The sequence below is a fragment of the Denticeps clupeoides genome, chromosome 14, assembly GCF_900700375.1.
Source record: "Denticeps clupeoides chromosome 14, fDenClu1.1, whole genome shotgun sequence".
NCBI lineage: Eukaryota > Metazoa > Chordata > Actinopteri > Clupeiformes > Denticipitidae > Denticeps > Denticeps clupeoides.
This window is the reverse complement of record NC_041720.1, coordinates 18,547,587-18,608,534: the sequence shown is the minus strand read 5'-3', so window position 1 is coordinate 18,608,534 and position 60,948 is coordinate 18,547,587. Positions and strand designations below refer to the sequence as shown.

The window sequence follows — 60,948 nt, the reverse complement described above, 5'->3', positions numbered from 1 at the left end:
CCAACCTTGTTAAAGGCTAAGATGTTTCCTCCAACATGCCTAAAAAACTCTTACTGCATGTAACATGGATTCAGGGGACAATTGAACTTGAATATGAAGGTTCAAATGGGGCTGCTGAACCCACTCAGTTCTAATTTATGGCCTATATCTCCAGAAAGCTTTATGCAGGTTTCTGGTAGTGGACAAGGGGGTCTGATTACATTAGAATTTTAAAAAGGTTTTATGTGCCATTTCTTGTTTAAAATTTTACCATCCAGTGTGACTGCTGTTATGTGACTCCCAGAGGGCCATTGGAATTATGTTTAAACATATCAGTGATTTTCTTATTCTTTCTTTCCAGTCCATCTTGATTAATATACTACAAAGGGTAGCTTTTTTGGCATATGTTTCTGAAATGGTTTCTGATTAGTGCTCTGAGTAAAATGATCATATTTTCTGAAAGGCAGAGCTGGCCACATTGGGCTCTGAAACGCATAGAGAACGTTTCTGGAATTGAATTACTGCTATTGATGGCAACTCTTTGGCCAGAGTGAGCAGTATTGACCAGGCTATTATAGAAATAAGTAGCAGAAGTGATATTTGTGCAATTATTTTGTTTGACATGACATACAGGATTAATGCACCAAATCAGCTGGAGTAGGTTCTGTTCAGTGCAGTAGACAGAGAAAAGTAATAAGATGGCTGATGATTGGTCTTGCTCTAATCTGGCCACTTGGAAGAGGATGGAGCTTGTTGTTTCATATTTACAAATGAAAATGAAATATGTCTGTCTGAACCGCATTTGCATTGATTGGTTTCTTCCACTGCCAAGCCTGTGGCTGGGAATTCATTTCACCAGTGCAGACAGAGATTGCTACTTTCTCCTATGCCAGAAAATCCATGTAATGTATGGGATTTGAGAGCTGTTTTAGAGAATAGGTTGTTTCTTAGCTGCAATAGATGACAATAATGCAAACAACACATTGGTCTGAAGAAAGACCTGAAAATGTCTACCGGCACTGAAGTGATTAAGAAAATCTGTAACAAGACAACTTAATAATCGTCAGGTTCAATGAACAATAATGTGCATGGGGTTTGGAACATATGAGATTGTAGAAAAGGAATCTGTGAAACTGGGGAAATGTGGTGAGCCGTTTATGTGAGTGATGGCATGAGGGAAGAAACTGTTCTTGTGTCAGATGGTGCTAGTGTGCAAACTTTATTGTCTGGATTGTGTCCAGGGTGTGAGGAATCTTTCTTTATTAGTTGCAGAAGGTGCAGTGCTGCACCACGTTTATGAACAAAATGCATTGCATTAAAAAAAAGATCTTTTTTAATTAACAAAATGTGCTGTGTGCAAAAAATCATGGAATTTCCCTTTTTTATACAATAAAATTTGGAAACAAAATAAAGTGTTTTTTTTTTCTGTACAAAATGTAACCAAACAGCAAAGTTGATTTTGTCGTTATTTGTGAGAGGCACCGGTGATGACACTGTGAATTAGAAGTAAAGGCTTAGTGTCTAAGACACTAGCCTCTAGAAGTCCTAGGTTTAAAACCCACGTATTTCCATGTTGTGTTAATGCCCCATAGGATTAATGCACCAAATCAGCTGGAGTAAGTTCAGTTCACTGCAGAAGACAGAGAAAAGTAATAAGATTGCTGATGATTGGTCTTGCTCTGATCTGACCACTTGGAAGAGGATGGAGCAGTGCACTGGCTTACAGCCCAGGTGACGTCTACTGCTGCCTTGCAGCAAAAACTACTGAACAGACAGATTTTGAAGGGCCTGTGACGGCACCCTGATTCACCTCGGCATTCATCAAGCCCTGAGACACACAAATGCACTTCAATCACATCTGTCTCATAGTTGCATTGGGGGGGGTGGAGTGGCAAAAATCACATCGGTAAATCAGCACAAACCAAAACCTCAAGGGAGAGACAGGGGACTGAATTCTGATCTGAGAAGGTCAGAGGACTGTGTTTGTCACAAAAATCACAATTGATCCAGAGGGAAACACAAAGGGAAAGCATATAACACACAAACATAACAGATAAAATACACACAGAGAAACATGCAGTACGAACACACTTAAATGGGCAAATTTCACCAGCGTCACTGACCACAGTCTCAGAGAAGCGGTCCCCAACAGGCAGTGTCTGTGACTTAGTTCATAATGGAAATGAATTAATTTTATTGTTGGAGTGTCAGAAAAACTGTTGAATATTTCAATAAATACATATTACATGTTATAAAAAATTGTACAAATAAGGCTGCGTACAAAGGTTATGTTTTCCACATACTTCTTCCACATTATCTTAAATACTTAATTTGGCATGAATTAACATATCACAACCATGGGGGGGGGATAAGGGGGGAAGGGCACGGAGGAATGTCATGGGAATCAGGTGAGACAGGTGAGCAAGCATGTTTAGGTGGAAATTAAAACTCCAGTTCGGAGTAGTGCAAGGAGGCAGGTGAATTTGCTGTTATTCCCATATTGCCTATGCCATGGTAAAGTAAAGTGAAGTGATTGTCACTTGTGGGCCGGCCCTGCTGTCAAATCCTATGATGCTTACTTCAATATACTTTAGTATCATACACAGGGTTGGCTGAGCTGGCAGAACTTACCATTTCAAAATTTAGAGTCACCTGTCCAACTTTGAGCCTGGTGAACATGGGGAGACACAGAGGCAGAGCCACAACCTTGCAGGAGTGAAGCAATAACAGTAACCGTCTGGCCATCATAAATTCAATATAATTTAATTCATGCTTTGTTTAATTGCGGTGTAAGGCTCGGGGAATTTCATTTCTGGTATGGTGTTAAATTGCTGTTTGGTAATTACATCTGTCACACTAAGATGGAGTCTGAAAATTGCTGTGAGGCTGAAACACAGGATTATAAGACTTTTTCTGGTTTTACCTATGATAGTTTCAAGCTTCAAGCTGTGAAACTGGGCTCCAGCAACCACATTATGTGCGCTGTTGTTTATAGATCCCCTAAAATTATTAAGGTTTTTGTTCAGGAATTCTCAGTTTTTTAGCATCTATTTAAGCAAATGCTGTTAGAGTTTTAATACAGGGTGATTTTAATATCCATCTCTGCTGTCCTGACAAACCGTTGGTAAATGAATTCAACCAACTAATTGAATAATTTGTCCTAACACAGTCTGTAAAGACTGTCATCTATCGTTCTCTTATTTGGACTCCAGCATCTTGGACCAATCACGGTGTCCACTTACCTCTGTTAAAGGTTGTAGAGTTCGGACAATTAAAGACTACACTGCTAAAGCTTTTATAGAAGCGTACTGGAGAGTAGAGTCATCTGATACTCTTTCAAAAATGTTGTCCACATGGATGTTGATGACTTGGTCCCTCAGCTACCATGTCTATCCCTGTTTTGTGTGAACATTAACAAAAAGAAATCGCAACCAAAAAGGACAGACTTCAGATCTCTCATGATATGATGAAACACTCTGTGAAAATATTTAATGAATCTGTAAAATCAGCAAGGGCAAAGTACTTTTCAGATAGGGTAAAATCACCTAATGGGAATCCCAAAACACTCTTTCAGACTAATGACCACTTGGTAAATTTGCAGTCAGTGCGGAGGTCTGATGCAGCTCCTGAACAGCTCCTGAGTTTCAAGAAGTTATTTCATCCTTTTTACCCGAAATTGTCAAACACTTAAAACCATCAGCTCAAGTCACAGATAAAGCTAAACTTTTCAAACAGACCATTGGATGTATTGGTCAAGACATTACAGCAATTATAATACTGCCTGTTTAAAAGCTTTTAAACAGGCAGTTCAGCCCCTTCTAAAGAAACCCAGCCTTGATCCTGAAGACTTTTTCCAAACTTCCATTTCTGTCAAAGATTTTAGATGTTCTAGCTCAATTTTCAAATTATTTAAATAGTAATAAGGTTAAGTAGTCAGGTTTTAAAAGCCTTCACAATACAGAGTCTGCACTGCTCTCTGTAAGAAATTACCTGCTTCTTACAGTCAACTCATGGTCTTAATTCTCCTGGACCTAAGTGCAGTGTTCAATACCATAGAGCATGACATCCTGATCAGCCGCTTAGAACTGTGAGCTGGTGTTCAAGGTGCAGCACTTTCATGGTTCCATTCATATCTCAGACAGCAGACCTTCTCTGTGAATATAGACACCTTCTTTTTTCTGTGGTACCCCATAAGAAACACAGGTCTCTATTTGTTCTCTGTTTATATGCTCCCACTTAGCCAAATCATTATAGATTATGGGGTCTCGTTTCACTGTTATTCTGATGATACCCAGTTGTACATGGCACAAAACCAAATGATGCCTCTAAGGCCTGCAGGCTACTTGAATGCTATGAACCTATCAAATGCTGGATGGCAAGCAATTTCATGCAGCTTAATAAGATTGAGGTCATTCTTTTTGGACCCTCCACAAATGCAACTTTGGTTCTGGAACAGATCGCTCCTCTTACCGCTTTTATAAAGCCTTGTGTCAGGAGTCTTGGTATCATTTTTGCCCTAAGATCATCTAGTGAGCTGTTTCTAGTTGTCCCCCAAACATGCCTAAAATCCAAGGGTGATAGGTCCTTTGCAGCTATAGCTGAAAAACTCTGAAATGTCTTACCATTGTACAACAAACTCTCTCTGTCCATCTTAGCCTTTAAAAATCAGTTGACAACATACCTCTATACCCAGATGTTCTGAGACACATTTCTGTACTTGTTGTACAATGCCACTGTCTGCCGCATTGAATCAAGCTCCCAGAGTCCAATGAAGAGACCTCCAGATGAATCCTAGTCATGAACTGCTATGACAATACGACTCAGGGATCTTCAAATAGACTAGTAGCATCATAATGGACATGCAATGTACACCATGACACTGGACTAAAAACTACTCTGCACTGTCCAGTACCTCCAAACATGGACAGATGCTCTATACTACACTTTGGACTTTTCCACCTCCACAACTGTATTCTCTTCTTGGACAAATCATCCTCACTAAAGGCCAGATCAGGGGCAGTGGTGGCCTAGAGGTTAAGGAAGCGTTACCGTAAACAGAAGGTTGATGGTTCGAATCCCGATCCGCTGAGGTGCCACTGAGGTGCCACTGAGCAAAGCACCGTCCCCACACACTGCTCCCCGGGCACCAGTCATGGCTGCCCACTGCTCACTCAGGGTGATGGGTTAAATGCAGAGGACAAATTTCACTGTGTGCACCGTATGCTGTGCTGCTGTGTATCACATGTGACAATCACTTTTTTTTTTTAAAAGATCTGTTCCTAAAAACAGAGGTGTTTCTCACTCTCCTAGAACAGGATACCTTATTTCTTCCAGTCTTCCCATCTGGATATGAGATATGAACCATCATTTTTCAAGCTAATAATTTTACTGTCTTAAATGAATATGACAAGATATTAATAAACAATAAAAGTTTTATCCTGCATGGTAAAATATGTTAGTGAAAGTAAATTGTTCTCTGCTTTTAACCATCACCCTTGGTGAGCAGTGGGCAGCCATGACAGGCGCCCAGGGAGAAGTGTGTGGGGACGGTACGAATCCCAGGTACCTCAGTGGCACCTGGGATTCGAACTAGCAACCTTCTGATTACGGGGCCACTTCCTTAACCACTAGGCCACCACTGCTCCTATTATATTATCATGAATGAATATGTACATATCAGACTATATAAGAAGTATTATATTGTTGTAATGTAATATTGCAATATTCATGGCATAACTGACTGATATTTACTGAGATTTTGTTCCAGCACTTGCAGCTGTAATGCAGGGATATTATCAGCCTTTAACCTCCAGCCAATGAGTCACTGAAAGCTCTTCATCCTCATTTATCCTGTCTCTGCACCACTGGTCCCTCAGGAACCATCAAGATCCCTTTAGCTGGAACTCATTATGGCAACTTTTCGAAAAGCCCTGTGAGGTTAAAATGAACAAAATGACAAGTATTAGAGCCAGGTGCATTGCAGAGTTGCCTTTTAAGATGATGAGTATGTGATCCCTGCTCTCTGCAGCAATCCTCACATGCTGGACCGTTACTAGTGAGGTGAAAGGTAGTAATTCCTGCACAGAGACACATTACCAGCAGGCCATAAATAGGATGTAGAAATCTGCGCATCAGCTATGAGTACGTGTTTTTTTTTTTGCTTTTTACATATTTATGATGCAATTGGTTACATCATAAATCTTAAACCACTGAGAACACTGATATTTTATAGGTAATTCTGGTGAAAATGTAGTAGAAATAAGAAGATAGACTTGTTGAAATGCATAAATTATGTAAGGCAACTGGAACTCTGTATTCATGGGTTCTGTGGCACAGACAGAAACGTTGATTATGGATTATTGTGTTACGCACTGCAATTCAGCCATATTCACTGCTGCCCGAATGTTTCAGACCAAAAGCATCCAAAAGAGCACCATCTGATGACTATTTCATTTACTACAAAGCACTTAATTGAGAAATGGCTTCTTCTATTCTCATCAAACTAATGCCCAATCTGGCAACTCTGGCCACGGAGACTCATGCTTGAAAAAACTAAAGAGATTCAAACAAAGGAATAATTTTGAATTTATCAGATGCCCAGAGCGACTTATCCAGAGCGACTTACAATCAGTAGTTACAGGGACAGTCCCCCCTGGAGCACCTTAAGTGTCTTGCCAAGGGACACAATGGCAGTAAGTGGGATTTGAACCTGCATCTTCTGGTTCATAGGCAGGTGTGTTACCCACTAGGCCACTACCACCCTATGTATGCATAATATCGTGGATGCCAAGTAACCCTCCTGCGGTTCTGCTGCCCTCTAGCGCCAGTACGCCGCCTTGGTTGTACTGTATGCATCTGGTTTTTGTAGAAGTACTTCTGTCTTTGTTGCTATGCAGTCATGTAGAAGCTTAATAGTTTCGTATGAAAAAAAACATATCTGTAAAGGAGAATCTGACCTGAAATTAAAGAAAGTGCAGAACCTCTGTAATTAATGCATTTAAAATAATTTTCCATTCAAGCAACCTCATCTAAATAATTTTACTAACATTTGAAGCCTGCATGCCATTTGCTATTGTTACAGTTTCACCTTGGCCATTTGTGTTGTTTCCATTTTTACATTTCTTCCTAAGAGGACAGTTAAGAATGAAAATAATTAATAATTTGCAACGCCATTGTCACAAGAACAATGAAAGTGCATTCAACTCATTTGTAAGGCAAAACAAATTCCTTTTACTGTATATTGCACAATTCAGAGAATAATAAAAACAGATTTAAGTGCCATGAAAGCTCATTTTTGAGTTTGGTAGGTTTGGTGGCCTAGAGGATAAAGAAATGGACCCATAATCAGAAGGTTACCGGCTCATACTGCCAAGTTTCTGTCCCCACACACTTCTCCTTTCATGGCTGCCCACTGCTCACCAAGGTGACGGTTAAATGCAGAGGACACGTGTCACTGGGTGTTGTCCTCCAGCGCTTCACAATGAAAATCACTTCACTTTCACTTTTCATTACCATGTATCTCATGCCTGATGGCAAAGCTGGAGCAGACAAGTCCTCTGTAATGTCTATTGCCTTTTTGTGGCATGGGGTGGTGTAAATTTGATCCAGGGTGTTGAGCTGACTAGATGACCCTGCGGAAGTGCAGCTGTTGTGTCTCTCTCACACACACACACACACACACACACACACACACACACTCCATCCGTGAGGACACTCAGCTGACATTTTTGGGGAGATGGTTCTTTCTGAGAACTCTCAGAAAATACAATACACCAGGGCAGGGCATCCTCCATCTCCACCAGGACCTTCTCCATACAGGTCCCACCAATAATGAGTATCTGCATGTCAGTCCTTCGTTTTTGTGGTGGGTTAGACACTCGCCAGAAGTCCCAGGTTCATATCGCACTTATTACCATTTTGTCAGTCCCTGTCAGTACTGATTGTAAAGCACTCTGGATAAGGGCATCTGGTGAATGCCAGGAATGTAAATGTATTGAGCAGCAAGTTGTTGACTCTGCTCACCCTCCTTGTGTGAGATGAGTTAAGATCTTATTGCTAAGATGCGTGGGGACACAGTCACAGACCCCCATGCGGTGAGCTGGTGTTGAATAGGAGACCAGTGGAGGTCAGGGAGCATCCATACGTGTTACATTCTGAATAAATAATAACACAGGCAGATAATCACTTTTAATTATGAATTCTTCCAGATGGCAGCAAACTATAATTACACAAGGAAAAATGGTCATTTAAATGGAGCAAAGAAAAATTAATTTGAGTTCTTCAAATAATGTAGAAAATGTATGCATTTTTAAAATATTTTAACCATATGTACACTCCATAGTCTAGAGACATAAAATTCTAAAGGTCCCTTAATTATATAGAATATTTTTTAGAGTTAAAATTCTTGTGTTAAAAATGTAATAATGTACACATATATGTGGCGTAAAATGTTAAAAATAACAAATATAAAGATCATAGATCAACATTCAAAGGAACACATTCAGTATGCAGACATTGTCACAAATAGATGCCACTGATCCTCATATTCATTTTTTTTTTTTTAAACAAGTTAGATTAAGCAAATAGAAGAGACTGGAAGATCTTTGATTTCCATGTGCTATTATACAGAAATACAATAATCTCATTGTGTAAACAAATATGTGCAGTATAATTTTGGAGTCATGTGAAGTGAAGAAGGTATTCATTCAAATGCAAAACCATTTAAAAATACAGAAAAAACGTTTATGGCGAAAGAACAGTACAAGGCACCATGATGGGTTCAATACTGCAGCAGAACAGAAGAGTCTGGGATTTTATTCTGTTCACATGTTGCTTTTATTTTCAGAAAAGTGCCTTTTCGCCCATTTTGAATAAGAGTCTGTTCTAGTTTGATACGGAGTCTGTGGCGTCTATATTCCGCTCACATAGAGTGCAGGCAGGAAACAGAAGAAATGGTCATTGCCAGTCTTCATCATCGTCATCCTCTGCTTCATCTGAAGACTCTCCCTGCTCGTCTCGATCTGCATCCTCCCCGATCAGCCTGGCCTGCTCTTCCTCCCTCCTTCTGGCCAGCATGATGGCGGCGGCAGCTCGCTCCTCCTCCTCCTCTCTCTGGCGCTGGGCAGCAGCTTTCTTCTCCTGCTCAGCATGACTCTTCATGTGGGCACTGCGGCTCTTCACTTTATAGAACACTCTGTGGGTCAAAGACACTAACGTCACTGCACGAAGGCACACGGCCAAAAGACACCATTTCTAACCATGTCAAACAGTCTAGACAATATACATTTTCAGGCTCCTCCTTCCATTAACTTTCCCAATATTTCAAACCATTTGTAGCAGTTGCAAGCAAGGTAAACTGAGTGACTGAAGCCCACCACATGATGATGTGGCGCAGGGACAGGGATAGGAGAGCGATGAAAACTGCATTCAAATACACTGTCCCATTAATACTAATACAATCATAAATAATTTTTAAAAACATATTTAAAATATCACCCATATTCTCTGGGGTGCCATTATCATGACTTTTGAGTAATTAACATCCATAATCTACTGTATAGCTTCTGCAACAGGTTTGCTGACTATTACGATAGCAACAGTCACAATGCCATGCTGTTCTAATTCTTTATTGTAAATTTGTGATTTGATGCATAAAAAACACTTAAATATACACACACACAGACCTGCTGCACTTTTTGCAGGGAAAAACACCCTCATGTTCCTGCGAAGACTTGGCTGGTGCCCGACTCTTCTTGCTGGTGGGCTCTGGGTGGGGTTTGTGGATCTGAGGGGGTGAATACAGTGGGGGCGGAGCTGGTCGAGGTGTCTCCTCCTGCTGTCCGTTATCTCTCTCTTCCTTCAGGACTAGCACTGGTCCAGTCTGGAGAAGAGCACCATGGAACTGTTATCTTTTCATTGTTTAACCACCATTCAGGTGTCCAACCAAACTAGTCTAACAAAAAAAAAATAATAATATAAACAAAATAATATCAAATAATATCAAGAATAACAGGATGCTGGGAGTTCTTATCAGAATCAGAATCAGAATTTTTATGTTTATTGGCCAAGTATGTGCAAGCACATACAAGGAATTTGATTCCGGAAGATGGTGTCTCTCAAGTACAGAGTAGAAGAAAACAACAACAGCAACACAACAACAATGTGCAAGGATGTGTGTAAGTGTTATTTGTACAAGTTGTAGAATATGTTTATACTATTTATTAAAAAAAAAAAAAATAAAAATAAATATATATATATATATATATATATATATATATATATATATATAAAAATAAAAATACACACACACACACACACACACATACACACACAGGGTGGGCCATTTATATGGATACACCTTAATAAAATGGGAATGGTTGGTGATATTGAACACATTTTATAAGTGGTCAAAAACTTGTAAATAACTCATTAAAGAATAAAGTTACGTTAAAACCATTGTTTTTCTTGTGAAATTACCAATAAAATTGATGTGTCACATGACTCTCTTCCTATTGAAAAAGAAAAGTTGGATCCAAGATGGCCGACTTCAAAATGGCCACTATGGTCACTGTGCCACAAACAGGACGTTAATATCACCAACCATTCCCATTTTATTAAGGTGTACTAGACTTTACTAGAATTGGTACAAATGTTGAACTACAAGGATACTCACACTCTCAACACCCTGCCGTGTCTGAGTTACGCTGACCTGGTTCTCATCCTTAGTGGGGTCATGCGACTCTTCCCATTTCCTGTTATGGTGCCCTTCTTCAGCTGCTTCATATCTCTGAGTGGTCAGAACAGGTAAACAACAAGGTTTCCAAAATTCAAGTTATAACAAACATGCAACACTACCACAAATCGAATTTTCACCTCGGCGCTCTGCTCTTCCGGGTCTGGTGGGCCGTAGGTGAGGGCCCCATTGCGTCCAATCTTCACCTGCTTTTTATACGTGTAGTAGAACTCCACACACTGCGCCACGCTCTTGGACTGCACCTTAGTTCAGAAACACACACAACATGGAACCAAAGCCCTAGAATGGTTATTGGACGTGTGTGTGTGTGTGTGTTGAGGTTGAAGTTTATTGTCATATGTACAAAGTAAAGCGTACAGAGCACAATGAAATTCTTACTTGAAAACCTCTCCCACGTAGACAGAACATAGAACATGATACATAGAAGACAAAGTGCAGCAGCAATAAATAAATAAGTCACAGAAGGGTGAATATATCTAAGTTGCATAAGAAAGTGATTGTGCATAATTTAAGTGACAGTGCAGTGCATACTATGTGTTGTATAGCCTGATGTATGTGTGTGTGTGTGTGTACATACCAGTTTCTGCACCATGAAGAAGTCCTTCCTGTAGGCAGCGATGCCCTTGTTGAAGTAGCGTTTCTCCGCCTGACTCCAACTGTCTGACCCTGGGGCACATAGCATATCAACATGCCTCATCTTGCTCGGGTTCAGATACATGACACCTCTCTGTGTGTTCAGGTCTACTTGTATTCTACACATTCTGTGGAACGCAGGTCTCATTGTGAGAGCATCCAGCTGACTTCAGCTCAGTTATACAGACTTTTCATCATTAACAAGCAAACTCACTTTCCCAACCAGGACCAAATTACTGCTGAGTGAAAAATTCATTGCTTATTTTCACAGAATCACCTTGATGAATTACAGCCCCTTTTTATCACTAAAAATAATCCTACCGGAGTAGTGGTAGTCTGCTAGTGAGTGCTTCCCTGCAAATACTGGATTCTTCAACAGCAGCATTTCCAGTGTTGCCTGTCCAGTAAAACAGATGAGATCAAGTGCATTGCACCCCATTAATGAAGAACTATTACTGAGTAAAATAATGTGTTTTACATTCTCTTTTCACTTTTAATTGTTCAGACTCCTTTCCTTTCAAATATAAACAAGTATTAGAATGGTTGTGATTACCATGATGTCTCCTCCACACTCATACAGACAATGCAATGCCAGCTCCTGATTGGTCCCTCCGCCGGTAAACACACTTGAGCAGGCCGCACTCATCAGATTGTCCACTAGAGGGTGAAAAATGGTTCTGTACTGCAATATATGTACATGAAGAAAAAAAAGACATGTGTGTATTGTCCTCACCACTGTCATTCTGTCCTGGGCTGGACCTGCACTCCGGCAGCGGGAGCGACACCAAGTTGGCCAGATGCAGGTCATGCTGGCCTAATGAGAGGTCACGCATCTCTGGGATCTCCGCCTGATACTGAGGGCCAATATTAATGCGCCTGTAGTGTGTGAAAGAAGGTCTGCTTTTTCAAAGGCAACTTTATAGAACTAGTTCCACTTTTGAGAGTGAAAAAGGAGAGCGACGAGAAAGACAGTGGGCAGAGCTAGTAATATAAATTAGAAAAATATGGCCATGCAGGTCAGATAGAAGCATAATGATTCACAGTTCCAGCTACTCCGCTGTTCAGAAAGTGCTGACTCTATAGACAGGGAGAAGTCTGGGAAAGTTGCCGACAATAGTTTGTTACAAGCTGCGTGTGTGTGTGTGTGTGTGTTTGTGTGTGTGTGTGTGTGTGTGTTGGGGACCACAACTCACGGCTCTAGGCTGACAGGTGTAGCCTCTCCTATGGGAGGGAGAACCGGAGGAGTGATGTCGGAGCTGCCTGGAAAACAAATGACAACTATTACTATAAACAATCAATTATATATATATATACACACACACACACACACACACACACACACACACACACACACACACACACACACACACTTCTCAGTATACAGCGTTATAACCTCATTATTATGTAATTGAGTAGGTTTGTGGCTGGACTCACTGGATCGAAGAAGGCTGCGTGTGGGTGGAGGGGGCAGGCTCTGCGTTCCGGACGCGATGTTAGATAGGAAGGTGGAGAAGTAGAGGCCGGACCCTTCACGCACAGGTGACAGGATGGGTGGAGGCGTGTAAGGTGGCAGGGTGAGAGGGTGGTCTGGCAGGCGGATGGGGGAACGCAAATGGCTCTGGTAGGGGGTGATGCTGGAGTAGACTGAGGGTGCAATGAAGGTGCTGGGTTTTGGAGGTGGGATGAACAGAGGCTCGGGCCGTGGGCGACGTTTGGATTTTGGCTCGTCATCATCCTTATTAAGCATGGAAGGACGTTGTACATGTTAGTCCAACAAGTGACAATGAATTGACATCAGATAATAATTCACCCTTAATAAGTACTTGTAATTGCTGCAGGGCTCTAGAATGCAACCAATTTGGTTGGACAAGAGACCTAATTAGTTGGTGAAACAAAAAAAATATCTGAGGTCACACCAGTGCAAACAGGCATTTGTTGGAAAAATTCTCCTCAAACTCCCTGTGGTTTGAGCAACAGACACACATTAGGTCCATTTCATATTCTAAACCAATCAGAGGTTGTGAAGGGAGGGGCCAACCAGTCTGATAGACAGAGTGGATGTAGCCACGGATTACAGCTTAAATCATAAAAGTTGCTACAGCTTTTTAAAAACCCGAAACTTGACATTATTGTGGTGGAGGAAGTCGGCCAACATGACTGTACCAAAATGCTTCACGCGCATTACGAGTCATTTATACATTTTTTAACAGCATTTTTCATGGTCAAAGTGTTTTCCACACCTCACACTTGTTATTTATCTTGTTATTGACCGGAAGCTAACGTCTATTTCATCGCCTCACCATCCATTTTAGTACTAATTGAAACCAATCACCTGACTATTCATTTACGTACGAGGCCGAGTAAAATTATAGAAATTAAATTAAAAACACAGTGAATCTATAAAACACATTACACGCAGCGATAAATGTACTGGCCCAGTGTCTTTCAGCAACAGGAAGCAGCGAACAGATCATCAGGCCACGATGATAATCAATTTCAAGCCCTTAAAACAATTGCACTTTTTCTTTTTATTTAATTTATTTTGCTTTAATTTCAGCTCAGCCAAGCACTTTAAGCACCAACACATTTCCAGTATGTCGCCTTTCTTGTAGAATTAACCAGACAGAAGGGTCAAGTGTGGGGGGTGTCAACTGTAGGGCCCCTTGAGACATACTGTATGTGATTTTGGGCTATATAAGAAATAAATGTTGTCTGGTCAACCTGCATATATAGACACAAAACACTCATTGCGGACAGCTGCACTTGAAATACATTTTCGGGTTTTTTTTTTTACAATTTTGCGGTGAACCTGTTCAGGTTCCATGAATTAAACCTGAGGTGAACTCATACACCCCATTCTTTAATTGTCATCTCTCATTTGGACACACAAAAAAAAAAAATCAGCTAGCTATTGATATTCAGCTTGTTCTGACAATACTCGTGGTCATCTGATTCTTGTACTATTCCTGCAGTTCTTTTTTGAGTTTTTAATTAAACAGCGTAGTGACTATAATAGGAGAACAGCTCCGGCATCACAAGTAATTGTGTTTGAGTAACTGACACTAGCACAGTTTCTGTTGTATTTCTAGATCTCTCAATTTTTCCACTGATAAACCCCACAGGTTACAGATGTGATCTGAGAAACAGGGAGCCGGGTCTTGACTCTTACCACCAGGTCTTGAAAATAGATCATTTATGCCAAGTACATGAAATTGTAGAAATGTAATTGTTGCCGATGAGCTGTTTCTGTGTTACTTTTGTACTTACTGGCACTCATTACTGTGTCTGGAACCTCAATCATGACTTGTTTTTTTCCTAACAAGGACTTGTGTGTTGCATCAGCCTGATCTTTAGTGACTCTGATTGATTGATTGGGGGTGGTAGTAGCCTAGAGGGTAACACACTCGTCTATGAACCAGAAGTCCCAGGTTCAAATCCCACTTACTACCATTGTGTCCCTGAGCAAGACACTTAACCCTAAGTTGCTCCAGGGGGGGACTGTCCCTGTAACTAATGATTGAAAGTCGCTCTGGATAAGGGTGTCTGATAAATGCTGTAAATGTAAATGTAATCGATTAGAGTGGATTGGGTAACAGTTGTCGGTAGGTCTGTGTTATTTTATAAACAGGGCCCATCTTATGTCATGGCAGTTGGAAGAGCAGTGATGAGGACCCGGAACTGGGACCTGTGACAGACGTGTAATTCCCCGTGGGCTTGGAACATTCCAATGATTGCCCAGACTGTTTTTGTGTTGCAGTGGGATTGTCTTACAGCGGCTGAGGTCAAAAATTGGGCAATTCACCTATTGTCTGAACCTGTCCATGTACGATGCCATCGCTGCCACCCTGCATTTGACCCTCACCCACCTGGACAATAAGGACACATATGCCTGAATGCTGGTCATAGACTTCAGTTCAGCATTCAACACAATCATTCCTCAGCACCTGGTCGAGAAGCTCAGCTGGCTGGGCCTGATCACCTGGGCCTCACCACACTGAACACTGGAGCTCCTAAGGGCTGTGAGCTCAGTCCAATGCTGTTCACCCTGCTGACATACAACTGTGCAGCGATGCACAGCTCCAAACACATCATCAAGTTCACAGATGACACGACTGTGGTGGGTTTCATCAGCAAGAAATGTGATAAAGATGATGAGTCAGCATACAAAGAGGATGTGCAAAGACTGATGGACTGGTGTAAGGTCAACAATCTGTTTATGAACGTGGACAAAATTAAGAAGATGATTGTTGACTTCAGAAGACAACGGAGGGACCACTCTCCACTGAACATCGATGGTTCTTGTGTGGAGATCATCAAGTTCCTCTTTGTTCATCTAGAGGAGAACCTCTCCTGGAATCTTAACACCAGCTCAAAAGCCAAGAAAGCCCAGCAGTGTCTCTACTTCCTGCAGAATCTCTCTTCCCTCCATAACGTACATTTACCAAACACGCTGCATCCGGAAAGACACCAGCATTATACACCCCTCACATGCACTCTTCACCCTCCTACCATCTGGAAAAAGATACCCGAAGCATTCGGGCCCTCACTGCCAGACTCTGCAACAGCTTCATCCCTCAGGCAATCAGACACCTGAACAATCAGGGGCTCATCCCCCTGGACTGACACACACAGAGACTCTCACTACCTCTGTTATATTGTTTGATTATCTGTCTGTAATATCATCTATTCATGCATTGTTCCTTTTTGCACAGCAATATTTGCACTATTTTACTTTTATTTATTATTCATTTCACTAGTTTAGCATTGTCTATCTCATTGTTGTTGACGTGTTTTTTGTTAAAATGTTATTCTTGCACTGTCTGTGTCCCCTGTTTGCACTTTATGTAGTCCAGTTTGTCTGCGTCACACACGTGCACTTTATGTCGATATGTAACTTTGTCTAATCATTCAAATGTTACATGTAGCACCAGGTTCCGTATAAACAGTACTTCATTTCACTATGTACTGTCTAATGTGTATTTAGCTGAAATGACAATAAAGTCATCTTCAACTTCGGGAGGAAGTTAGGGGATCGTGGTTGAGCGTGAGGACAACGTCGCCACTCAGTTTACGTCTCCATTCGTACGACCGCATGTTCATGCGGTCCTGGACTGCGCGACCCGGCTTATCCGCTGGGTTGGGACGCTGGTAGACCGAAGTGTACACAACTTGGGCTTCACAATCTGGGTAACAATTTTGTTTGGTGTTAGACTGTTTTTAGGATTATTAAGATATTTATGTGTATGCCTTATATACTGCTATGTGTGTACTTAAGGTAACAAGCCAGAATAATTCCTGCAATACATGTTAGTAACCCCTAGTGCACCAATCACTCTTATAATAAAGTGAAGTGATTGTCACATGTGATACACAGCAGCACAGCACATGGTGCACACAGTGAAATTTGTCCTCTGCATTTAACCCATCACCCTGAGTGAACAGTGGGCAGCCACAACAGGCGCTCGGGGAGCAGTGTGTGGGGACGGTGCTTTGCTCAGTGGCACCTCAGTGGCACCTCAGTGGCACCTCAGTGGCACCTCAGTGGCACCTCAGTGGCACCTTGGCAGGTCGGGATTCGAACCGGCAACCTTCTGACTACGGGGCCGCTTCCTTAACCGCTAGGTCATCACTGCCCCTGATCTGGTGGTGAGTAATTGTATTGATGCCGTAGTGGACCAGAATGGTCCTAGAAGTGTTATGAAGGCAGTACACCTCAATTATGGAGGGGTAAATCAAACTCTGTGCACAGTGACTTCACAAGTGAACTTGTAAAACTGCGTTGTTAAATGCAATGCAGTCATTTATGAAAGCAGTGCAAAAAGTTAGTCTAGCACAGTACTTCTTAATTATTTTCTGGTACGCCCCACTAGGAAGAAGAAAAACATTTTGCTGCCAACTCCCGTATTTTACGTGGCACTAAGCAGCGTAAAAAATTGCCTTTTACGCTGTTTTCTTGCAAAAAAATAATATTTTTACAATGTTACATTTAAAAACGCATTGTGAACCTGGCAATTGCCACTGTGGAGGGTTGAGGGGAATAGGTGCTGCGGTGGCCTCATAAAACCCTACCTCACGGAATCACATGCGGAATCACTCCTATTTGAAAAATGCTAGTCTAGAGCCCTGCTGATGGTACCACTCACCAGTCCTGGGCTGTCAGGCACTGAGTTCTTTAAGGAACGGCGGCGGGCCACAATGACTGAAGGGGTGTTTTCGGCCTTGTACTGGTGCTGTCCCAAATCGTGTCCCCCTGGACGTCCATGTGGCCAGCTGCCCGTGGGGTCAGCCTGGCTTTGGACTTGTCCGCGCCGAACTGGCACGGAGACTGGGATGACCAGAGGCACCATCCCACTGCCATGTGCCTGCCAGCCTGGTTTCCCCTCGTCCTGTTGTAGAGACAATGAAGGGGACAGAGAAACCATGTTGAACCATGCAGTTGAACCAACCAGGATTTGAAGACACAAAGAAAGAAAAAGGTTCAACTGCTAATTTCCTTCAGACCATTTGAAGAATTAACAATGCTTCAGCAGACAGTGAAACGATTATACAGACTTTACAGACTACTGAATTAGGACCAGACAGTATGTATTTAAAAAAAAAAAAAAACTTTGCTGTTTGATGAACCACTGGTGAACTACCAATACTGGCTGCACTTTTCTAAAAACACTATGTGTCCTGTTATATGATTATATTCATTGCAATCTAAGAGAAGACCAAGAATACATTTCAGTTACCATCAACCATTTCTGACATGTTCTTCTACTTAATGTGTCTTCCTTAGCTAGTCAGTTTAATAAAGCTCTCAGACTCAGGTGAATATAGGATGACATAAACTAATCACCACTAGGGTTGCCACACATTCTTTTTAATTGTAAAAATGTAAAAAACACAGACTGTTTGATTTGTTAGGGTCTATTGTGTTAGTTATTGGGTAAAACTTTGATTATAAATGACTTCAAATATTAAGTATGAATCATGATATTTTTTGAGACCACGGTTCAAGTTATGAACACCTTCATTTACGTTTTAAGTTTAAATTCTGTCAGGGGGAATTTGGTCCAATCACTGTATTTAATCCAAAGTAGGGTAAAGTCAGAGCACAGACGATAACTGATACCCAAATACTCCAATCAGAAGCCTGACTTACAAGAAATCAGGTCAAGTCATACAGACACAAACGTTCAGAGACTGCATTTTAAACCTGCATATTATATGGAAAATGGTGAAAAGGTAGTAGCCTAGTGTGAGGTCACAGATTAAGACACTTTAGATAATGACGTCCGATAAAAGCCATAAATGATTCTGTAGACGTGGGAATCGAATTGTGAATTAATGTGCTTTAAAACAAAAATATCTATCATTTTTAATCATTATAAAAAACTGGAAGGGCAGTGGGGAACTATCATCTTTGCAGAAGAAATGTGGAAAAAAACTTGAAAGATCAAAACTGAATAAATACATCGACATCTTTGACATGACCTCAAGGAATTGGGACTGTGTGACCTTTAGAAAACCACTGATAAGTCAGGCTAATTGGGGAACAAGTTTGCAGGGGAGCATCAAAATTGGGCTCTGGATTGCTAGAAGGAGGTCATGTGATCTGATGAACCCAGGTTGACCCTGTTCCAGAGTAATGGTGCATCAGGGTAAGAAGAGAGGCGCACAAAAGACTAGTTCCTACCGTACAAGCTTGTGGGGGGAGCTATGATCTGGTGTTGCTGCAATTCAGGTCGAGGTTCAGCAGGTCAGCAGACCACCTGAATCTACTGAATGAGCAGGTTATTCCGTCTTCCCTGATGGCGCCGCATATTGCACCAATAATGCTAACTGGTCATGCTAATATGAAACACAGACTGAGAACACATTAAGCCCAGTGCTGGAAGAGTGATATTAGAAGTTATAAAGCCTCATTATGTAACTGATTGCTATGTTTCCACACAATTTAACATATGCCGGAGCATGAACATGAAAGGGTGCGTCTTGGCAAGTGGGCCACACCCATTTTTGGGGGGTTTGTTGCTTGAGGCTCTGGTTACATTCACTCCTCATAACAGTCAGTGTCCCATTTCATGGTGAGGCCATTTAAGTGAGGCCATTTAAGTATGCGGCTTGTACCAAACCGCATAAATATCAATATATATAATTTTAATATCTTAATATATTAAGATTACAGCATGCACTTTTTTATCACCCCATTCACACTTGCATAAACAAGATATATTCTTGTAATCAATACTGTCCTTGATAATGGACTAGACAATACTGCACACTTCTGCTAATAAATTACTCAAACTAAAGCTATCACATGCCACTCATAAAGCATGAGTGGCACTTCCTGGTTGCAGCGACATAGTTTCACTTTGTATGTGCACACACACACTAAAAAACACCCAGAGGAGTGGGCCATAGACAAGCAGGCCCTCCCCTGTGCTGCTGAATGGCTTCGGGAGACCAGAGGAATGTGGAGGTGTGCAGACTTGCAGCTGCTCTACCCTTCTGCAGGAAATGCTGGACGACAAAGAGAGAGAGAAAGAGAGAGAGCGAGCGAGAAAGGGCTCTTACCACAACACAACCTGTCCTTCCTGCAGTGCACTGCTGATAGTGTACAAGCGGAGCCAGAATCTGATGAAGATAACCATTCACACAGCAAGCACACAAGCTGCTACTCTACTGTGCAACTGTCTCATAACAATTATGTACATTCATCAGACTTGCCATATTTGAGACTAGTGTAGGCCACAGATTACGCAAGCATGCATGGTTATGTGAGCTGGCCAAAGAGCAGCGTGGGAGTAAGGACTAACGTGAGATTATTTACGACAAAACCCTCCTGCTCTCACTGTGGAGAATGTAGAACGCCATACTAATGTCCTTCATATAAGGAAGTGGTGCAGTGAAACACTCTGCAAAGGGGAACATTAGGCACCAGAGGTGATGAAACCAAGATTATTACACATTTACAGGCCCTCCATATGACATCTACACATCACTACACAAAGTTTCCTTCACACAAAAACACTCATTTAATCATGGCTCTTCTTTACATAGTTCCTGCATGTCCCAGACTGAGGATGCTCTCAGTGATAGTGATGGCTGCAGTCTGTTTCGAAGCAGTGGGCATACAGTACCGAATGTCACAATCAGTAGGACTTGCCGATGCCATCACAACACGGGAGTAAAATTAGCATGAAATAGAAATAATCCTCTTATTATTTTGTGATTTGTTGAACTATGAACTTCAGTATGTTTTGAAAAGATGATTCCTGATAATAATAAAACCGCCAGTTTCTGCACACTTGTAATGTATATTTGGATGTGTTAACCTTACCTTAATGACCTTGGCAGGTAAAGACTCCATCTCAGAAGCCTTCTGAGCCAATGTCTCCAGGTTGATCTCTTTAGAGGCTCTTCTCCTTCGTGGGGTGCTCTGAATCACCCCTCCAGCAGGACCCTGGGGACCGTCCGCTCCATTATGTGGGTCCTTTCCCATCTGGTTCCAAGGAATAGAAGAGGGAACCGTGGCCACAGGAGATAGTCCATCTTTGGAGAGTCGCCTGGACCTGCGAGGGAGGACCTGGGCCATGGCAGGAGGCTCTGGAGGCTCCACAGCTGCCATGGATTCCTCTTCCTTGGTGCCCAGCAAGACTGGGCCTGGATCCTGAGGCTGGTTCTCTTGGAGTGGAGGGCTCGCAATGTTGGACTGGAAAGATGGAGGCTGGAGCTCTTGCTCCTGTGTCTGTACTGGGATGGCCTCTAGGTGTAGTGGCTTTGGCTGGGCTTGCATGTGCATTTGCTTCTGCTGTTGAAGCTGATGCATTTGCTGCATCTCGTGTAATTTCTGCTGCTGATACTGCATTTGCTGCAGCTGCTGCTGTTGAATTTGGTGTTGCTGAATCTGATGCTGCTGTTGCAGATGTTGTCTCACATGCTGTTGCTGCTGCAACTGATGCTGCTGCATCTGCTGCTGCAGGTGGTGCTGGGATTTTGGCTGCTCAGTGTAGCCCATGGTAGGCATGGCAGTGTTGCTTGGGAAGACCTGGTAGAATCCAGAAGACACGGGCTGCTTGGTGGACCCGAAGGCCAGCTGAAAAGGCTGCAGCATGGACCCCTGCATGGTGTGACTGATGGCATGTGGTTGACACTGGAGGTCAGCAGGCTTGTGGCCTGGCTGGAAGCCTTGGAGATGGGTATGCAGCATGGCTGCCTGATGCTGCTCCCACTCCAACCCACGCATTTGGGATTGTGAAACATCTTTGTAGACCTCACTAGAAACCTGGGAGGTTTTCTCCCGCTGCAGAGCGTCACCTTCATGGTTCATCTTTGGATAGGCCATCTGGCCCCGAGCCTCATTCATTCCACCCCTATAGGGGTTGAAGTTCTGGCCCCAGTTGGCCATGTCTGGAATCCCTTGAGTCCACCTGGCAGGCTGAACAGAGTCCTGGTGAACCCACTTCATAGGAAGCGTCTGCTGGAAGTGTCCCCTGACCTGGCTCTCCACGCTGGTGACAGCTCTGCCCGCAGGATCTTCATGGGCTGTCTCCAGTGGAGGATTGGTCGGGTTGTAGTACACCTCCCCAGGGTGCTGCACCGCCTCCTTCATCTTGCTAAACTTGCTGATTGCAGTTTCCTTCAGTGGAGAAAGAGATTTAAAAACCGATGGCTTTAAAAACTACACCCCTCACCCTCCCTGCTGCTACTGCTTCGAATTCGAGCTTCCCCTTACGAATAAAGAGAAAGTGGAAAAGTTAAAAAAAAAAAAAAAACTAAATGCGAGATATTAGTCACGACATCCGGACTCGGAGCTGCGGCCTGAGCCCTGACAACTGCTCGTAAAAATCCATAAAGCAACAGCTCATACATAAAATCCATAAAGCAGCCTGGAAAGCAGCGGAGACGGGAGAAAAAGGCGCCGTGTGGCCTTTTAAAGGCTGACAGCAAGAATTACAGGAAGAAGCGTGGAAAAACAAGCCCCGCTCTGCCCTCTCTCTTCAGTAAACCACCATTCCAGTAAAGCACACTCGCCTTACGTAACCCGATCGGCCACCAGAACCGAGAGAAGCTGTTTATCTGGATTTCGGAGCGGGATCGGACGCTCACCGACTCGCCGCCGCTGCATGATCTTCCTTAACTCCCCAAGTTCGGCAGAAAGCGGGCTGCTGCGTGCATCTCCACAACTTTCTCCTCGCCAACTCTTCCCGTAAACAGTCGTCCTTCTGTCCCGTGCGGCGCGACGGACTACGTCGCCCTGCGATCCTGTTTAGTCATCTGACCACGCCTGTCTCCATATCCGGATCTGGCCTCCGCCATGTGGAATCCAGTAGATTACAACACGCCCGCTGCTGCAGCGTGTCCCCGGAGGAAAGATTCATATTAATGTTCATGCCTCCCATTAAAGGAGCAGGGAAGGAGTAGCCAGGCTATCCGAGTATGAAGGACAAGACGCAGCAACAACACAAAGTCATCTCGTCCAAATGCCACAAATACCACAGAGGCATTCGTACATGATAATCAATTTGTCGACAGAATGCTATTTCAACCACAGAATGTATGTTGTGAACAACAAAAAGTCATGCAATGTTTCCTTTTCGTTTTTTTAAGGATGAACCAGGAAAAGTAAGTAAGACTTACAGACTACATTAGCTTCCTGGTATCTGGTCAGTGCTCGATGGTGGCCATGTCTACACAGGAAGGCGCACTAGAAAGGCAGCCAATGCTTATATTTTCTGCTGAGTAATTTGCATAAATGCAACTGATCTGGCCAGAGGGTTCGCATGGAAACAGATTTAATTGGCGCAGGAAATGTTTATATATATATTTGTCATTTTTTTTTTAGAACCACTGCCTTAAGACTACATATGGTGTACTGTTGTATGTGGGATAAAATAAAAAGCACTAGGGGGTACCTTGGGTATCAGGGGATAGGTATCGAACATTTTATAGTAATAACAAAATCGTTGTCATCATGTTTTCATATTGTTCAGTTATTATTAGATAGATAGATACATAGATAGATAGATAATCAGGAATGCTGGTGATACTGAATATGTCTGTTAATAATAATTTGATAGATAGATAGATAGATAGATAGATAGATAGATAGTCAGGAATGCTGGTGATACTGTAGATGTCTGTTAATAATAATTCTGATGATCAAATAGATAGACAGATAGATAGATAGATAGATGTCTCCATCTTTCTGCGGCGCTGCCGTGACGTCACGCGTACGCCTTTGTGAATGGAGTTCTGGGCTCCAGGATTACGCTTTAGCGCGTCTGTAAACGCCATGACGACGCATCACCGTGTCCACCCGGAGGACAGCCGCCTCGTCCGTTCGCTGAACGCCGCAGCCTGCTAGGAGGAGAGGCGTACTGCGGCTGACGGGGTAAAGCGCCGCAGCGCTGAGGAGACGGGGATGGATGCGGGTTTATTTTAGGTCTTCACCTGGCTAATCAGCTAGCCTCTAGTCGCGTCAATGTCGGCGTCCAGACGCAGGACGATGCGCGTTTGTAGTCGCCGTTAAGGTCGTTCAGTGGGCAGCTAATTGTAGCTAGCCGGCTAATCCAGCAACAACAAAGGTGTGAAAATGAACATGATAATGCATGATCCTGACATGCCTGGCCGCCAGGGATGATAACGGTCGCCGCCACGTTAGCCGGCTAGCTGTGCAGCAGAAGCCGCTCTCCTTCCAGCTCAGGTGAGGACGCCGAAACTGCTTTCTGCTGACTTGTAATCCTCTTAATAAAACAATGGAGTATTAAACAGGCCGCGCTGGAGTACGTTTCTGTCGCTTGTGTTTATGTGTGTGTGTGTGTTGTGTGTTTGTTTACGCGGGTGTGTGTGTGTTGTGTTTACGCGTTTGTATACGTGTGTGTGGTGTGTTTTTGCATTTGTTTACGTGTATGTTGTGTTTACGTGTGTGTTGTGTTTATGCGTATGTTGTGTCTACGCGTATGTTTACATGTTTTGTGTTTACGCGTTTGTTTACTTGTGTTGTGTGTTTGTTTACGCGGGTGTGTGTTTTACTGCAGTAAGAGAGCTGTGCCACTGATGCCAGTTGCAGGGCGGACCTGGACGCGCTCAGGATGAGCGGGGCAGGGGAGCAGACGGACATTCTGTCCGTGTCCGATGTGGTCCGCGAACGATGGAGGGTGGTGAGTGGGAATTTTAGAGTGCGGGGGGATACACTGCAGTGTTACCACTTTTACTTGTGTTTTGTGTTGTTGTACGAACTATTAATGCACAACCAGAAATCTATTGAATTAACACAGGACCAACCAGACAGGGAAAAGTAATGGAAATGTGTATTAAGAGCAAGAATCCTGTGTTTGTGTTTTGTTGTTGCTGTTCCAGCATGTCCAACAGGGATTTATGTTAAATGAGGATCTACCTCCATCCTTCTTCAGGTGAAGAAGATTGGTGGAGGGGGCTTTGGGGAAATATACGAAGTCCTGGATCAGCTGAATCAGGTCAACGTGGCTCTGAAAGTGGAGTCTGCCCAGCAGCCCAAACAGGTTCTCAAGATGGAAGTGGCAGTTCTCAAGAGGCTTCAGGGTGAGTGGTCACCCTGCAGAAAAACATTGTCTTGAACACTCACTATACATATCAAGGTCATGTAAATGTGAAGGGATATGTTTTGTTATATCATAAGGGTAATGGTTGCAAGTGCCAGAATCATTACTTTTTTTTTTTTTCATGTGCGTGTCATGTATTGACAGGAACAACAACATTTATTTCTTATATAGCCCAAAATCGCATACAGTATGTCTCAAAGGGCTTTGACAGGCCCTACAGTTGACACCACCATCACTTGACCCTTCTGCACACAAGGAAAAACTCCACACAAAAAAAACTAGGAGAGAGAAACAAAGAAAGGAAGAAACCTTGGGAAGGAGTGATACGGAGAGGGACGTCCTTCCAGGGTAGAGTGAGACTACAAGTGGTGTCAGTGCAGGGTTTGTGATTGTCCATAAAGAAAAAAATGAAGTCCATTTTGGAGAAGTCCAAAATGTAGTCCAGTGTCATGGTGTACATTACGTGTCCATTATGACGCTACTGGTCCATTTGAAAATCCCTGAAGCTTTAGTTGTTACGGTGGTGTTGGCTGTGGTGACCCTCTGGTTTGTTTCATGCTAAGTCCTTGTTTAGCAGTTGCTACGAACCAGGATTTATCTGCTGGTCTCTTCTGCCAGTAGTCTGTGCGCTTGAAGCAGCGGCAGACGGTGGCATTGTATGACTGATTGTGAAATATGTTGTGATAGTGGTATATTGGTGCTACAATGGCCCAGTACCCTAACTAGGACAGTGTAACTAAGGTGAATTTAACACTGTCTGTGCTTAACAGGGTGACTGTGTGATAAAGTGGACTTAATAATTGACACTGTCTGGGACTTTAACAGAAGGCCAGAGAAAACAGATGTGTTTTCAGTTTAGATTTAAACACTGAGACTGTGTCTGAGTCCCGAACGCCGATCGGCAAGCTGTTCCACAACTGCAGAGCTCGATGTGAGAAGGATCTGCTCGTAACGGACCTGGAACACCAAACTCTACTTTACAATGTGAAGACGAATCACCATTGATGTCCACAAACAGATACCAATCGGTCAGATATGATCTGAACCATACAAGTGCTATTCCCTGTTTATCCCTGTCAAGGAGAATAGTGTGATCGATAGTGTCAAACACTGCACTCCGATCAAGCAGGACAAGCAGCGAGATGCGTCCCTGATCAGAGGCCAACAGCAGGTCATTAACCACTTTAACCAGTGCTGTCTCAGTGCTATGATGAGTTCTAAATCCCGATTGATATACTTCATGGATATTGTTACTGTCTAGGTACGTGCTCAGCTGCTGGGCTACGACTTTTTGTAAGATTTTGTATATAAATGGAAGGTTTGATATCGGTCTATAATTTGAAAGCTGACTGCGATCAAGATCAGGCTTTTTAATTGGTTCTGATTAAAGAAATTCACAAAATTGTCGATACTATGATGATATTGAGTGGTAGTATCCATTTCTGTCTTATTCCTGGTTAGTTTGGCTATAGTGTTAAACAGGAATCTGGGATTAATTTTGTTCTTGTCTATTAACGAGGAGCGACAACGATCGAGCTGCGCTAGGAGCCTTCCTATAGTCTCCTTCCATGCTATTCGGAATATGTTCATTTTACTTCTACGCCATTTACGTTCTAATTTCCAGGCAGCCTTCTTAAGTGAGAGTGTGTGATTATTATACCACGGTATTACATTTTTAACTCTTACTATCTTCCTTTTTGAGGGGAGCAACATTATCTAACATTATCTAGCAGTGTTAATTCTAGACATTTGGTTGCTTGGTAGAGTTCAGTGGGGTCTGATGCTGAGTGCATCTGCGTTGATAAATCTGGTAGGGTATTAATAAACCTCTGTGCCGTACTTGATGTAATTGTCCGTTTGTCTCTATAACGAGGGGAGTTGAGTTTATTGTGTCTAAGACAATTTTCTTATCGCTTTTAAAATATATCTGAGATTATTTCAGATTGTAAAAGAGTGATAATGTCTTCTACATTTAAACGGAAGGTCAGTACAAGATCGAGCATGTGACCACCTTCATGAGTAGGTCCTGTTATATTTTGTTTAACTCCAATTCAGTCTAATATAAACAGGAATGCTGTTCTTAGCAAGTCTTCTAATTTATCACAGTGGATGTTAGTCACAGACAATTAGGGCTTAATCCACAGATACAACCAAGTTGGAAACAAATTCTGTAAATTCACTAAGAATCTCGGAGTAAGGCCCGGGTGGTCTATAAATAATAATCAATGGAATTAACTTATGATTTTTTTTTTGTGAGACTACATGGGTTATGTTTGTATAGAGAATCTAATCTTCCAGTTAAGTGAGGTTGGTGTACACAGCTGTATCCATGAGGGCTGGACTGAATTTAATGCTACAAATTTGTTTTGTTTTAATCAAGTTTCGGTCAGGCACAATACATCAAACCCCTGATATGTAATCATTTAATTAACAATGAGCGTTTTAGGTGTGTTGGGTATGGGTTTATGTCTCCTCCTCCTTTTAAAACTCTTTTTTAAAACTTTTAAAATTGATCTTCTTGATGTCAGAAATTAGACACAAACTATAAGTTCTGGACATCTGCAAGGTGTCCTTTGTGTTTCTATCTGTAAATCATGAAAACAAACATGTTCTATGTTTGTTATTGCACCATGAAAACTTTTGCCTTTTTCACAGGTAAGGACCATGTCTGCCGCTTTGTGGGTTGTGGGCGCAATGACCGCTTCAACTACGTGGTGATGGAACTGCAGGTATGTGACTGTTACTGCAGATGGTCTACACTCTCAATTCCGTAAGAAGGGGTTTGACTTGGAACTCCCCTGCCTTCACAGGGTAGGAATTTGGCGGATCTTCGCCGCACTATGAGAAACGGCACGTTTTCGGTGTCCACCACCCTCAGGCTTGGTCAGCAGATTCTAGAGGCCATTGAGAGCATCCACTCTGTAGGCTTTCTCCATCGAGACATCAAACCAGTAAGATGCTCTGTCCTCCTCCTTCTTTTGGGTTCCGTTAGGTCAGGTTCTGGGTTGCCTGGCTGGTTGTGGGGGCCAATTGATAAATGATTGATTTGTAATTAAATATGATATTAATGTCATTATTATCATAATCCAGCATACCATAACAAATGTACTATGCAAACATTTAATTTCATTTGAAGAATGTCTCCAGAACTTTGAGGAAAATGAAATCTTTCCAGATCAAGCCTGGTTATCTTGTGCAAGTGATTTTTCTGTAATAAGTTAAGTTTTATGTGATCTCTTCTTCTGTTACTGTCTACCTCTACAGTCCAATTTTGCAATGGGCCGCCTGGAGATCACCTGCCGTACATGCTATATGCTTGACTTTGGCCTGGCGCGACAGTTCACAAATTCCTGCCAGGAAGTCCGTGCAGTGAGTAATAACGCTCATCCATTGTTTTTTCTTCATTCTTTTCATGGTGCTGATTTTGTACGTCAGAATCAATAGTTGTCACTGAATGTAGCAGTCAATCCAGATGTATTTTTGTATATGTAAAAAAACATACATTAAAATATTTTTTTTTAGATTCAATAACTGCTCATCTGTTCATAACAATAATAGTAGTAATATTCATGAGGTTTGTGAAGTCTATATTTCTATAAAAATATTAATATATACAGTCACAGTCCATCCAATTTTAGAGGTATAGGACTACAGTAACACAAGCGTTGTTACCTTCACAGCCTCGTCCAGTAGCTGGATTTAGGGGGACGGTCCGCTACGCCTCAATTAATGCCCACAAGAACAAGGTTTGTTTCTTAATGTGTAACTGTGAGTTCATCAATAATATGTTTTTTTTTTGTTTGACCAGGGTCATTGTCATTGTTCTCTTTGTCTGTCATTTCACTCTGCTGAATAGGAGATGGGTCGCCATGATGACCTCTGGTCCCTCTTCTACATGTTGGTGGAGTTCATGGTGGGCCAGCTGCCCTGGAGGAAGGTTAAGGACAAAGTATGTGTTGTTTCCATGGAAACTATTAAGTATTCCCGACGGAGCCGGTGGTCTTAATAAAGTGGCTGAAGGAACAGGCCGTTGTAAAGAAGTGGCCGATGGAGCAGGTGGTCTTAATAAAGTAGCTGGTTTGTGATTGTGTTGTAGGACAGTGTTTGTAATGATTATGTAGGTGGTTGCTAGGGTTCTTTCAAGTTCAATGGAGCGAATGCTGAAAAAAGTGTGCGGATGCCAGAACAATGGGGAAATGGAGCTCATTCAGGGTGTTTGTCTGACCCACCATGCAAAATTTTGCGGGGTTTGGTTGAATCTTGTGCAAGCAGAAGACAGGTCCAAAAATGAATGGGATTCAACGGAGAAAGCGGGAAAAGTGTGAAAATAGAAAAAAAGTCCAAAACAACAATTTGAATGCATCATGGGTGTCCCCAGGAGGCGAGATCCAAATTTTTGTGTTTAGTCGAAGCCTCTGTGAGCAGGAGGTGTTTTTAAAATGCTACATAAAATGAGCATTTAATGCTTTCCTTTGGGGATTTGACCCTGTTTGAGTGTAAATAGCTCAGCCACAGCCATTCAGATTGCTTATAAAAGTAATACCACACATATTACTAGTACACATATTACTAGTGCTGAAAAAGGGACTATAAATTTTTTTTTTTTAGTACATTGTGAGTGATTTGTAAACCATATGTCAAAATGTTTGTCTTGGCATGATCTACGGCCACAAAGACCAAATTAAATTTTCAGAAAAGAAAATTGTGCACGACCTGTAGATCCCACCAAAGCAAGTCATATGTGCCATTTGGCAAACAAGCTGATTCTTGTCGTCTTGTCATATGAGCTTCACCTGTGAATAATAATGGATTAATTAGGTCTCAGGTGTGTATAAAAAGAACCCCAGTACACTAGACCTTCACATCAACTGCAACTAGACCTCTGCAAAGGCCTAAGATTCACCCTGAGACTAAAGTGTTGATTATCAAGAGGCTGAAGACCAGATCCACTGCTAATGTGCCCGACACCTTCAATGTGGCTCAGCGTCAAGTACAGAGGATAAAAAAACATTTGAAGAGACTGGAGACGTTTTTGACAAGCTCAGGTCAGGCAGACCCCGCAAGACAACTGCTCGAGAGGACCATTTGTTGGCTCTAAAAGCCAAGACCAGCACATTTTCCACTGCAGCAGAGCTCCACTAGACCTGGTCACCTGAAGTCCCTGTGTCAACCAGAACAGTTTGTTGCATTCTGTTTCGAAATGGCCACCATGGTCGAAAATGCCGTGGCATTTGCCAAGGCCCACAGCCTGCTGAAAGGATGAATGCAGAAGGTGGATTTTTCAGATGAATCTTCTGTTGAATTACACCACAGTCGCCGCAAATATTGCAGGAGACCTACTGGAGCCTGCATGGATCTGAGATTCACCCAGAAAACTGAAGTTTGGTGGTGGAAAAATCATAATCTGGGGTTACATCCAGTATGGGGGTGTGTGAGAGATCTACAGGGGGGAAGGCATCATCAATATACCAAGAAATCTTAGCTGCCTTTATATTTCCAACCATAAAAGAGGCCAAATTCTGCAGCAGGGTGGTTCTCCATCACATACTTTCATCTCCACATCAAAGTTCCTCAAGGCGAAGAAGATCAACATGCTCCAGGATTGGCCAGCCCAATCCCCAGACATGAACATCATGTGTGGTGTTGGATGAAAGAGGAAGCATGGAAGACGAAACCAAAGTATATTGATGAACTTTGGGAGGCATGCAAGACTGCTCTCCTTGCTATTAGTTTTCTTTCCTGATTACTTAATTAATAAATTGTATGAATCCTTGCCAAACAGCATGAATGCAGTCCTTCAGGCTCATGAAAGTCATACAAGATATTAAATTTAGATCTCAAAGCACTACTACTTTATTTTCTGACATTTGCATTTGCAGTAAATTTGTTCAATTTCTGTATAGGCGACAAAACTTTGGTCTTGCCAAAATTTGACCTTTCTGTCTTGGTTTAAATGATACATATTTTTTTCAGTGAGACTAATTCATTTTAATGCATTAAACATCATTTGGAAGGGTTTTAGCTTTTCATATCAGCTATTTCTTACACCAATTGATTAATTAAAAGTTAAAAGCAGGTGTTTCTACAAAATAGACTTTTGTCAGGGACTGTACATAGTTTTTAACTACGTATTTTTAGCTACTGACTAGTGACCGTGTTTTTCTTGTGCGTTTAGATTTGACAGCTACATTTGATAGTCAATCATGCCGTTTTACTCTCATTTGGAGCAGTGGGTGGGTATTAGGGGCATAGCACTGGGGTGGTTAAAGTCCTACTTGGTAGAGCAAACATTTTGTGTCAGTCTTGGTCACCATGCATTGTCCTCTGCTCATCTCTTGTGTGGTGTCTTACAGGGCTCAGTTCTTGGCCCCCTTCTCTTTTCTTTGTATTTACACCCTCTTGTTTTTTTTTACTCAAATGTCATCAAATTTGCCAGATCTATGTCCCCTTCAAGAAAACAGGCATATGCTCTATCCAGCCATTACTTTAATGTCTTGATGATATTAAAGCCTGGATGGCTTTCAAATTCAATGATAGAAAGACTGAGGTGATTGTTTTTGGTAGCCCCTCTGACACCAGTAAGGTGTATTTAGAGAACCTTGACCCAGTATAATAAGCCAATTGCCTTGAATTTGGGGGTCAGACTAGACGCTTCATAGTCAAATTAGCCCATTCTATCTCTCTGAGCTGCTTTAGCCTTATACACTCTCTTGCTCCCTCAGGTCAGTCGTTCAGCTGCTAATTTAGAGGAGATTGTGCTTTTTCTGTAGCAGCTTTGTACTTTAAAACGATCTGCCACTAGAGATTCAACAGGCCTCTTCTTTGTCAGTTTAAATCCTGTTTGGATCTCTTCACTGTCGCTTTCTGACACCTTATGAGAAGCTTTGATTTTAGTTTATTTTAGTTTTATTTTAAGAGTTTTTAATGATTTTATACTGTTTTATGTGTTAATTTATCATGTATTTTTTGTTTTATGTGGTGCTACTTTTTATTTATTGTCCTAACGTTTTCACTGTACAGCACTTTGGTCTTGTGTTTGTTGCTTTAAAGTGCTTTATAAATAAAGTTGGAGATGGATTGTGCGTCTCGTGAGGCCTTTGTGAGCTGAATGAGCAGGTTATTCCATCTTCCCTGATGGCGCGGGCCTATTCCAAGGCTCAAATGGTGAAAGTGGTTCAGGGAGCAGTAGACATTTTGACCACAGTTTCCAGCCCTTAAACCCACTGAGAATCTTTGGGATGTGCTGGAGAAGAATTTGTGTAGCTCTCTGACCTCTACAAGATCTTGGTGAAACAGCTTGCTGATGTGACATTACAGAAGCTCACTGAAACATTTCCACAGCAAATGCAGCTGTAATCAATACTAAAGGTGTTGTGTGTGTGACCTTTTTGTGCATATATACAGTCCAGTGTCACTAGGGTGCACAAATACATCTTCACCCACTGAGACCTCGGTTCTGTAAATAACATCAGTTACAAAAATAACTAGATAGAAGTGGGGTTTGATGCTGGGTCAAACCATTAGATAATCAGTGGAGAACTAATCTGCTGTGACATTTAGCAAGATAAAGTTTTGATGGCTGAGAGATTTTTCAGGACCAAGGTCTGAAACTAGCACGCTTAACCTGAATCAATGATGTCAGAAATTCCTCACCACTTAACAATTATATTTTCAGAATTCATAAAACGCGAAAAATCATTTATGGTTGTTTTTCTCATATAAGTTGCTGTCCTTTGTACTTAAGTAGCATGTTTTGACATGTTCTACAGGAACAGGTTGGGAACATGAAGGAGACTTACGACCATCGCCTCATGCTGAAGCATCTGCCTGCTGACTTTAGCATTTTCCTCGACCACATCTCAAGCCTCGACTACTACACAAAACCTGACTATAAGGTCTTTCTTGTTGGTTTGTTTGTATTGCTGTTACTTCTGGGTAAAATGTGCTTTAATGTTGCTGTTGCTGCTTTTGCTGCAGCTCCTCATGTCAGTCTTTGAGAACAGCATGAAAAACTTCAGTGTGTTGGAGAATGACCCGTATGACTGGGAGAAGACAGACTCCGAGGACACACTGACCATCCAGACCCTGGCCACCACTGCTCAGCAGCTGACCCGCCTCACTCCTGCCTACATGGGGTGCGGTAACTTCTCCTGCTGGATCAAGCACATTTAGTGCAGATGTTGAGGATTTTCTAAAAAGTCTGACTTGTCCATCTTCCAAGCAGCATGGCCAATGCCTCGGCCATTCCGGGTGACTTGCAGCGGGAGAACACTGAAGATGTACTTCAGGGTGAGCGCCTCAGCGACGCCGACAATTGCCCACCCATACCTACCCAGCAAGCCAAGGGGCCTGATGTGTGGGAGGAGCTAGACCACAACCGAGACAGGAACCACAACCACGTCCAGCCCCTAATCAGAAAGGTTAGTGACGTCCCTTACTCTAGCAACTGTCTCCCCTCCTGAGGGATCCCAAGACAATCCTGTCTCCAGTGCTTTCTGGGCCTTCCAAGGGGTCTCCGCTTAGTGGGGCGTGTTTCAGTGGCTGAACCAACTCAGCTAGCAGCTTGACTCCAAGGCTCTCCCTGATTAAGGAGAATAAGTCCAGCAGCCCTGCAAAGAAGTGCATGAGTGAAATGAGTATTATGATCTTTTAAAGGCAGGGCTTCACAGGGCTTCACATTATTCAGTATGATTCCTGCAAAAAAAAATCACGCACTTTACTTTAGTTTCTTCCAATAATTGTTTTTATCTGTTTTATCTGTATCTGCAAATGGACAAAGAACTTATGAGCTAGTGTAATATTGGGTCTGTGTGTTTGCTATTAACAGTGATATATCCATCTTACCCACTTTTTTGGGACCACATCTAGGTGGCTAGTGAGGAAGAGCGTAGCCAAAACCAGGGGAACAAGAGTCCCAACAGTGGCTCAAACCAGGGTTCGCCGAGGCGTGTGCGCTCTGAGACGGTCCTGCTGGACAGAGTGGCTCCGCTGCTCCGGAGGATGAGGCACAGCCAGAGCATGGGCCTGGACAAGAGGCTGATCCCGGAACCCAAACCCACCATCGAGCGCTTCTTGGAGGCTTAGTAAGAGCCCCCAGACTCACTCCTATGAAACTTTAAATGGATCATAAGAAAGTGGAAATTCTTTGAAAATTATATGGCTTTGCTTTTGTATACATTTGCAGATGTATAATAGTGTATTAACTCTCTACTTTCTAGCCTGGGTAAACCACGGCCAGTCCTTCCCGGGGACCTTGAGAAAGGCTCCGGCCTTCTGATCACCTCCGATGAGGGGGCCGGCTCCCTGAAGCAGGGCTCTCTGTGCTCCCTGGAACAGGAGGAGGCAGCCAGCAGTGGAGGATTCGTGGCGGTGAATCTCAGCCCTGTGCCCCAGGAGGGCGACTCCCAGGAGTGGGTGCTGGTAGAGCTGGAGCATGGCAGTGGCAGTGGGGGGTCAGTGGCCAGCTCCAAGCCGGAGGACAAGGACAGGCCTGGGACTGGAGCGATGGCAGCAGGGGGGGCGTCGTCTCGATCACCGAGTCCACTTGCTCTGCCCCGCACGTGGTCAGACCCACTGCCCCGACGCGGGACCCATTCTGGAGATGCGCTGGTTGGGCTTTGCCACACTGGCCCACCTTTTGCACGGTTGCCAGGTTTACCTGGGTTGCCTGGAATGACCGGTCTTTCTGGAATGTCGGGGCTCAGGAGGCTTCCCAACATCTCTACAGCCCCCATCCTGCAGTCTTTCCGAGTGCAGAGGGAACAGGTCAGGAATCAGATATGGCAACATGCCACTTTTCATCATGTCACAATATAATCACATCTATTGGGATTTCAAGATTCAATTTTATTAATTTGTATGCAATGTATATCATGTTTATTAAAAATGCAGCTATAAGCTGTGAGGGTAGCTACATGTTTTTTTGTGATGGTATAACTACTGTCTGTAGTTGTGACCCTTCTTAATTTACCCACACAGCAGGAGAAACCTGAAGATTGCATCAGGTATGTGGAGCAGATATCCAGCACTGGAGACCCAGAAGAGCAGCTTTCAGTTGTGGTGAAGGACCTGGTGCAGGAGGGCTTCATCATGACTAATGACACCAGGACATGTCAGGTTGATGGGTCGCTCCCAAAAGATGCAGAGGAGAGCGACTCTGGGTACCCAGATGGCTCCATCGAGCCAAACCAGGGCGACACCACAGGTGCCACCCCTCCTCCTCAGTCAGCCCAGCGCCGGGACACGTCTCCCAGAGCCAGCCGAATTCCAGTTCGAGACCCTGACTCCCCGACCCGCAGACCCCTGTCGCCATCGCTGTCACCCTCGCCGTCACTCTCCTGCGAACATTTCCCATCAGCGCTGCTCCGAGACCGCTTCACCTTTGAGCGCATTGGTCGTGGCGACTGGCAGGCCGAGGATCCCCTGTCACTGTCCTCGTCATCTGGAAAAAGTCGGATCCCACGACCCCTCAGCCCCACGCTGGCACCGCAGCAGTTTACAAACCGCTTCACGCCTCACCCTCCACCAGGCAAACCCCCACTGCGCCCCAGTGGGGAAAACAAGTATGTTTCTATTTTTTCCCTAATAGATTTAGGTTTTTTTTGTTTTTTTTTAGAACATGAACAGTATAAACAGCAAATAGACAAAGAAACAGAAATATAAAAATAACATCACCCAATTTAGTATGTTTCTGCTTGAAGAAACTTATTATTAATATGTCTGTAGGTGGGATCAGTATGGTATGATCCATCAGGTCCAGTGTTGTGGATTTATTTATTGATTTTATCTTGTGGCAGGCGTCGTCGTCTCCGCATCCGTGCAAGCAGCACCGGCGACGCTGACCTTCTGGACAACCTGACGCAGCTGATGCAGGAACGGGGTGGCATGGGTGTACCCCACTACCGAGGCTCTTCCTCTTCCTCTCTGCACCGCTCTCTCAGCTCTTCCCCATCGCGCCAGGAATCCCGCGAGGGAGTTAGCAGTGGCACCTTCCTCGGGTGCAGCCAGTCACCATCCCCACCTGCCCTGCGCACCGCAGAGATGCGGGCTCTGAGGGCATCTGGCTACGCTGCCAGAGGGAGGGTGGCCAGCCCTGATGGGAGAACCACCAAACTGAATGCAAAATGAAACGCCCCCTTCTTAATGCATTAGCAGGTTGGGCCTTATTATTACCTTATTGGCTCAAAATGCAATATAGACTCTAGGCATTCAATAAGAATCAGATTGAACGTCATTGTTTGTTTTTTTGTTTTTTTATTAAAGAATAGAACACTTGATAATTATCTCTAAAACAAAAAGAAGGCTCATTGTTAAGAGTAAAGCAGGTTTTTAATCACTTTAATGAAAGCTTGCTTGTTGTGCAGGCTTCACATTATAGAGCGCATATTGGTAAAAACAAATTGATCATGTTGTAGAACATTTGATTTTTCTTTGGAAATTAGTCGTTGCATACATAACAGGCTTTTGTTTCATTATTGGATTTTTAACCCAGTACAACAGTATAATAACACTGTCAATTAAAATGTGAAATGCTTTCATGCTATATAGCTAGTCATTATTCAGGGAAAATCACAGTGACTATAACCTTTGCCCTGAACAAATGAACCAGGCTCAACCTCCCAGGCTCCAGAAATATTATTCAAGTATAGTCAAAATCATTTTGCAGAATTTGGGAAGTATTGCATTTTGGGCCTTTATGTGGTATGAAGCAGAGTTCAGGGTTTGAGTTTATCCAGGACTGATAATTCCAGAAACGCCTATTGAAACATGACCCTGTTACTGATCACATTGATGGAACTGATGATTGCTGTTGATATGATGCCTTTTTATGTTTTTAATTGCAGCGTATTTCTGTTTTAATACATTCTGTACTTACAGATATTTATACTTTTTTTTTTTTTTTGTGCCAAAATATATTTCATTCAATGCCCATTTCTTTCATGTCCTCTCTATCATTCTTAATATGTTTTTAGTTATTATTATTATTTTTGTTAACAGCTTACGCGACCGGAGAGGTTTTTCTGGTTTGTGTATTAAACCAGCGTCCAGGTAATCAGTATATGGTCCAGACAAGCATGTGTATATATCTGTATTTAAGGGAATGTTCGTATTGTAAAATGTATCATCTATAGAATGTATTTATTTATTGAATGTGTGAGTGCGGGTGGTTTGATGGCGTACCGTTGGTTTGGTACTGCTGGTGTGATCTGTAAGAAGCCAGTTGCCATGTGAACTGTAATGGCCAATATTAACACCACCTTATTATAATCCTAGTGGCATAGATCATCTTTTCTCTCTGTAAGAGAACGTAGTGTAGCATGCCCAGACTCTAGCGTCTCTTCCTGAACGGGGGCAGTAATGTTAGATCAGGGAAACACTCAACTGTCTGCGCTCCAAAGGAACTCACTTCATCAGGGCAGATTCTAGTGGGATCCAACCATTTCCATTTTCTTAGAATTCAGATCCCTGTACTTTGGCTGTAATAATTGTGGATATCATTTACAGGTCAAATTTATTTTGGCTGCAGATACTGTGTGTTTTATCAGTAGCTTTATTCCATTTGTGTGTGTCCCGTTCAAATATCATAAGAATAAATCATCTAGCCTATATGATATCGTAAAAACTGTACAGAATGGTAATGTAAAGGGCCATTCATGTAGTAAATTGCAATTTGTTTTTAATTTGCAGCCATGCAGGATCAGACTGCCTGAATGTAAATGTGAAAGGGAATGGAGCATCAGGTGCATGAATATTATTGTACATAAACTGTGGCTGCTGTCATTTATACAACATTCCTATAGGTTCTGTATATTGTCTGTACAAAAACCAGTCTGTTTATTTTATAAATAAAGTGCTAAAGACTACAATGGAACTTTTCTGAAAAGCAGTGATTTTAATGAACAAAAGCTATTGTTGAGTTATAATTTCACAAGATGCATACAAAAGTGAATTTTCCTTAAAATTCCCTGTTAAATTTCTACATTTCATTAAGCAACACTGACCCAGTGTCAAAGCAGAAATGACACTAGATGCAAAAGATCCTGTACTTACACACATGGACGTGGACGGGAACGTCACTTAATATCAACTAATACACTTCAAGTCAGAAGATGGCAACGGTCCAGGTCCAAATCCTATGGAACAATAAGAGTGGTGTCCTGCCTAGATATAGCGATGCAGGTCCCTCCCATCTCAGAAAAGAGGAGCAGCTTGTCGTGGGTCGTCCGGCATGACACTGATGGAGTCCTCAGCCTTTCCACACAGCATACACAGCATGGTGTACTCCTAAACACGACATGCGATGAGTTCAAATCCTTACAAAAAAATAACCCATCTTGCATCACCCACTCTCACCTGATAATCGTCCACAACAGAGAATGTGTACTCATGCCTTGCTATGATGTGGTCACAATTTTTACACATATCTGTAAGACATGAGCATGTTAATGAGGAAGAAATACATGTATTAAAAAGAATCAAAAGAATATTGCAGTGGCAAAAATAGTTGCAAAATGTCAGTGAAAAAAGGTGAGAAAATAACTGCTTTTCAATTCAGTGATGTTTGCAACCCCTCATAAGAAGACATTCCAAGAACAGAACCAAATCAGATAAGGGCCATCATCCGGCACATTACCCTTGTTTACGACACCTACCAGTGCTGTGTTGGATCTCTGCTGATGCCCTTTTTAGGTTTGGACAGCCCTGCTCTCAAACTCGAGCTATCATTTTCGAATAAAAGTCAGTGCTGGCATGTTATACAGGTTTTCCAGGCCCTTATACATTATATATGTACTTTTACTTGTACGTCATATGAAATAAAACTGCCATTGCAATTCTGCAAAATGCACTTTTTGCAATGCATGTTTTTTTATTTATTGAGAATTGGACAACTTTGTTGCTTCAGCTGCATCAGCCCTACTTGAGTGGAGAAAAGTTTATTTCCTTGATTCTCATGATAAAGGTGATGGATTGAAAAGTGAAGTGATTGTCATTGTGTAGCAAAGCACACAGTGACAGTCAAATGTGTCCTCTGTATTTAACCATCACCCTTAGTGAGCAGCCATGACAGGCACCCGGTGAGCAGTGTGTGGGGACGGTGCTTTGCTCAGTGCCACCTTGGTGGATCGGGCCACCACTGCCCCACTGGATTATTTATTTTTATTCTCACTTTTAACTAATGGTTAAGGAAGCAGCCCGGTAATCAGAAGGTTGCTGGTTCGAATCCTGAATTGCCAAGGTGCCACTGAGCAAAGCACCGTCCCCACACACTGCTCCCCAGAGCCTGTCATGGCTACTCACCAAGGGTGATGGGTTAAAAGCAGAGGACACATTTCATTGTGTGCACCGTGTGCTGTGCTGAATTTGACTTTTCAAGGTTCTGAAACAGACAGCCTGATATTACCTAAAGTAGCCTTTAAGTCAAATCAGGATTAAATACTACAACATGCAGTTAAGTATATTGCATAACACAATGCAGATGGTAAATAATGTTGAATTGAGGTTTTACTGACGTAAGTAAGTTACTATTTCTTCCCCATCTTCTTCCACCGTGGTCCTGTTACTGATGAGCACGAAGTCGCGCTGGTTGCAGTTGGCGCAGCCAACGAAATTCATAAGGTAGGAGCCGTCCTCCAGACACGTGTTCCCCTGCGGAGCATTCGGTCAAAACCAGCGGGCACAGTCTGCACGGCAAGTCGCTAGAGACCCACACCAACTCACCCTGTCCGGGTACTCCTTCTGCAGGCAGTCGGTACACATCTTCAGCCGTCATGAACGCTCCACTTCCGCACTTCAGACATGCCCGTGCCGAGGGGCGGGGCGGGAACACGCCACGCCCACCAAATCCTGCGCTTCGTGCGTGTACTCGCGCGGAATACTATACAAACCTAATAATATGAGACGTGGTGGGGTAGGTTGTGAAATTGTGGACATTACGCCGATTCCTCTACACGCTGGTCTACTTGTCTGCACAATATGCTGCTTTACAAATAAAACAGTTTTTAATCACGTTTGAACCTTTCTACATTTTAAATGTGGCTGTTGGGAAGTGCCATGCCAGTGAGGTAGGGGGCAGCACTACTCCCCTCCTGCCTTTGGAGAACAGCGTCGTCATGGCGGCTGCGCAGCGTGCATGAAGGCGCCGTATTTATCAGGCGCTGCTGTTGTGGTGGAGATGAGAGGAAAGTTCCCTCAGGAGACCGGGATAAACTGCAGCTGCAACAGGGTGAGTTCTGCTAAACGCAGGAAGCTTGCTCAGTAGAGCATTTCTCAAAGCTGTCATGTTTTATGCAGAACTTTGTTATGTGTTTGAAAAGTTGCTTTTAAAGCAGCATGTTGTCCTGTAGTTAAAGTGTCTCCTTACTGCTCGTCGTTTTCAGCTTCAGCCTGGATAAGGGCGTCTGATGGATGCGGCAAATATAAACCTTCTGAACTTTTAGTTTTCTGCTGTGTGTTGAGTTCACTCTTTACTCGTTTTGTGGTTAGACCAGTTTTATGCTCAGAACAATGCTCAGAATTGTTTAATAAGGTGTCTAATAAATTGTCTTCAATTGCTAATAATTTGCTAAGAACAATTTCCATTTTCTTCATTTACCAGACGTCCTTATCCATAGCACCTTACAGTCAGTAGTGACAGGGACAGTCCCCCTGGAGACACTCTCATTTTACCCTCTTCAGATAAATTAATTATTCACCCGACCAGTCAAAAAACTCCCAATTTTTCCATTTTAAATTAAGTCAATTTTTTTTTAGGTAAGCGATGACCTGCCAGATGTAAAGTAAACTTTCCACAATATGAAAAATAGTACATTTCAGAATTATGCAGAAATGCCTGGATTCAGCAGAAATGGAGGTTGGTGCTTCAAATCCCAACAGGCGTCCTAACTGCTTTTTCATTACTTACAACCGCCTCTGTCTGCTGGAACACACTGTGGTACCGAACCCACCTCAGCATGATTTCAACAGTTGGCTGTAGGCAAGTAAGAAGAAGTCGGGGTGGTGAGCAGTGGGCAGCCATGACAGGCAGTGAGGTGCCACTTTGCGCAGTGGATTCGGGATTCAAACCTGGTTGAAAGGCCTTGCTTTTCATGTTGTACTTAAGCTGGTTGTATTCCAGCTCTACTGCTCAGATTCCTCTGAGATTTTTTTTTTTTTTAGCTGCAGTTTATTATTATCCTCTGTTTAGTACAGCTAAAATACTGTAATATTGTATGAGCTATACATTGTTGCTAGGATTTAAACATGAAGGGACACATCTCATCTGGCACTCTTTTATCCCACAGCTATAATGAATAAGCAGCTTTCTTCAAACCAAAAAGTGAAGTGCATTCTGTGTCACCATGTCTATAAAAATAAGGTAGAAATTTTACTTTTTAAAAAAATATTATTCCTTTATGTACTTGGACCACAATTTACAGAAACATGCCAGTAACTCTTTCTTGTTGGATCTTGCAGGAAGTCATTGATCACATGCATGGTCTGGCCCACCAGTATGCATTTAAGAATATTCCAGAATGGTAAGATATATTATTCCAGTCCTCAAGTATAACCATCTACCGCAGCAACCTAATGGGAGAAAGCGAAGAGGAAGACGAGGCAATCTGGCACTGTAGCAATGATTTCATTCTTTTGACACTGGTGGTTGCTCATAGTTCCAGAGATGTGATTACACTAAATTGTGTTTAGAAGAATTGATGGTTGAAAGTGCTGAAGTGGCTCTTTTTCCTACCAGGAAGAATCCTTACCAGTGTGTGGCCTGTTCAATGTCCTTTGTGACCTATGAGGATTACCGAGTGCATGCACGTACTGCTCGGCATAAAGACAGCCTGCTACTTCTGAAGAGGCATGACCAGGGCGACCAGCAACAGAAATACATCAGTCTGGAGTTGATCCAGGCCTGCCAGAAGCGTGACAGCTTGCAGAAGCAGAAAAAGTAAAGCTGTGGGCTTATTCACTTTTTCCTAGATGGTTTAATTACTGCATTATATAAGACAGACTCAAGTATAACCATCTACCGCAGTGACCCCTAATGGGAGAAAGCGAAGAGGAAGACGAGGCAATCTGGCACTGTAGCAATGATTTCATTCTTTTGACACTGGTGGCCGCTCGTAGTTCCAGAGATGTGGAACATCTGGTGGTCGCTCGTAGTTCCTAGATGGTTTAATTACTGCATTATATAAGCCAGACTGAAATTTTCACGCACAAGTAGTGGGTAAGGAAACAGGGTTTTAGGTTCAAAATCTATTAAACTAGTAGGGTCTTGGATTATGAACACTGTTTCAGTTTCGTCAGCTAATGTTAATGTTAGGATAAATCTCACTCTCCCAATTTCAACAGAATGGTTTTATCTAGGGCTGCTTTGCTGAGGAATTATAAAAGACCAATTTTACATGCTGTTAAAATCTGCACTGCTATAAGCAAAAAGGTTTGTTTTGGTTAATGGGCAATAAGAGGTTCTTTGGTTACGTATGGGCTCCATTCTAATTGAAGTGTTTTCATCTAGGTTTCAGAAATTTGAACAGAAGAAAAATGAAAAGATTGCGAAGCAACTTGGCAAAAAAAGGAAACTGAACACTGCAAATGGGCAGACATGTGGTGTGGGAAAACTTCCCAGCCTGCTGACTCTTCAGGCTTCTGGGACACAACCGTTGGATGGCCATGAAGGCACATGGAGCCAGGCAACCCCGTTTGTGGGACGCGATGCATCTGTGAATGTCAGTAGTGATGGATCTTTTCACTTTTCGTGTGCCTTGCAAGTGCACAGCAATGTGGGAATTCCCAGCGATGCTCCAGAGAGACATGATGTTTCTCAGCATGTCCTCCAAACTTCAAGTCCACCTGCAATCCAAACCAAGCCACATTTCAGAACATCTGCACCGGATAAGAAGATGTCCACTGTCAATATAGAGCAGCCTGAAGGGAGAGTGTTGCAAAAATCAAGGGCAGCTTTGGAGAAGAACACTACAGTCCAGGACTTATTGAAAAGACAAAGAGGTACCAAAAGTGAGCCAAACCTGACCACAGCCAGGAGGGTTCGGAGTATTAACAGTTCACAAAATGTTGAGGGCCTTGGAGTTAAAGAGAGAATGCTGAAGCCCACCCTGCAGAAGCTTATTAGCTCCACGTCGGCAGAGCGTAAAGTCAACTGGAAGGAGCTTTACCAAGAGTACCATCAGAGGAGGCTGAAGGACATGGGAAAGGCCAGGTGAGGCGTATATCCCTCATCAAATTTAGCATCATGGAGGATTTGTTTTTGTATCTGGGCCTTGTTTTTAGGTCATGACTACATTTATGAAATACAACATTGTTTATATACTGTAAACCACGCAGGTTTTTATTCATGGACAGAACTAGATAATTAGCGTGGAGTTTCTTGATATTAGTAGAACATAGCTGGATGGAGTAAGACTGAGACAATCACTGTTTCACTGTCTTTAAAAATAAATAAATAAAAATTTCTCCCCCCTTTTCTCCACTAGATTTGGAATTGAGATGGTGAACCAGGCTGGTCCTCTGCTAGACCTCCCATCTGTAGATGAGGCCCAAGACCAGGCTGAGCCTCCGCCCCCCAGTTCTTTATCATATGCTGGTCCATATGAGCAGCATCCAGTAGAATCCTGTATGGAGTATAAAGATCTTCAGACTGCTCAACGTGTCTCTATTAAGACTGAACAGAGCACCTGGGCTGATTGGGAGAGAAGTGAGGCTGAAACCACAGTAAAGCAGAACGTGCGCATGGTATGATTAGTTTTAATGTATGTGGCGCTGATCTAATAATAGAAATTACCATGACAACATTTACACTGTGTTATTTCAGGAAACGCCATCCTTTGAACCCCAAGATATCAGTCGAAAGAAGAAACTGCCCAGAATGGAAAAAGGTAATAAAACCCTTTCTTGAATATAGCAGTCAGTCTAAGGCTGTGTTCTTATATACACTGAACAAGAAAAGGTGCTGGTCATGGTGCCGGAGTAGTTTTCCTATACAGTTATTGCAAGTATGTAATAAAATACTGTCATTCATCTGATTTATGAAAAGCAGGAGGTGTTGATGAGCTCCTGGCTGTGTCCATGAGGGAAGAGGAACTCTCTTCCACTCTGGACAACGTGGACTCTAGTCTGTTCCAGGCACAATCAACACTACAGGCTGCATATATGGATGTGCAGCGCCTCCTTTTGGCCAAGGAAGAGGTGAATGTGCAAATGTGTCTTTAAATTTATGGAATTATGAGGTTAACTGCCAACAAGTCTCTTTAGTGCTGTGGTTAAATTGTAGGTTTTGCACCCTGATGTCTGGGTTTGACCAAGTGGAGTAACTGCTCTCTTACTTCCTACAGAAAAAAAAATATTATATACATCTATCCAAATCTTTGCCAGTCTGGAAATATGTAGATTTTTATTTACTCATTAAACCTCTTACTGAACACATCAGGGATATACAATATTTCCCAACTATTTAAATGATTTCTAAAACTATTTCCTTTCTCGTTAGATGACCGCTCAGATTAATGAATTTAGAGCACAACGCATCAAGATCCTAAAGGAGCTTCAAGGCAAGAGTTCATGATGCCCAAGCACACATTCGTTTATTACGAATTGTTTTCCACTTGTGTGAAATCACTGCGACTCTAATATTACTCTCTGATCCTGCATTTTCCCCCTGGACCTGTAACTTTCACAGGAAGCAGCTCCTCATCAAGTGAAAAAGAGGATGGCACTTCTTTTTCCTCTCCCTTTTCTTATTAAAATGTTTGTTTCTGTTGATTTAATGTTCATTAATTTCTTTCCTTATTTCTTCTTTATTTTATTATTATTTTTTTTTTATAAATAAAATGCAAAATACAGTGACTACAGTATTCTCAGGACTTGCTTGAAAAATTGTTCATAACACCGTGGATTGAAAGGGAGCCAGCTCACATTTTGGAATTAAAGATTTCAAATCACTGATTTTAACTGCTTTGAGACCTGGAATGGAGACTTCAGAAGCAGCGCCAGCAGTTCAATTTTCCTTTCCACTACCACCATGTTAATCTCTCAGGGAGACTGTAAAATAATTTGACCATTTACCTGTGTAACAAAAGACCTTTTTGTTTTTGAAATTTTCTGTACTATGATTGGTAGCATCAGTTTTTTTTTTAACTGGTTTTGGAAGTGGTCCAAATTACACAGGTCGACAAAAAATGTTTTTGTAATAATCAGAAATCACAACACACAATTTTTCATGCAGATTTCACATCTGTTTTCAGTCCTGAATTATGAGTAAAAATAGCTTGCGATTTTTCTTTTTATGAAACTGAAGGTGCTAATCAAGTAATTGTTTCAGTGCAAAGGCAAATAGGCCCACACTGTGGCATGGATATAATGATCAGTGTTAGTCAGCTAATGCTGTTTAATCAAAAACACTTGGCATATGATTTTCTTGTGTATACTGCGGTACAACATCCAGCAGTAGTCGGCCATCATGCTCTCGTTCCAGAAAGCTTGGTAGCTCCATGAACTGAATGTCCCTGTTCATCATTGACCATGAAAATAATTTTTGGAAAGAACTTGAGGTGTGAGTGCAGGATGTATATTTTGAAATGTCAAGTGACAGCCCAGGTTCTGGTATCAGATGCTGAACTCTTTCATTGTATGCAGATGGCATGTGGAGTCCAAGATTTATCCTGGTCACCCAGTGTACCAACAAAGTACAATTTGTATATTTTTTTATGTACCGTGGTAATTGTGTGACTTTGCGTTTGTCTTCATGAATGAACCACACTTAACAGAAACTGTCTGGATAAGTAATAACATTTCTAGGCATGATAGCTGACGGGACCTGTGGTTAAATCTGGTAATACGCTTAGGCTACAAATATCATGCACTATATAACTAACTTAATCACAAAACTGTGCTTGGGAAAAAGCACAGATTTGAAATCAGCATGGAAAACACTACAAACCCCACATTTTTAGATTTTTTATAAAAATGAAGCAGCTTTGGGCTCATACCCTGCACACCCAGGGAAATAACAAAACTCATCTCATGACCCTTATTTATTTAGAGCTCTGGTTTTTAAAATATTCTTTATTTTTTCCTGTCTAAAATGTTTCCACATGTCCACATGTTCCACATGTACATTCTGCACATCTTAAAGTGTCTTAATATTGCCTAGATTTCTTGGAAATGTGCTTCTAATTGGTGAGATTGTGAGGGCAGCCCTCAGACACACCACAGACTTTCTATTGGATTTAGATCTGGGCTCTGGTTGGACCATTATAAAACTAATTTTCTTCTGGTGAAGCCATTCTTTTGCCAGGGGTCATTGTTACTTTGTTACTTTAAATTCCTGATATTTGGAACTGTTCAAATTGTTCTTCTTTCTTGAGTAAACTCCCAGTTCCAACTTAAGAAAACAGCTCCAAAGCATGATACTGCCATCATGGTGATTGTTTTTTTTCAACCTTGCTTTCATCAGACCAGAACACGTTTTTCTGGTGGGTTTATTATTATTATTTAATTCATTTTAGCCAGGCCTAGATGTGTTTCTTTGGAAGAATAGGCTTCTGTATTGCAACCAGCCCAGACATATGGAGAACGGGTAGTACACAATCAGTACTTGCCAGAAGTGTCTTTTCATCTATTTGGGAGGGTTGTTTGCAACGTCACTCTTGTTCTAGATTTTCTCACTTTTTGATGACTGAAAGTAGCATCTATGTTACAGCAGAAACTTTATTGGACTATGTTTTATTGAGATGAGGATTAAAAAAATTGACATTATCCTATATCGGACTGGTCAAGCCTGTATGCAAAGATTCTATATTGACCAAGCATTTAAGAAACAAACTTGTGCAGATGGTGAGTGGTGAGGCACTGAGAAGAGTATCCGCTCAAAATGACATAAAAATGGATGTGGGGGTGGTGAGGGGCTTCCAGATGATCATCTCATGGTGATACCTTGGTAGTCTATGCATACAGTGTCAGCTGGAGCCACTATATTAAAAGAAAAAGATGTGTGAGATTCTCCACAGCACAAAAATAACATTTCATAATTTCATAATACATTTCATGTATTTTTTACCTCAAGTACATTGAGCTTGATCACACCATCTCCATCTTTATCAAAGGCTCTGAAAGCACCTAGACAGACACATGCATTTATAATCATGTTCTTTGAAATAAATGCAAACTGAACTCAAAAGGTCACTTTCTGTATTGCCATTTCACTTTTGAAATAATCTATGAATCATTCTATTAACCCTGTGTTAACTTATCATTTAGTATAACACAATGTATTTATGCACAAAAACATCTTAAGAAGAGTTATAACTTACGAAACATCCCCTCAAGTCGAACCAGGCATAATATATAACTGTCAAAGTCCAGCTCCATGTGCGCATCAGCATAGCGCATGGCAATAATGTTGTACAGCTCATTGTTGAGCTGGAAGCCTGCCAAGACACGAACAACCTTAAAATCAGGCTTAAAAATATCAATTGTATGAGAAAAGCTGCATTAAGTAGTATTTTCAATCTGACCTGAATTCTCAACAGCATTCCGCATCTCAAAGCTTTTCATGGTGCCAGATTTGTCCACGTCAAAACGCATGAAGATTGACTGGGGAAAAAAAAGACCAAAACCAAGACAATTCAGACATAGTACACTCAGAATGTATTCACAGTGCTTCATTTTATGATTTTCCAAACCTCCATTCTACACACAATACCTTATAATGATGGGGAAAAGTCTACATTACTTTTCACAGCCTTAGCTGTGAAGCACCTTCGGCAGCAAACTCAGCCTCTTTTTGTGTGTGATGTCGATGAAGGATGTCTCTGTACATGGCTGCATTCATCTTTCCCTCAGTCCCAATTATTGAAACCAAAGACACCAGAGATAATAAATTGTTCCACAGCTGCTTCATTTGCTCTATTTTGCCTTTGTCAAAGCCAACTTCTTTCCAAACAACTGATATTGTGTAACATTTCCTGTTACATAACTGCAAGTCATCTCCATGACTCAGCTCCATTTTCAGCCATTTTGCCCTATACTACAGTGGTTTGCAAAAGTATTTGGCCCCCTTGAACTTTTCCGAATTTTGTCACATTACATCCACAAACATGAATCTGTTTTATTGGAATTGCACGTGAAAGACCAATACAAAGTGGTGTACACTTGAGAAGTGGAACGAAAATCATACATGATTCCAAACATTTTTTTAACAATAAATAACTGAAAAGTGGGGTGTGCGTAATTATTCAGCCCCCTTTGGTCTGAGTGAGTGCTTATGACTATATATAGTGCACCTGTGTGTAATCTAATGTCAGTACAAATACAACTGGTCTGTGACGGCCTCAGAGGTTGTTTTAGAGAATATTGGGAGCAACAACACCATGAAGTCTAAAGAACACACCGGTGTCAGGGACAGGTCAGGGATAAAGTTATTGAGAAATTTAAAGCAGGCTTAGGCTACAAAAATATTTCCCAAGCCTTGAACATCCCACGGAGCACTGTTCAAGTGATCATTCAGAAATGGAAGGAGTATGGCACAACTGTAAACCTACCAAGACAAGGGCGTACACCTAAACACACAGGTCGAACAAGGACAGCGCTGATCAGAAATACAGCCAAGAGGCCCATGGTGGATCTGAACAAGCTGCAGAGATCTATAGCCCAGGTGGGGGAGTAGGGTGGTAGTAGCCTAGGGGTTACACACTCGCCTATGAACCAGAAGACCCTGGTTCAAGTCCCACTTACTACCATTGTGTCCCTGAGCAAGACACTTAACCCTAAGTTGCTCCAGGGGGACTGTCCCTGTAACTGCTGATTGTAAGTCGCTCTGGATGAGGGCGTCTGATAAATGCTGTAAATGTAATGTAAATGTGGACTCTGTCCATAGGACAACTATTAGTCGTGCTATTAGAGTTGGCCTTTATGGAAGTGTGGCAAGAAGAAAAGAAAACCATAAGAAGTCCCATTTGCAGTTTGCCACAAGTCATGTGGGGGACACAGCAAACATGTGGAAGAAGGTGCTCTGTTCAGATGAGACCAAAATGGAAAACCAACACCGCACATCACTCTGAACACACCATCCCCACTGTCAAAAATGGTGGTGGCAGCATCATGCTCTGGGGGTGCTTCTCTTCAGCAGGGACAGGGAAGCTGGTCAGAGTTGATGGGAAGATGGATGGAGCCAAATACAGGCCAATCTTGGATTAAATCATCCTGGAGTCTGCAAAAGACTTGAGACTGGGGCCGAGGTTCACCTTCCAGCAGGACAATGACCCTAAACATAACACCAGGGCAACAATGGAATGGTTTAAAACAAAACATATCCATGTGTTAGAATGGCCCAAAGTCCAGATCTAAATCCAATCAAGAATCTCTGACAGGATCTGAAAACTGCTGTTCACAAACGCTGGTAGAGACATACCCTAAAAGACTGGCAGCTGTAATTGCAGCAAAAGGTGGTTCTACAAAGTATTGACTCAGGGGGCTGAAAAATTATGCACACCCCACTTTTCAGTTATTTATTTGTAAAAAAAATTTGGAATCATGTAGAATTTTCGTTCCACTTCTCAAGTGTACACTACTTTGAATTGGTCTTTCACGTCAAATTCCAATAATATAGATTCATGTTTGTTTCTGTAACGGATAGAATCCTGAACTTCGTGGCTTGGTTTGTGTCATGAAATCTACGGGACATGTAGAAAGGTGTTTGCCTTTCCAAATCCTGTCCAATCAAATTGTAGAAGCTTCTGGAGGATAATCAGTGGAAACAGGGTGCACCTTAGTTCATTTCTGAGTGACATGAATTACCAGATTCATATTACCTGTACTGCAACAATCCACTAATATTTAAAATTTTTTATTGACTGAGCTGTTGATCTCAGTTTAGTCAGTTGAATTACATAATATATTGTCACTTCAGTCCAAGTACACATAATATAAATTGCATAATTTTGCATTAATGTAATTGTGATTGCGTGGCGTTGTACTTAATTATGATCTCACACACAAAACTGCAAAACACAAATTAGAAATGTAGAAATTACCAATAAATACATTTATTGGGTGTACAGTATTTTAAGACCTTTAAATCTGGTTTTAAGGATTTCTAGTAAGTTTTATAGATACAGCCATGTTTCATAAATTATGTTATTTTCAGCTGTTTCTACATGTATATGTATGTAAATGTGTCATTTAATGCTTCATAATGTTACATGAAATTAATTTAAATTAAGTTTATAAAATTGTTCCTACCCGCCATTCTTTGATCTTCCTCCACAAATGCTTGAACTCTTGCAGGTTTAAATTGCCACTGCCATCTGTCTAAAGTGAAGTCAAGGCTCAGAAAAGAGAACTTATGCAGTCACTTGATCATCACTTTTCATATATATTAAACAGACATCTACTGCATGGTTTGTGCTGCTGATGGTAAACATACAAATGTACATTTGACAGACGCCCTTACACAGAGCGACTTACAACATGTCTGTAGTGTGTCTACAAGGTGGCCGCTGATTGAATGTGTAGCAGAGGTACAAGTGGAGGATCTGTGTACCATTGTTCATACGCTTTATCTAAGCAGATCTCTCAGATTTTGACCTCTCCTAGAAGAGAGCACTGTAACAACACAAAGGATACGTCCATTAGTGCTATCATACTCCGGCAGCTCTCCAGGCTAAAGCCCTCAGTCTTGATGTCTGTATCTGGGTAAAGAAGATATTTTCAGAGCAGCCTTCAAAATGTGGTGAGAATCTTGGTGTTAATGACCTTGCTCTCACGTTTTGCCATGACATTGCTCAGCACGGTCCTGAGCTCACTGGCACAAATCTCCATGTCCTGCAGAAAACCAGAAGAAAACATGAATAATGAACTGAACCCAGAATCGCCCAGCCACCGGAATCATTACAGATTGATCACTCACTCACTTTCCACAGACACTTATTACTAATCAGGGTTGCTGCGTGGGGACTCCGCCAATCACAGACACTACAGTACACTAAGATGAAATACGTCATGGGAAGGTACTTCTAATTGCTTTTAGCAGCCAAGTGGAGAGATGCAGAAAGACGCTGGATAATGGCGGGTGAGAGACTATATTCTACTGTATAGGCAATTTATATGGAATACTTTTAATGTGATTCTTTATTTCCATATTCTGATTATATATCTACAGTACAGGCCAAAAGTTTGGACACCTTCTCATTCAATGTGATTTCTTTATTTTCACGATCAATTATTTAAAATATATAGCACTTACATCTCCAGCTATCTGCTGGAAGATGGCCCTGAACTTTTTCTCCTCCTCTGTCTCCTGTTCCACAGGTTGTACTGGCTGAATTATGAAAAAATTGAAATGTCAGGTCAAAAATGTGACTGAAAACGGCAAAACGAGAGGTAACCGTTAGTGATGAGTATCATGCACATGTAGAATGTATGACTTTCGTGACCACTTATGCTACACTACAACTATTTAAAATACATTTATTGTCATGTCACTGCCTAGTTCTAGTACATGTTAACAACATGGCCTCTGCATTTTGTATTACTTGTAAACAAAGAAAGAGATTATATTCAAACTGATCAAGCATTTCAATTACAATGAAAGGACAATGAAATAAATGCATAAACAATTTTCCAGCAACTGAAACAACATGTCCAGAATTAGAAATGTTCCTTAAATGAAGAAATTAAACATTGGTCATATTTAAGTATTTTTCAGAGGAATCCATAATCATGCTGTCTGTAATTTAAATATAGTACATTGTTAGACTGCCAGTCATTTATCATTAATAGCAGATGAATATGGAGCCCTGTCAAGCTGGTGATTTTTAAAGGACACAAACAACTACATACTATTAGCATGAAAATTATATGAAAAAGTGGTACTGCTAAGGTAAGGGCATAAAATAATAGCGGACCACGTATTGAACATTGGGGAACCCCACAGGTTAAAGAAGAAGTAGCAGAGGAATGCATGCATTTATGCATTCTGTCTTTAGAAATACCGGCCAAATGCTAATTAAAAAAATATTATTCTAACGAATAGTACCAAGGCTACACAAGTTGTGTAATTTACACTTGTTTTGCTTACTAGTCACATTTACATTTACATTTACATTTACAGCATTTATCAGACGCTCTTATCCAGAGCGACTTACAATCAGTAGTTACAGGGACAGTCTCCCTGGAGCAATTTAGGGTTAAGTGTCTTGCTCAGGGACACAATGGTAGTAAGTGGGATTTGAACCCGGGTCTTCTGGTTCATAGGCGAGTGTGTTACCCACTAGGCTACTACCACCCTACCACATTTAGTACACTAGACACAAATACCGTCTACTGAATGGAATCCATATCTTCTACTCTCCAATATGAGGGTGGGCAGATTTACATGAAAGCAGCTGCACTTCTACAGGACTGTCAGGCTGTACCTGGAGATACACCTGGGACCTATTGGGAGGGCGTCAGAAAAAATCTTTTTGCGGTTCGGGTTGGTGGCTCCTCCTGAGGGGAGGGTGGGTGGGGTAGTGACGGAGCTGGGTCCTCCGGTAGTAAGGAGGGGGGGCCAGGCATGGCCCTGGTTCTGCCTCCAGAGGGGCAGAGCCCCACAGAGCCCTCCAGATGGCATGAGGATCCAGCTGGAATAGGAAGGATGAGGGCCTGCTTGTCCCAGCGGAAACAGAATGGTCTGAGCGGATATTCCGCCAAAGCCCCCAAACTCTCGCACCAGGGATCTGCAGAGAGAGGGGCTGCATGTGCCCATAATGCACCACCCAAGGGTGCAGTAAATGGTCGCCAGAGGGTCTGGGACCGCCTCCCTGCGCGGGGCAAGGAACGACGCAAGACACGTAATAGGTGACTTGCGGAGACAGGTACCGCACATACCCGGAAGGGTCGGCCCTGACTTTAATGTGCAGGGACCGAGGCCACCATGCGGGACCACGTCTGGGAGCCAGCCAGAGGGTCTGGGACACAGCAGGGCAGGAGCCCTGTGGTTGCTGCCACCCACCCAGTCTCCTCCACTGATGGTACTGCTGGCTCTCCGGGAACGTAGCCCATGGAGGGGGCTCTGTCATAATTGGCTGCACCTGGAGACACACCTGGGACCTATCGGGAGGGTGGTTAAAAGGCGCATTTTTGTGAACCATACGACAGTGGTGGCCTAGCGGTAAAGGAAGCTGCCCCGTAATCAGAAGGTTGCCGGTTCGAATCCCGATCCGCCAAGGTGCCACTGAGCAAAACACCGTCCCCACACACTGCTCCCCGGGTGCCTGTCATGGCTGCCCACTGAGGGTGATGGGATAAATGCAGAGGACAAATTTCACTGTGTGCTGTGCTGCTGTGTATCACATGTGACAATCACTTCACTTTAACCGTACTTACTTAGTTTTTGTTTTCCCTGTTTTTGGCCCTTGTGCCGTTTTTCCTTTATTGTAATAAACCATTGTTTCCAGAATGTCCCACCTCTGTGCTTCTTTCGCCCGTCAGCTGACAAGGACACTTTGACATTTGAATTTCTTTGTGGTGACTGTGTGTCACAGATCTCTATTTCAGTTTTGGAGGACAGTACCACCATCCTGCCCATACTCTAGTATTTAATGACACTCCCAGCACAGATGCCACATGAACAGAGACAATAAATAACAGTTTTTACAACTGTTGGTTCATGCATAATTGGTTTATGCACAAAAAAATGCAAACAGTTAGGATGGGCATTATTACTACAGTTACTACAGCAAGCAGGCAATCATGACTTCATCTAGTCATGATTTTCTTCACTACCTGTTAATTTTACATACACACAGTTTTTCCATGCATACTACTACCTTCATTTTCATTTTCCTATGATTGTCTTTCTGTTGGAATGAAGAAAATTAAGTTAAATAACTCAACAAATATGTCATTAATATTAATATAAGGGATATTAAAGGCAGCCCTATGCACACTGCAAATTAGCATTGGGTGCATGTTCACCAGCAAGTCTCACCTAGTCTTACCACGAGATAAATACTCAAATTAAATTTTTATAAGGCTAAGCTTGAGTGACATGCTGTAAGCAGTGTATACTACTCAGTGTACAACAACTACAACAATGTCTCAGAGCCATCAATTGCAACTGAATGCTGCACTTGCACATCCATAACACAGAGCAGTGGTACAGAAAAGAAAAAGTGGTTAGAATCCAGTTAATATATGACATTGACATCTATAAAGATGCTCTCTCTTATGCCTAATGCTCACCTTCCCATTGGCGATGATTGAGTTGAGAGATAATGTTCTCGGTACATCTTCATAAAGAATAATAACAATTCTGTTTATGCGATAAAACTGGAAAGTCTTTTATACCATTACAAATAGAAATGTGTAAGTGAAGTTTTCAGTTTCGCCCTAAATGGTTTCTTGTTTGTTTTCCCCTCTCTTATGCAAAGTACTTACGTCATGTTTGATTATATTGAACTTTCAGTAAAGTAGCAAAAGAATTAAAAACTGAATACATTTTTCAGAGAAAAAATGAGAATAAAAGGCAATAATTAAAATAAGACAGATTCACCATGAGGTGACTTACCAATTGTTGTTTAGCTTCAATTGTTCCATCAATCATCCTGAAAAGAATATTTTTCACTCAGTCTTCACCTTCTTCACACCATATCTTACACATTGACTCAGTATTTGGGGAGAAACTCACTCGGAGTTGCTTCTTTTCTCAGTGAAGATCCTGAGGAGGAACTCACACTCCTTGTGAGGCTCAAAGGTGGACGGCACGATGACATACTCGCCTGGCTTCAGCCGCACACGCTCCGTCACCTCCCGCAGGTTGACATAGGACTTGCTTCGTGCCACTGATGAGTTGTACACAAAGAAGTCTTTGGGTAACGGCTTGTTGCTGCCTCGCATCTGGATTAGCAAGTTTGGAAGGAATAAAAAGGTTGCTGAGATTACTGAATTTCATCTATACAAATATATATATATGTGTGTGCAATAAAGACAAGCTGCTAAGCACTGAAGATGGAATAATTATGAGAAACTACTGATATTTCACAAAGTTAGTGGAAAAGCAGGAGGGCCCAAAACTGTAGGCAGTTATGAGGGCAGCCCATCAAGATCCCCAACATCACACATCCTCTTCTTTAGTTGTCATACCTCTTTCGGCACCTGAATATGACAGAAAGGCTGTATTATTTCTTTATTTGTCTAAATAATGTTTTTGTGATATGGATTGTGTTGTTGTAATTAAGAATTGGATGCAGTTAGGAAAAACATTACTTGTGTTCAGAACTGAAGTACCTCATAAACAAAGAAGCCGATCGCATGAAGTGTGGCCCCCAGATGACGTTCTTGCCGTCGGCCCTTCTGCATCAGCGCTATGACGAGCGTGCAGCCATGCTGGCCGTCCTCCAGGTCATCGTCCTCCTCCAGCAGCTGAATGCGATACTGAGGGTTTGTCCAGAAGGTCTCTGCATGGAGGGATATATAGAAATTGCTCTAGAGTGTGTGTCAGTAGGGATTAGGGATTTAGAAATGTATGTTGCAGGGCATGCAGGGTAGCAGTACCTGGGAAGTTTCTGCAGCCTCCAGCTGAGCTGCCCTTCACCCAGCGTCCCTCATTCACCGTCACTATCCAGTTTGCTGGTGTGTCATCTTGCAGGGTGTCTGGGGTCAGGTTACATATCTCCAGCTTAGTAAACGTATTCTGGAAGCCCTCAAAATTCATCCTGGTGGACAGTTTTAAAAGAAAAGAAACCTTTTGATCTCTTCAAAATTAAGAGACATGTATGTCAAGGTTCTGCTAAAACATTTTAAGGTGGTCAACATTTCATTTGCACAACACACACCCAGGTCTCCCATTGCTCCTCATTGGCAACCCATCCTGACACCTGACATCAGCCAAGGTCACTCCAAGCAAACTGTCTGTTCACAGGCTCAAGTCCCTTAAACTATGTTTTAGTCTATTTCTCACAAGCTTCTTCACATCCATCGGGTTCATAATATCTAATCACATCCCAACAGCTTTCAAAAAAGCTAGAAAACTTAAAATTTAAAAGAAACCTCCAATCCCTCATATATTAAAATGTTTTTTACAAATCGAGTTGTAGTGATTGCAGTGATGGATATAGTTATGTATGTTGCTTTGGATTAGAGCATCTGCCTAATGCTGCAAATGTAAATTAGGTGCATTATTTGAAGATTTCTGTTGGTATTATCATTCTGTGTCACTTGCACCATAACTAGTACAATATTTCATGTCAGGAAATAAAACTTATTCAGGAAATAAATGTCAGTGGTATCATAAGAATATGTGAACATACTGACATTTCCTTCTTAGTATAGAAGGAGCATATAGCCCAGTCGTATTTAAAACAAGGTGACAGCCAGTTCAAAGAAGGCATTGCCCAGGAGGCCAGAGACACTTTCTACATTCTCAGGCACCTTGGTTTAATGTCTTATCTACAAAATAACACATTTTTTACAATATATTCAGACCACTTTCAGCCACAAGAAAACACATCTGCCTACCAACTGCTCATTACTAATTACAGTTACTGGACAATGGACATGATTTCACACACAAGCACTACAAATTTTACCAGAACTCGCCCGCTTCTGCAGGCTCAAGCTTTTTCGTCTCCTCCGGTGATTTTGCCAGATTTTTCCAGTCATTGGACTTGCAGGTGGGAGGTGGAGCCACACCCCAGGGGTCTCGTATGCGGACAAGGCGAATCCTGATGTCCCTCATGTCTTTTCTTTTACCCTGATGACAACACAACATTTAGATATATCCCGTTTTATTAATTGAGAGATATTTTTACATTTTAACGGGTACATGGTAAACACAGACTTCAGACCCATTCATCCATATGAGTGCTCCCTACTCTCGGTGCACCACAATCTCCTTGTACGTAGTACTATCGTGTGAAGTAGGATTGTGCAAGGACAATAAAGCCTTTAATCTTAATGTAGACATATGCAACAACATGCATAGTATACAACTTTATTCTTAAAGCTCCTTTTTAACAGCAACCATTTCTGCACATACAATCCCTCTCACCTCTTCAACTCCAGTGATTGAATATGCATGGCCTTGTACTAAACCTGTCGAGGTCTTAGACTGACTTCCCTTGGCAACCACTTCCTGGTGAGAAAGCGAAATAAAAACATTATAAGATAAAACTATTAAACAGACCCAATCTGGCAACACTTGGCACACACTCCTTCCATTCTACTGTTTCCTCATATATTTATTTCACTGGATATCACAAAGTGAAATCTGCTGTTGTCATCTCAGGACCTCATCCACTACCAGACCCAATATGCAGACAGATTATCAGAGCTCTTTGTTTTATACTGGGTGATGTTTCCCATAGTCAAATATTATAAGCGTGGGGATTCTGTACCAACAGAGACTCACATCTATGGCACAGCCCATGAGAGATCCCCTCTCCAAGGCTTTTTTCATGATGGTGAACAGCTCCTTTGGTGCCTCGCGGATTTCGAATAACTCGGTGACGCCTCCTGTGAAGTCCTCCATGGCCTCCAAAGCATTCCCGCCTTTCAGGGCCTCATAAGAGCCATGTAGCCTGGGAATCAGAGAACATCAGGGTACAGCCTCACACAGCAAAGATGTAATGTACTCAACATGGAATTCATCCGCTCACTTGGCATAGGCCTTTTCCAGCAGAGCACTCCAGAACTCGTTCTTTTTTCCAGAGTGGGTGAAGACCAGGCGGTTATTGTATGTCGGGACCCGGTCATCTACAATAACATCCACCCATTCACCATATCTCCAGAACTGTGTGAATAAAATACACATTTACATTTACAGCATTTATCAGACGCCCTTATCCAGAGCAATTTACAATCAGTAGTTACAGGGACAGTCCCCCTGGAGCAACTTAGGGTTAAGTGTCTCGTTCAGGTACACAATGGTAGTAAGTGGGATTTGAACCTGGGTCTTCTGGTTCATAGGCGAGTGTGTTACCCACTATGTTACTACCACATATTCTGTGTCCCCTGAATAATCCATGTCCTGAAGTGTCTCTCTGTAGGACTGCTTTGCTCATCATCATTATAAGCAACTTATGGGCAGTGGTCTAGCGGTTAAGGAAGCGGCCCCATAATAAGAAGGTTGTCGGTTTGAATCCTGATCTGTCGAGGTGTAACTCAGCAAAGCACCGTCCCCACACACTGCTCATAAGATGCTTATGATGATAATAGGTAGCAAAGCAGTCCCACTGCTCACCATGAGTGATGGGTTAAAGCAGAGGACACATTTCGTGGTGTGCACTGTGTGCTGTGCTGTGCTGTGTATCACAATGACAATCAATTCGCTTTCACTTTCATCTTCCTGAGATGGTAATTAACATGAGTGAAGAAAGAAATCCTCAACATATACAAAAACTATTATTTGTATAGCGTACTTTATATTTTTTGCTGCTTATATCAGAATGTACTTTCCACTTTCTGCCGTGACAATGTAAATTGCCCACTTAGTAAAGGATCCTTTCTTTCAAGACTGTGGGGAAACCATCCTCAAGATTATGAATGTTTGCTACTTAGAGCCTAAAATAGGATTTTGGTTACCTTTTTAATTATTTAACTACATAACTTCACACATGTTGACTGGTAAACCCCTACAACATTGCAACTGCACTTTTGTGGTATTATTTCTGTAATCTTAATATCCTTTGGTGCTTGAGAGACACCACCAACCGTAATTTAAATTCCTTCACTCACATACTTGGCCAATAATCATGATTCTGATTCAGATAATGTATACTTAACTAATTTAATGCAGTCATGACAGGGGTCTTGTTGAGCATACCTGAAAATGGAAAATGCCAGCATAATTCTCTGTGAAGCTCTGATCTGGGGGAATGACCCGGTACAGAAGCTGCTCATTCATCGTCAAACAAGCGATGGCCGCCAGGAGCCAGCAGTCACCTGCAGAACACCAAATACACAGTGCGATTGTTTTGACTGTATTGCCTTTCCATTACCTTACAATCAGTAGTGACAGGGACAGTCCCCCTGGAGACACTGAGGGTTAAGTGTCTTGCTCAGGGACACAATGGTAGTAAGTGGGGTTTAAACTTCTGGTCCACAGGCAAGTGTCTTATCCACTAGGCTACATGTAATCAGTCTGAAATCAGCTGGTCTTGCTCTGTATTCATAACAAAAAATGTCTGTCAGTAAAACTTAGAGTGGCAAAGAGCTTAATATAGCTCCAGAGCCACAGGTCATTGCCCTCTGGTTAAGTCCTTTGCATGGATCAAAGCAATAAATTATTCATAAAATGAGATTTACACTTTATTTTAAAAAGACACTTAACCCTAAGTTCAGGGGGACTGTCCCTGTAACTACTGATTGTAAGTCGCTCTGGATAAGGGCGTCTGGTAAATGCAGTAAATGCATAAAAAAATGCATGGACCTTTCTCATGTAAAGCCAGCATGCACCTGGCACAGTGTAGCAGAAGAAGTGTGTGTGTGTGTGTGTGTGTGTGTGTGTGTGAGTTCCTACATGAATGACACTAGGACCAGATGCTTTGGGTGTGGTGTTCCCCGACTACATTCCTTCCTTTTTCAACCCACAGAGCCCCATCTGATACAACAAATCTTACCAATGGTAGCGAGTTCTGTCCCTCTGTTACTGTCACTCAAACCTCTTCCTCCTGTCTATGTGATTTATTGGTGTATATCCGTAACTATCGGGTATCTTTTGATGCTGACTGGATATTTATGGCTTATCCTCAACACCAGACTGTGCAAACTCATTATGAATGACACTGCCCTTCCAAAAAACTAAATATATTTTATTGGCCTTGATTATAGCACATAACCATTGTGACATTGTTTCAATGATCTTCTGCATTTATTTCCATCCAGAGTTGCATTAGTTATTTACCAAGATCTTGTAGAGATGATGGGAAAGTTGGAACACTGCACAAATTGTTCTCCAGCACATCCGAAAGATTCTCAGTGGGGTTAAGATCTGAACTGTCTTCTCCTTCTCCCTGAACCACACTCATAATTTCATCCTGATGAATCCTGGCCTTGTCATCTTGGAATATGTCAGGATGGAATAACCTGCTCATTCAGTAGATTCAGGTGGTCAGCTGACCTGCTGAACCTCGACCTGAAATGCAGCAACTCCAGATAATAGTTCCGCCCCACAAGCTTGTACGGTAGGAACTAGACTTCATGCGCCTCTCTTCTTACCCTGATGCACTCTGGAACAGGGTCAATCTGGGTTCAACAGATCACATGTCCTTCTTCCAGCAATCCAGAGCCCAATCTTGATGCTCCCCAGCAAACTTGTTCCCCCTAAAGTCCCAATGCCTTGAGTTCCTTCAGAATGTGCCTGGAAATGTGGAAATGCTCCTACTTTCACTGTTCAAATCATAATTTTTTATGATTTGATTTAACCAATGTTTCAGTGAACGGCAATCAACGCCATTCAAGTTTTTTCGCCTACAATATTTCTTCACAAAGTTGATGGCTCCCCACTGTCCTTCCAGTTTTTAATAACAATTCTTAAACCAGTTTTGGTAGTTCCAGCAAGCTCCTTAGATCTTTCCTTTCATTGATAAATTGCAATAACATGACCCTTCTGAAAGAGATGAACATCTTTTCCACGACCACAGGATGTGTCTTCTGACTTCATCAGTTCAGGTTAAATAATCATCCATGCAGTAATTATCCAATAGGACACTCTTATTTGCTTTGTTAAATCCAGGTAGAGACACTCATATTTTAAACATAATTCATTATGTATACCATTAGCAGGACATATCCTATGAGTTAAAATGTTGACTGTCCACATCTATGTTGGATCTTAAAACAAATAAAATGAAATACTTGCTCTCAGTAACGTGAGTGAGTGTAACTGCATATTCAGCTCACTGTCTGAACCACTCACAATTTAAATTCCTGAGCACAGGCTGAATGTGGAAAGTATCTTGACATTGAGACACAAACATTTACTTAAAATATTTGACTATACATTAACAATACAGAAAATTATATTTCCATTAT

The 60,948-nt window shown here is 42.1% G+C and overlaps 5 protein-coding genes across 8 annotated transcripts in view; 2 read left to right on the top strand and 3 right to left on the bottom strand.

The window, feature by feature from the left end:
- Window positions 1–8,151: 8,151 nt before the first annotated feature.
- On the bottom strand, window positions 8,152–22,786 carry mideasa (mitotic deacetylase associated SANT domain protein a). 3 transcript variants are annotated; one of them, XM_029002288.1, is made up of 13 exons: window positions 22,463–22,786; window positions 20,694–21,992; window positions 17,509–17,751; window positions 12,800–13,100; window positions 12,559–12,625; window positions 12,099–12,241; window positions 11,919–12,022; window positions 11,687–11,762; window positions 11,310–11,398; window positions 10,852–10,974; window positions 10,688–10,765; window positions 9,663–9,859; window positions 8,152–9,172 (listed from the first exon to the last, which is right to left on the bottom strand). In XM_029002288.1, exons 2-13 carry the CDS (start codon window positions 21,963–21,965, stop codon window positions 8,935–8,937), a joined length of 2,931 nt encoding a protein of 976 aa, XP_028858121.1. In that variant the 5' UTR covers window positions 21,966–21,992; window positions 22,463–22,786; the 3' UTR covers window positions 8,152–8,934. The 3 variants fall into 3 exon arrangements, with proteins under 3 accessions (XP_028858121.1, XP_028858120.1, XP_028858122.1); XM_029002287.1 differs by having other exon boundaries at window positions 10,652–10,765; window positions 22,463–22,774; XM_029002289.1 differs by lacking the exon at window positions 17,509–17,751 and having other exon boundaries at window positions 10,652–10,765; window positions 22,463–22,779.
- A 705-nt stretch (window positions 22,787–23,491) lies between these two features.
- Window positions 23,492–37,807, top strand: ttbk2b (tau tubulin kinase 2b). Its single transcript, XM_029002290.1, has 15 exons — window positions 23,492–24,059; window positions 24,394–24,516; window positions 24,769–24,916; window positions 27,592–27,665; window positions 27,747–27,887; window positions 28,201–28,305; window positions 28,617–28,682; window positions 28,793–28,885; window positions 32,706–32,831; window positions 32,914–33,071; window positions 33,161–33,356; window positions 33,805–34,019; window positions 34,155–34,701; window positions 34,915–35,498; window positions 35,733–37,807. Exons 2-15 carry the CDS (start codon window positions 24,448–24,450, stop codon window positions 36,061–36,063), a joined length of 2,853 nt encoding a protein of 950 aa, XP_028858123.1. The 5' UTR covers window positions 23,492–24,059; window positions 24,394–24,447; the 3' UTR covers window positions 36,064–37,807.
- A 1-nt stretch (window position 37,808) lies between these two features.
- On the bottom strand, window positions 37,809–39,796 carry churc1 (churchill domain containing 1). Its single transcript, XM_029002291.1, has 4 exons — window positions 39,655–39,796; window positions 39,447–39,582; window positions 38,290–38,360; window positions 37,809–38,220 (listed from the first exon to the last, which is right to left on the bottom strand). The coding sequence occupies exons 1-4, from the start codon at window positions 39,691–39,693 to the stop codon at window positions 38,128–38,130; spliced, it is 339 nt and encodes a 112-aa protein (XP_028858124.1). The 5' UTR covers window positions 39,694–39,796; the 3' UTR covers window positions 37,809–38,127.
- A 200-nt stretch (window positions 39,797–39,996) lies between these two features.
- znf106b (zinc finger protein 106b) lies at window positions 39,997–44,769 on the top strand. Of its 2 annotated transcripts, none has more exons than XM_029002311.1 (10): window positions 39,997–40,159; window positions 41,217–41,290; window positions 41,389–41,450; window positions 41,666–41,866; window positions 42,437–43,138; window positions 43,413–43,671; window positions 43,751–43,814; window positions 43,973–44,124; window positions 44,426–44,486; window positions 44,615–44,769. In XM_029002311.1, exons 2-10 carry the CDS (start codon window positions 41,222–41,224, stop codon window positions 44,677–44,679), a joined length of 1,635 nt encoding a protein of 544 aa, XP_028858144.1. In that variant the 5' UTR covers window positions 39,997–40,159; window positions 41,217–41,221; the 3' UTR covers window positions 44,680–44,769. The 2 variants fall into 2 exon arrangements, with proteins under 2 accessions (XP_028858144.1, XP_028858145.1); XM_029002312.1 differs by having other exon boundaries at window positions 39,998–40,159; window positions 43,976–44,124.
- Window positions 44,770–45,878: 1,109 nt separating this feature from the next.
- The window catches only part of capn3b (calpain 3b), a 17,377-nt gene continuing 2,307 nt past the window's right edge, over window positions 45,879–60,948 (bottom strand). The window contains exons 3-21 of the mRNA XM_029002310.1: window positions 58,739–58,857; window positions 57,573–57,706; window positions 57,326–57,494; window positions 56,966–57,049; window positions 56,505–56,668; window positions 55,471–55,631; window positions 55,204–55,373; window positions 55,060–55,071; window positions 54,605–54,813; window positions 54,485–54,521; window positions 53,742–53,774; window positions 51,179–51,253; window positions 50,700–50,757; window positions 50,560–50,624; window positions 50,176–50,244; window positions 47,451–47,529; window positions 47,247–47,363; window positions 46,994–47,052; window positions 45,879–46,905 (exon numbers count right to left, since the gene is read on the bottom strand). Coding sequence (XP_028858143.1) covers window positions 46,879–46,905; window positions 46,994–47,052; window positions 47,247–47,363; window positions 47,451–47,529; window positions 50,176–50,244; window positions 50,560–50,624; window positions 50,700–50,757; window positions 51,179–51,253; window positions 53,742–53,774; window positions 54,485–54,521; window positions 54,605–54,813; window positions 55,060–55,071; window positions 55,204–55,373; window positions 55,471–55,631; window positions 56,505–56,668; window positions 56,966–57,049; window positions 57,326–57,494; window positions 57,573–57,706; window positions 58,739–58,857 — 1,841 coding nt within the window. The 3' untranslated portion in view covers window positions 45,879–46,878. The remainder of the gene's footprint in view (window positions 46,906–46,993; window positions 47,053–47,246; window positions 47,364–47,450; window positions 47,530–50,175; window positions 50,245–50,559; window positions 50,625–50,699; window positions 50,758–51,178; window positions 51,254–53,741; window positions 53,775–54,484; window positions 54,522–54,604; window positions 54,814–55,059; window positions 55,072–55,203; window positions 55,374–55,470; window positions 55,632–56,504; window positions 56,669–56,965; window positions 57,050–57,325; window positions 57,495–57,572; window positions 57,707–58,738; window positions 58,858–60,948) is intronic.

Excerpts from the sequence above, each read along its gene's own strand:
- znf106b (XM_029002311.1), top strand. The coding sequence starts at position 41,222 with ATGAATAAGCAGCTTTCTTCAAACCAAAAAGTGAAGTGCATTCTGTGT. Across the intron at positions 41,451-41,665 it reads TTTAAGAATATTCCAGAATG|GAAGAATCCTTACCAGTGTG; the intron begins GTAAGATATATT and ends TTTTCCTACCAG. Across the intron at positions 44,125-44,425 it reads TCCTTTTGGCCAAGGAAGAG|ATGACCGCTCAGATTAATGA; the intron begins GTGAATGTGCAA and ends CTTTCTCGTTAG.
- churc1 (XM_029002291.1), bottom strand. The coding sequence starts at position 39,693 with ATGTGTACCGACTGCCTGCAGAAGGAGTACCCGGACAGG. Across the intron at positions 39,583-39,654 it reads AGAAGGAGTACCCGGACAGG|GGGAACACGTGTCTGGAGGA; the intron begins GTGAGTTGGTGT and ends AATGCTCCGCAG. Across the intron at positions 38,221-38,289 it reads CTGTTGTGGACGATTATCAG|GAGTACACCATGCTGTGTAT; the intron begins GTGAGAGTGGGT and ends TGTCGTGTTTAG.
- ttbk2b (XM_029002290.1), top strand. The coding sequence starts at position 24,448 with ATGAGCGGGGCAGGGGAGCAGACGGACATTCTGTCCGTGTCCGATGTG. Across the intron at positions 24,917-27,591 it reads AGTTCTCAAGAGGCTTCAGG|GTAAGGACCATGTCTGCCGC; the intron begins GTGAGTGGTCAC and ends CCTTTTTCACAG. Across the intron at positions 27,666-27,746 it reads ACGTGGTGATGGAACTGCAG|GGTAGGAATTTGGCGGATCT; the intron begins GTATGTGACTGT and ends CTGCCTTCACAG.
- mideasa (XM_029002287.1), bottom strand. The coding sequence starts at position 21,965 with ATGAAGGAGGCGGTGCAGCACCCTGGGGAGGTGTACTACAACCCGACC. Across the intron at positions 10,766-10,851 it reads CGGAAGAGCAGAGCGCCGAG|AGATATGAAGCAGCTGAAGA; the intron begins GTGAAAATTCGA and ends CTGACCACTCAG. Across the intron at positions 9,173-9,662 it reads CCCTGCAAAAAGTGCAGCAG|AGTGTTCTATAAAGTGAAGA; the intron begins GTCTGTGTGTGT and ends TTTGACCCACAG.